Source organism: Watersipora subatra, chromosome 4 (genome assembly GCF_963576615.1).
Source record: "Watersipora subatra chromosome 4, tzWatSuba1.1, whole genome shotgun sequence".
Classification (NCBI taxonomy): Eukaryota; Metazoa; Bryozoa; class Gymnolaemata; order Cheilostomatida; family Watersiporidae; genus Watersipora; species Watersipora subatra.
In genome coordinates this window covers 19,419,213-19,491,301 of record NC_088711.1, presented here as the reverse complement: position 1 = coordinate 19,491,301, position 72,089 = coordinate 19,419,213, and the positions used below count along the sequence as shown (strand labels likewise).

Genomic DNA, 72,089 nt, shown 5'->3' with positions numbered 1-72,089 from the left:
TTGTAACTGACAAATCATTTAATTCCAATGAATTGAGGCTTTTTAGCAAGTTTGGTTGCAATCAACCTATTGTAACTGACAAATCATTTAATTACAATGAATTGACGCTTTTTAGCAAGTTTGATTGTAATCAACCTATTGTAACTAACAAATCATCTAATTACAATGAATTGAGGCATTTTAGCAAGTATGGTTGCAATCAACCTATTGTAACTAACAAATCATCTAATTACAATGAATTGAGGCATGTTAGCCAGTTTGATTGCAATCAACCTATTGTAACTGACAAATCATTTAATTACAATGAATTGAGGCTTTTTAGCAAGTTTGGTTGCAATCAACCTATTGTAACTGACAAATCATCTAATTACAATGAATTGAGGCTTTTTAGCAAGTTTGGTTGCAATCAACCTATTGTAACTGACAAATCATCTAATTACAATGAATTGAGGCTTTTTAGCAAGTTTGATTGCAATCAACCTATTGTAACTGACAAATCATTTAATTACAATGAATTGAGGCTTTTTAGCAAGTTTGGTTGCAATCAACCTATTGTAACTAACAAATCATCTAATTACAATGAATTGAGGCATGTTAGCCAGTTTGATTGTAATCAACCTATTGTAACTGACAAATCATTTAATTACAATGAATTGAGGCTTTTTAGCAAGTTTGGTTGCAATCAACCTATTGTAACTAACAAATCATCTAATTACAATGAATTGAGGCATGTTAGCCAGTTTGATTGCAATCAACCTATTGTAACTGACAAATCATTTAATTACAATGAATTGAGGCTTTTTAGCAAGTTTGGTTGCAATCAACCTATTGTAACTGACAAATCATTTAATTACAATGAATTGAGGCTTTTTAGCAAGTTTGGTTGCAATCAACCTATTGTAACTGACAAATCATCTAATTACAATGAATTGAGGCTTTTTAGCAAGTTTGATTGCAATCAACCTATTGTAACTGACAAATCATTTAATTACAATGAATTGAGGCTTTTTAGCAAGTTTGGTTGCAATCAACCTATTGTAACTAACAAATCATCTAATTACAATGAATTGAGGCATGTTAGCCAGTTTGATTGCAATCAACCTATTGTAACTGACAAATCATTTAATTACAATGAATTGAGGCTTTTTAGCAAGTTTGGTTGCAATCAACCTATTGTAACTGACAAATCATTTAATTACAATGAATTGAGGCTTTCTAGCAAGTTTGGTTGCAATCAACCTATTGTAACTGACAAATCATCTAATTACAATGAATTGAGGCTTTTTAGCAAGTTTGATTGCAATCAACCTATTGTAACTGACAAATCATTTAATTACAATGAATTGAGGCTTTTTAGCAAGTTTGGTTGCAATCAACCTATTGTAACTAACAAATCATCTAATTACAATGAATTGAGGCATGTTAGCCAGTTTGATTGCAATCAACCTATTGTAACTGACAAATCATTTAATTACAATGAATTGAGGCTTTTTAGCAAGTTTGGTTGCAATCAACCTATTGTAACTAACAAATCATCTAATTACAATGAATTGAGGCATGTTAGCCAGTTTGATTGCAATCAACCTATTGTAACTGACAAATCATTTAATGACAATGAATTGAGGCTTTTTAGCAAGTTTGGTTGCAATCAACCTATTGTAACTGACAAATCATTTAATTACAATGAATTGAGGCTTTTTAGCAAGTTTGATTGTAATCAACCTATTGTAACTGACAAATCATCTAATTACAATGAATTGAGGCTTTTTAGCAAGTTTGATTGTAATCAACCTATTGTAACTGACAAATCATCTAATTACAATGAATTGAGGCTTTTTAGCCAGTTTGATTGCAATCAACCTATTGTAACTGACAAATCATCTAATTACAATGAATTGAGGCATTTTAGCAAGTTTGGTTGCAATCAACCTATTGTAACTGACAAATCATCTAATTACAATGAATTGAGGCTCTTTAGCCAGTTTGGTTGCAATCAACCTATTGTAACTGACAAATCATTTAATTACAATGAATTGAGGCATTTTAGCAAGTTTGATTGCAATCAACCTATTGTAACTGACAAATCATTTAATTACAATGAATTGAGGCTTTTTAGCTAGTTTGATTGTAATCAACCTATTGTAACTGACAAATCATCTAATTACAATGAATTGAGGCATTTTAGCCAGTTTGATTGCAATAAACCTATTGTAACTGACAAATCATCTAATTACAATGAATTGAAGCTTTTTAGCCAGTTTGATTGTAATCAACCTATTGTAACTGACAAATCATTTAATTACAATGAATTGAGGCATGTTAGCCAGTTTGATTGCAATCAACCTATTGTAACTGACAAATCATCTAATTACAATGAATTGAGGCATGTTAGCCAGTTTGATTGCAATCAACCTATTGTAACTGACAAATCATCTAATTACAATGAATTGAGGCTTTTTAGCCAGTTTGGTTGCAATCAACCTATTGTAACTGACAAATCATTTAATTACAATGAATTGAGGCATGTTAGCCAGTTTGATTGCAATCAACCTATTGTAACTGACAAATCATCTAATTACAATGAATTGAGGCTTTTTAGCCAGTTTGATTGCAATCAACCTATTGTAACTGACAAATCATTTAATTACAATGAATTGAGGCTTTTTAGCCAGTTTGATTGCAATCAACCTATTGTAACTGACAAATCATTTAATTACAATGAATTGAGGCTTTTTAGCAAGTTTGATTGCAATCAACCTATTGTAACTAACAAATCATCTAATTACAATGAATTGAGGCATGTTAGCCAGTTTGATTGCAATCAACCTATTGTAACTGACAAATCATTTAATTCCAATGAATTGAGGCTTTTTAGCAAGTTTGGTTGCAATCAACCTATTGTAACTGACAAATCATTTAATTACAATGAATTGACGTTTTTTAGCAAGTTTGATTGTAATCAACCTATTGTAACTAACAAATCATCTAATTACAATGAATTGAGGCATTTTAGCAAGTATGGTTGCAATCAACCTATTGTAACTAACAAATCATCTAATTACAATGAATTGAGGCATGTTAGCCAGTTTGATTGCAATCAACCTATTGTAACTGACAAATCATTTAATTACAATGAATTGAGGCTTTTTAGCAAGTTTGGTTGCAATCAACCTATTGTAACTGACAAATCATCTAATTACAATGAATTGAGGCTTTTTAGCAAGTTTGGTTGCAATCAACCTATTGTAACTGACAAATCATCTAATTACAATGAATTGAGGCTTTTTAGCAAGTTTGATTGCAATCAACCTATTGTAACTGACAAATCATTTAATTACAATGAATTGAGGCTTTTTAGCAAGTTTGGTTGCAATCAACCTATTGTAACTAACAAATCATCTAATTACAATGAATTGAGGCATGTTAGCCAGTTTGATTGTAATCAACCTATTGTAACTGACAAATCATTTAATTACAATGAATTGAGGCTTTTTAGCAAGTTTGGTTGCAATCAACCTATTGTAACTAACAAATCATCTAATTACAATGAATTGAGGCATGTTAGCCAGTTTGATTGCAATCAACCTATTGTAACTGACAAATCATTTAATTACAATGAATTGAGGCTTTTTAGCAAGTTTGGTTGCAATCAACCTATTGTAACTGACAAATCATTTAATTACAATGAATTGAGGCTTTTTAGCAAGTTTGGTTGCAATCAACCTATTGTAACTGACAAATCATCTAATTACAATGAATTGAGGCTTTTTAGCAAGTTTGATTGCAATCAACCTATTGTAACTGACAAATCATTTAATTACAATGAATTGAGGCTTTTTAGCAAGTTTGGTTGCAATCAACCTATTGTAACTAACAAATCATCTAATTACAATGAATTGAGGCATGTTAGCCAGTTTGATTGCAATCAACCTATTGTAACTGACAAATCATTTAATTACAATGAATTGAGGCTTTTTAGCAAGTTTGGTTGCAATCAACCTATTGTAACTGACAAATCATTTAATTACAATGAATTGAGGCTTTTTAGCAAGTTTGGTTGCAATCAACCTATTGTAACTGACAAATCATCTAATTACAATGAATTGAGGCTTTTTAGCAAGTTTGATTGCAATCAACCTATTGTAACTGACAAATCATTTAATTACAATGAATTGAGGCTTTTTAGCAAGTTTGGTTGCAATCAACCTATTGTAACTAACAAATCATCTAATTACAATGAATTGAGGCATGTTAGCCAGTTTGATTGCAATCAACCTATTGTAACTGACAAATCATTTAATTACAATGAATTGAGGCTTTTTAGCAAGTTTGATTGTAATCAACCTATTGTAACTGACAAATCATCTAATTACAATGAATTGAGGCATTTTAGCAAGTTTGATTGTAATCAACCTATTGTAACTGACAAATCATCTAATTACAATGAATTGAGGCATTTTAGCAAGTTTGATTGCAATCAACCTATTGTAACTGACAAATCATCTAATTACAATGAATTGAGGCTTTTTAGCAAGTTTGATTGTAATCAACCTATTGTAACTAACAAATCATCTAATTACAATGAATTGAGGCATGTTAGCCAGTTTGATTGCAATCAACCTATTGTAACTGACAAATCATTTAATTACAATGAATTGAGGCTTTTTAGCAAGTTTGATTGTAATCAACCTATTGTAACTGACAAATCATTTAATTACAATGAATTGAGGCTTTTTAGCAAGTTTGGTTGCAATCAACCTATTGTAACTGACAAATCATTTAATTACAATGAATTGAGGCTTTTTAGCAAGTTTGGTTGCAATCAACCTATTGTAACTAACAAATCATCTAATTACAATGAATTGAGGCATGTTAGCCAGTTTGATTGCAATCAACCTATTGTAACTGACAAATCATTTAATTACAATGAATTGAGGCTTTTTAGCAAGTTTGGTTGCAATCAACCTATTGTAACTGACAAATCATCTAATTACAATGAATTGAGGCTTTTTAGCAAGTTTGATTGTAATCAACCTGTTGTAACTGACAAATCATCTAATTACAATGAATTGAGGCATTTTAGCAAGTTTGGTTGCAATCAACCTATTGTAACTAACAAATCATCTAATTACAATGAATTGAGGCTTTTTAGCAAGTTTGGTTGCAATCAACCTATTGTAACTGACAAATCATCTAATTACAATGAATTGAGGCTTTTTAGCAAGTTTGATTGCAATCAACCTATTGTAACTGACAAATCATTTAATTACAATGAATTGAGGCTTTTTAGCAAGTTTGGTTGCAATCAACCTATTGTAACTAACAAATCATCTAATTACAATGAATTGAGGCATGTTAGCCAGTTTGATTGTAATCAACCTATTGTAACTGACAAATCATTTAATTACAATGAATTGAGGCTTTTTAGCAAGTTTGGTTGCAATCAACCTATTGTAACTAACAAATCATCTAATTACAATGAATTGAGGCATGTTAGCCAGTTTGATTGCAATCAACCTATTGTAACTGACAAATCATTTAATTACAATGAATTGAGGCTTTTTAGCAAGTTTGGTTGCAATCAACCTATTGTAACTGACAAATCATTTAATTACAATGAATTGAGGCTTTTTAGCAAGTTTGGTTGCAATCAACCTATTGTAACTGACAAATCATCTAATTACAATGAATTGAGGCTTTTTAGCAAGTTTGATTGCAATCAACCTATTGTAACTGACAAATCATTTAATTACAATGAATTGAGGCTTTTTAGCAAGTTTGGTTGCAATCAACCTATTGTAACTAACAAATCATCTAATTACAATGAATTGAGGCATGTTAGCCAGTTTGATTGCAATCAACCTATTGTAACTGACAAATCATTTAATTACAATGAATTGAGGCTTTTTAGCAAGTTTGGTTGCAATCAACCTATTGTAACTGACAAATCATTTAATTACAATGAATTGAGGCTTTTTAGCAAGTTTGGTTGCAATCAACCTATTGTAACTGACAAATCATCTAATTACAATGAATTGAGGCTTTTTAGCAAGTTTGATTGCAATCAACCTATTGTAACTGACAAATCATTTAATTACAATGAATTGAGGCTTTTTAGCAAGTTTGGTTGCAATCAACCTATTGTAACTAACAAATCATCTAATTACAATGAATTGAGGCATGTTAGCCAGTTTGATTGCAATCAACCTATTGTAACTGACAAATCATTTAATTACAATGAATTGAGGCTTTTTAGCAAGTTTGATTGTAATCAACCTATTGTAACTGACAAATCATCTAATTACAATGAATTGAGGCATTTTAGCAAGTTTGATTGTAATCAACCTATTGTAACTGACAAATCATCTAATTACAATGAATTGAGGCATTTTAGCAAGTTTGATTGCAATCAACCTATTGTAACTGACAAATCATCTAATTACAATGAATTGAGGCTTTTTAGCAAGTTTGATTGTAATCAACCTATTGTAACTAACAAATCATCTAATTACAATGAATTGAGGCATGTTAGCCAGTTTGATTGCAATCAACCTATTGTAACTGACAAATCATTTAATTACAATGAATTGAGGCTTTTTAGCAAGTTTGATTGTAATCAACCTATTGTAACTGACAAATCATTTAATTACAATGAATTGAGGCTTTTTAGCAAGTTTGGTTGCAATCAACCTATTGTAACTGACAAATCATTTAATTACAATGAATTGAGGCTTTTTAGCAAGTTTGGTTGCAATCAACCTATTGTAACTAACAAATCATCTAATTACAATGAATTGAGGCATGTTAGCCAGTTTGATTGCAATCAACCTATTGTAACTGACAAATCATCTAATTACAATGAATTGAGGCATTTTAGCAAGTTTGGTTGCAATCAACCTATTGTAGCTGACAAATCATCTAATTACAATGAGTTGAGGCATTTTAGCAAGCTTGATTGCAATCAACCTATTGTAACTGACAAATCATTTAATTACAATGAATTGAGGCATTTTAGCAAGTTTGATTGCAATCAACCTATTGTAACTGACAAATCATCTAATTACAATGAATTGAGGCTTTTTAGCAAGTTTGATTGTAATCAACCTATTGTAACTGACAAATCATCTAATTACAATGAATTGAGGCTTTTTAGCAAGCTTGATTGTATTCAACCTATTGTAACTAACAAATCATCTAATTACAATGAATTGAGGCATGTTAGCCAGTTTGATTGCAATCAACCTATTGTAACTGACAAATCATTTAATTACAATGAATTGAGGCTTTTTAGCAAGTTTGGTTGCAATCAACCTATTGTAACTGACAAATCATCTAATTACAATGAATTGAGGCATTTTAGCAAGTTTGATTGTAATCAACCTATTGTAACTGACAAATCATCTAATTACAATGAATTGAGGCTTTTTAGCAAGCTTGATTGCAATCAACCTATTGTAACTGACAAATCATCTAATTACAATAAATTGAGGCTTTTTAGCAAGTTTGATTGCAATCAACCTATTGTAACTGACAAATCATCTAATTACAATGAATTGAGGCCTTTTAGCAAGCTTGATTGCAATCAACCTATTGTAACTGACAAATCATCTAATTACAATAAATTGAGGCTTTTTAGCAAGTTTGATTGCAATCAACCTATTGTAACTGACAAATCATCTAATTACAATGAATTGAGGCTTTTTAGCCAGTTTCATTGCAATCAACCTATTGTAACTGACAAATCATCTAATTACAATGAATTGAAGCTTTTTAGCAAGTTTGGTTGCAATCAACCTATTGTAACTGACAAATCATCTAATTATAATGAATTGAGGCTTTTTAGCCAGTTTGATTGCAATCAACCTATTGTAACTGACAAATCATTTAATTACAATGAATTGAGGCTTTTTAGCAAGCTTGATTGCAATCAACCTATTGTAACTGACAAATCATCTAATTACAATAAATTGAGGCTTTTTAGCAAGTTTGATTGCAATCAACCTATTGTAACTGACAAATCATCTAATTACAATGAATTGAGGCTTTTTAGCCAGTTTGATTGTAATCAACCTATTGTAACTGACAAATCATTTAATTACAATGAATTGAGGCATGTTAGCCAGTTTGATTGCAATCAACCTATTGTAACTAACAAATCATTTAATTACAATGAATTGAGGCTTTTTAGCAAGTTTGATTGCAATCAACCTATTGTAACTGACAAATCATCTAATTACAATGAATTGAGGCTTTTTAGCCAGTTTCATTGCAATCAACCTATTGTAACTGACAAATCATCTAATTATAATGAATTGAGGCTTTTTAGCCAGTTTGATTGTAATCAACCTATTGTAACTGACAAATCATTTAATTACAATGAATTGAGGCTTTTTAGCAAGCTTGATTGCAATCAACCTATTGTAACTGACAAATCATCTAATTACAATAAATTGAGGCTTTTTAGCAAGTTTGATTGCAATCAACCTATTGTAACTGACAAATCATCTAATTACAATGAATTGAGGCTTTTTAGCCAGTTTGATTGTAATCAACCTATTGTAACTGACAAATCATTTAATTACAATGAATTGAGGCATGTTAGCCAGTTTGATTGCAATCAACCTATTGTAACTAACAAATCATTTAATTACAATGAATTGAGGCATTTTAGCAAGTTTGATTGCAATCAACCTATTGTAACTGACAAATCACCAGGGTGACATGCATACCTTGCATAAATTTTATAACAGACAATAAACATAAAAGAATAGTTTCATAATTGAATTTCAAATATTTTATAGATGTGTCATTTGTCAATCAATAGATTGCAGGGCGGCAATAGAGTTTTCAAAAATTAGGCAATAGAAAAATAACCTCAGCATTATAATAGACAAGACATGAGTGGCTAACACCAAGAATATTCAATTGAAATAACACACTTATACAAAATTCAAAGATATTAATAGAATCCATGGGATTGTACAAAAACAACGAATAAGATACAAGCAAACAATATCGCAGTCAGATACATCAGTAAAGACAATAGTGGTGAATAAATGTTTTCTAATTGATGAAATATGACGGGGAGATATCTCAAGTGACAAGAGAGCCAATGAACAAGTATTCATACAAATAATTGAGCACCTTTTGTTTCTTCCACAGCCGATAGCTTATTACCACTAAATTAATTTATCTGTATGTATCTGCAATTGGCAGGCTTTGAGTGTCGTAAACATGAGCCCGAGTTCCCCGAATTCTAAATGCTCGTCCATAAAATCATCCATAAAGTGTATCTCGGAGCCAAGATATCGTAGCCGTGATCGAATGACGACAAACAAAAAATCAGGAAATAAGTCATCCACTGTCCAATTAAAGTCATCCGACAAGCTACCTTTGACAATCTAAAAATAGACATGTCCGCTTGAGAGAACAGTTTAAAAAACAATAATCACAGATACTATTTGTTGTTAAACATACTACACACTACTTGACAGCTATCTCGCAACGCAAGAACAAAATGGGCAGAGAACTTTTGCGCAAAAAAGGGAACTCAAGTATATGAAAAACTAGAGGAATGCCCAGCCTGGGTAAGGAAAAAGTCATTGCACAAAAATTTATTTATATGTAACATATAACAACATTTACCATTCAAACTTCGTATCATGAGAAAAGTGTTTTGTGCAGCTCAAATAAATTAAGAGAAAAAGTAAAACAACTGTAATGTTGTTTAAATATAAATGTGAAATAACTAGCAAGCACCGCCTAAATCAAATCGGTTTTGCTATGATTACAATGAAAAATGATTTGGTAATGATACAATCAATACAGACTAAGAAAACAGAATGAAAATCATGAATACGTTGAATCAATTAATAATAACAATTAGTGCATAGAAGTGTGGATATAAAACAGGTTGCTGTTGCAGCAGAAGCTATCCATAAAACTGGATACTGGTACCTCTTGATACTGGTACTTCTTGATACTGGTACCTCTTGATACTGGTACCTCTTGATACTGGTACCTCTCGATACTGATAAAAATGTAAAAATGAGATATCTGACTTTGTCTGACCAAACAGGAAAACAATGTAGAAGCAATTACGACTCCAGATAATAATAATTTTCCATATGAAAAGTATTTTACAGATTTAGTGATTGAACCTGAGGAAAAACCGGAAATAGGAGTAAAACGGCACATTTGAAATTGGAATAACACATTTGAAATTGGAATGACACATTTGAAAATAATAAATTAAAAAAATAGGTAATGGCAAAAAGATTAGCTTTTAAAAATTTCAAAAGAATAATAAACGCAAAAGGCAATAAATACATTGGCCCCTCACCCTTCGATTTTAATTCATTCCAGTGTTGGCATCGTAAGGCGAAAATGTCGTATAGAGGGGTATACAAACCCTTAGTGATAACCTAATGAAAGCACCACCTGGTAAAAACCATCAAAATTTAATATACATACTATACATGTTAAAAATTAGTAACAAAATAACATGTTAACATCATCAACTATAGTTACCTACAGTAACTTTAATATACCTATTTAGTAATTGTGATCCGCAATAAAATGTCACATTACAAAGTACTGTGTGCAGTACATACCATAAAGAGTTCTTACCTTGGAAACAAACATTTAACATAAATGTCGAATTTGACTTGAATGATTTTAGCCTACTAAACACTTTCTTGAAGCTAAAGTTTTGAGAGCGAGCACCGCACCTCTTTCAGGCGTTGTGAGAGGAACTTTGACAAATAGCATATCGGCATCTTTGTTATTTCAATGTAATCAGCTCACCAGCTGCCAAATTTTAATTTCGAGAAATTTTGTTGTTGAAATCGGATGACAAAAAAGTTGTATAGCGAAGACGAAAAAACATCGTATTCCATATCGCAAGGCAGAAAAATCGTATGAAAAGGGCATCATAACACAAGGGCGCACTATATTAATTGATAATAAAAAGTGCACATTTACTGTGTGCAACCATAAAGGATATACAGTATATGGTGAAAGCGATGGTTATGACAAGAACAGCTTAGTCTTGTGGTTATGCACCCTTATAAATATACATGTTTGCAATTTGAACGTCATGAGTTCTAATCCAGTACGAAAGTGATTTTTTGTTGCTAAAAATTTTATCACTATAACCTGACAGACCAATGACAGACAAATGCTGACATTTATATAGATAGTCTCATTGGATTCTTGAAGGTATGAGTTAGAATTACCTTGCTAAATAATTGTGTAAATGTATTCTCCGAAACTGATCTGCGAACTCAAATGCAAATTTTTAAATTCATCCATAACATGTTGCTGATTGATTCCCTGATGGCAACTCTTGTCTAAAACCTTGCAGAAAGCAAAACAAATCTCATCTTTTCAAGATTTGCTTGTGTCACACTAATTACATAATCTTGAAAGATGAACTAAACTTAAAAAAACAACATTTGGAGTGTAAAACTAACATATTTGCTAAATACCATAGATGTTATAGATATAGAAATTTTAACGGAGAATGTCAAAAAATGGAAACGAGAAATTTTCATTAAAATAAAACAATAATGAGAATTAATTATTGACGATGAAAAGGCGAGATAAACAGTGTATCCCCACATTAATACCATTTATAAAGCGGTATGAATAATATGGCTTGTCCAATGGTATGAGAGTGGTCATTTTAAAACCACACATGCAGTGGTATTAATTAGCACGGCTCCGTGGTGTGATATTAGCTAATATCACAGCATGAGTGGTAGGAAATAACTATTTGCCTTTTGGGCAAATACTATATAATTATAATATATAATCCCACAACCAAACACGAGCGAAGCGAATGTTTGGAAGCTTTATGATAAATGCATATGCGCACACAACTCTCAAAAAATTATCCGTCAACGACCCTTGTTACCAAAAGAGTTTGGTAACAAGGATCAATGTTACCAAACCATTGTGCAATAATCTCATCAAAAAATTTAACCATTTTTGTGTAGAGTCATTTAAGTATAATAATGATACAAAACACATATAAACATATTTGAATATGTTACCAAGTCTTTGAAAAGTTTCCGCAATATCCTAAAACTAACCCATCTGATCAGATTATACATAAATAGACAGATTAATTTGGCCTAAAATCGTGATGAAAACTTGACAAGCTTCTTTCAATCAAAATTAAGACCGGCCAACGAAACGCCGATAAGGTCGTCCAACAGAGGGTAGAACCATTAACTCGTGCGCATTTCACGAGAAAAACGTGCACATTTTACTTATCTATGGCATTGTCCAATTGCCGAAGGTTTCTGTAATTAACGTAGAAGTACTGAAAAGTTATCGTTTCTATTTTGCCGATTCTCCGGACTCTGACATTTTGGACACTTATAATGAGTGCTTTAGAATTCCAACTGATGTCCAAAGCAGTAAAAGTAAAGGAAATGACGATGATATTTTTCTAACGATTCTTATAAGATTATTACAATATTTAATTATAAGAATAACTATTCGATTTTATAAGATTTAATTAATTGCCATTTGAATTTACAAGATCGAAGTACAGTCAAACATGGATAACTCGAACTTCAAGGGACCGAGCGAAAGTGTTCGAATTATCAGAGCATTCAAGTTATCAGAGCACTGTCACAAGTCCATATATTTACTTATTTATTAGTAGATACATGTACATATACAAACTATAATATAAATCAAAAGCACAAATGGCTTGTTTCAAATTAAATGCTTCTAATGTAAAGTTTAAAACGTTTTCATGAAAAAGTATAGAGATTTTTCTATCACTTGAGATTGGTTTGTTGTTTGAGGTGATGTTATTGCCAGGACGTTTTTCAGATTGACATTGGCAAAACTTGATCGTTGTTGAAATGCTCAAAAGAAAAGACATTTTTTTCTTTTGGGGTCTTACCCACGATCAATTTTGCCGTTTTTTCTTTAAGTTTATGCAGATTACCTTACTTTACCTGAGATTCGTTAAGAGCAACACTCCGAGGCAGTTCAATTAGAAGTTTTACGAGGTTTTACGGTACATTCTATATCACTCACGCTTTTTTAATATATACTTATTGAATGTACACACGTATTCTGTGTTTAGGTCAAACGATGAATAGTTTTTTGTAGCTCAGACAACGTATACGTTTAATTACAACATTTTTTAAGACGTTTTAAACATTCAACATTCCGACGTTGATTCAACACGGAATCAACGTCGGAAAACTATTCATCACGGGTTAGCCGAGTCACGCACTCAAGGATTTTCGCCACGCACATACAAAACAACATGCGATTTTTGTTTTGTATGTGCGTGGCGAAAATTCTTGCGCGCGTGACCCGGCTAGCCCGTGCTATTCATCGTATCGCAGTATAAATCAAATTTCACCAAACTTTTAGAAAAGTCGTTGACAAAAATATTTTGCCGATGGTGGTAATAACGACGCTTATGAATTACGAAAAGATGAAGTTTACCTCTATGGCTTTGAATAAAGTGATTTTCTAAAGCGAAAACAACCGTTTCGGTAGCTGTTGGGCAAAAAACAGTTCGAATTAACAGTGTTGAGTTCGAGTTATCTATAGCAATTTATCATTACGTGGGAACGGACCAAAGGAAATGTTCGAATTAACCATGTGTTCGAGCTATCCGTGGACGAGTTATCCATGTTTGACTGTATATATATATAGTGACCGATGTATGGCACTGCTTTGGGATGTTTTGGAATAATAAAGTTGTGTGCACATATGCATTTATCATAAAGCTCTCAAACAATCGCTTCGCTCCTGTTTGGTCAAGGGATTATTAAATATTTAATTATAAGAATAATTATTCAGTTTTATAGAATTATTATAAGATTTAATTATAAGAATATTCATTCGAATTTACAAGATCGTCGTATATAGTGACCGATGGTGCAAAATATGTTACTGTTATTATTTTTCTAAAGATTTTGTTGATGATATTGCGGCTGTGCCCAATATCGCGGTACTGCCAAGCCGTTATTAATATCTGCAAAATTAAGTAATAGGCCTACATTTTCTTATAGATATACATCTATTTCTATGACAACCAGCTAAAATTTGTTTAGATTTTTAAATTCAGTTTAATTTTTTAGATAAACATACTGAAATCTAGATAAATATCACATATCACAACTTCTTGATATTGGTTGCTATGACCAATGATATACAGCCCCCCCAGCCTGTGTATATTACACAGCAGCTTGCCAATTTTACTTCTAATATTGCATTTCTCCTATTGCAGGGGAGAGATATAAACATATAATCTTTTCCTTTCATTATTGCTGTTTGTTGTACATAATAACACCCAGTCCATTACAGCTACCATTGCAGTTCTCCTATTGAACTGTAGTGCCATTTGACTGCTAATACTGCATTTCTCAACCGGCAGTACCCTTTCTTTTTCCATTATCACTTTGGTCGCGGGCTGCATGACAGAGGAATTTCTAGTATATACTAGAAATTCCCCTGTCATACAGCCCCCCCCCAACCAAAGTGATATTGGAAAAAAAGGGTACTGATGGTTGAGAAATGCAATATTAGCAGTCAAATGGCAGTGCAATAGGATAACTGCAATAGTAGCTGTAATGTACTGGGTGTGGGTGTTATTATATACAACAAACAGCAATAGTGAAAGGAAAAGATCATATGTATATATTTTCCACCTGCAATAAGAGAAATGCAATATTGGCCAATATTATAAGTAAAATGCACTGATATTATTAGAATAACCAATATTATTAATAGAGTAATACAGTAATAATAGAAAACGAATGCACAATTTTGTTTACATTTCAAAACGTCATAGCTAACAATATCAAGAAGTTGTGATATTTATATAGATTTTTAGAACATCTATTTAAAAAAGTGTTTGGTCGTGACAAACAGCAATAGTGAAAGAAAAAGATTATATGTTTATATCTCTCCCCCTGCAATAAGAGAAATGCAATATTGGCCAATATTATAAGTAAAATGCACTGATATTATTAGAATAACCAATATTATTAATAGAGTAATACAGTAATGATAGAAAACCAATGCACAATTTTGTTTACATTTCAAAACGTCATAGCTAACAATATCAAGAAGTCGTGATATTTATATAGATTTTTAGAAAATCTATTTAACAAAACTATTTAGAAAAAACAATAACAGTAACATATTGACCTCATCGATGTTGTTAGTGTGACTATTACACTTCTATAATCATCCAAACTTATAATTAAATATTGTAATAATCTTATAAAAATCGTTAGAAAAAAATATCATCGTCATTTCCTTTACTTTCACTGCTTTGGACATCAGTTAGAATACCAATGTACTCATTATAAGTGTCCAAAATGTCAGAGTCCGGAAAATCGGCAAAATAGAAACAATTACTTTTCAGTACTTCTACGTTAATTACAGAAACCTTCGGCAATTCGACAATGCTATAGACCGGTGAAATGTGCACGTTGTTCTTTCGTGAAATGCGCACTTAATGGTTCTATTCTCTGTCGCTCGGCGTTTCGTTTGCCGGTCTTAATTTTGATAAAAGTAAGGCTTGGCCAGTTTTAATAACGATTTTCGGCCAAATTAATCTGTCTATTTGTGTATAATCCGATCAGATGGGTAAGTTTTAAGATACTGTCGACAAATTACCAAGACTTGGTAACATATTTAAATAGGCTTATATGTGTTTTGGATCGTTATTATACTTTAACGACTCTACAAAATGATGGTTAAATTTGTTGATGAGATTTTGAAACAAGGGTTTGCGACTTTGTTGATGAATAGTTTTCATAAGTTGTGTGCACATGCATATATCATAAAAACTCTCAAACGTTTGGTCGTGGGATTACTATAATATATCATTATAATATTACTGGTTTTTCTGCTCTGTAAACTTTTTAACACTTGCACTCAATTTGTGTAAAATATGATGTGTTACCATGAAATGATAAGCCTATTAAATTGCTAAAGCCGTAGAATATCCACAGTGACTGCCAAGCCAGTACGAGTTTGGTTTGGGTTTTAATTGCTACCACACAAGTGGTACTAAGCTAATACCACTGCTTGAGCGATTTTAAACAATGCTATAATTATGTTGCTGCATTCTAGATATTTTATAATAAATCACCAAAATAAATATCTCTGTATGAGTGATGCTAATAAAACCGCATCATGAGTGGTACTAATAATACCTGCTAATAAGTGGTATTAGTGGTGCCATCTCAACCACTCATTTAATGATACTAAGATGCGGAATGACCTCGAGATAAACCTGCGAGTGACATAAGGGAATTGAGCATTGCCTGTATTAGCAAGACATGCATTGGTAGATAAGTGATGCTAGTCAGCGCAGCATATCAACAGCTGAAGAATACGCATTCAACTTACATTTTTAAGTTTATAAAATGCCAGTTGAAGCACCTGAAGTTTCTTGGCAGGTGTGAAGCAAGTGCTCAGCCGCTGCAGTGATTCGATAGCCGAGGAGTAGCAGCCATTGTTGGAAGTGCCTGACTATAAAAGACATTGGCCAAGATTGTCAGAATGAACATGACAGCAGGACTAGAAACACAAACAAGCTTACGGATTTGGTGGCTTTTATGAATTGAATACACTAACCATGAAGTTTGTGTTCAGATTATCATTTCACTAAATTCAATACGTACCAAAAGCTTGCCTATGTTTCAGGTAAATGAAATAAAGTCGTCTTAAATAACTTATCTTGTTTAAATTGCTACATACTACCACCAAGTCCAGCGTAACTAATATGCATTTTCAAACCGGTGACACTTAAACATAGATATGTAACTTTCAAATGGACCTTTAACGGACGCCTTTGAAGAGGAGTTACAGAGCTCTCAGATAGACCAATTAATTAGTGGCATAAGCACACAGGGTTCCTGTAAATCAATGAGCTTCTGTAATCAGAACTCCTGCAAAGCAACTCAATCAATTGCATGTCTCGAGTGCCTGAACAGTGAACAGCATAAATCTGGCCCTCTTTGCAAAAAGTTTGGACACCCCTGGATTAAATATATTATTTCTAGAAACCATGTTGTGTTTTTTATTTTTTTAATTATTGCATAGACACACACAGAAGCCCTATAAAGCAACTCAATCAATTGCATGTCTCGAGTGCCTGAACAGTGAACAGCATGTTGTATTGGAGTACTAGGGTTCAAGCTCCAAAAAGGCTACTGGTAATACAGGAAATGCTTTTAAAAAATAAAATGCTGTCTCTGTCATATTAACTCACGCGGATTACTCAAGCAGTCATCTAACAACTTGACAACTAACACTTGACTCTGCACTTAACAAGCTTGAGTTCAGTAAAATTATCCATGTTGTTGTGTACTCTTCTCACTATTGCCTTGACTTCTTGAAGCAGTTGCCTTGGTTATTCATACTCCTACTGTGAGTCTTGGTGTACATGCTATAAGACAAGGTCAAGGTGAAAAGGTGCGAGACCAATATTTCTTTTTCTATCATTTTTTATAAGTTCATAAACAACTTTTTGACTTTTTGAACTGTTAATTCTGAACATTATTATTGTTTTATTTGAGGGCTTTTGCAAAAAGCTCTCAATTGGAACAATAAGTTTTACTGAGCCAACTGACTGACCCAGTAAGACTTACTGGGTCAATTGACTGTCCTCAAATTTTAAGTTACAAATTTGTTATGAAATCAATTAAACAGTTGAGAAACAGACTGCTAATAAGAAAATTTTAGTTTGTCATATTATATACCCAAGAAGGCAATTTCGCATGAAGCTTTGGGTAGACAACTCCAATTCTAAAAATTAAAGGGTGATCCTGTATATATTCCAAATATATATTGTTATGTAGTATTATGTTATGTACAAAGTAAATCAGCAACATTGCGTTAAATATTAGTTTTTATGCCATTCTAAAGATTATACAAAGTTTTGTTTTTTAACTATTTGTCATTTGTAAAATAGCTTGAGCATGGAGAGGCAGTTTCACAGAGACAGGCAAGAGTTGTGCTCTCACTACAAAAACCTAAAATAAGTGAATGTCTGCCAGCTTTTTGTTAACCAAAAATGCTTCAAAGCTTTAAAGTTGTGGCACACAGGATCAGTATTTCAAGTTTTTAAAAGTTTGAGTACACCAAATTCAACACACGGTATAACAATAAACAGAAAACAATAAAATTGGATCACTAATTATTACAAAGGTTATGATTAGTCTAAATAGAAATGTATCATAATTGTATTTTATAAGCAAATCACTTTAAATAAATAAAATTGTAAGCATATTGGACATGCAGTTCAGAATCATAGCAACTAGTGGTGATATTTTGTAGCCTGGTAGTCTGGTGGAACATTGAAGAACTAAACAGCTGAATAAGCTTGTGCTGGCCTCACCAGTTTCTCTACAACATCTTCTACACTAAAATATTCTGGTTTCTGATCGTAATGTAGCTTGCATGTATTAAAAATCATCTTTATCGCAAATGCTAAAAGAAATTTTCGCTCTGTCTCTTCCAATGTTGGTTCCATCGTCACCGTGAGATGTCTGGTCGTATTGTCAAAAGACATTACAGCAATCATTTGCTTCTCATTAGGACGAAACATTTTATAGCTTGGACCAAACTTTGGTTTACACTCCAAATCTCCATACATAATTTTTTTACAGTTAGCATCAAATATGTCATTATTTACAATGCTTCCAATCTGTGCATTTCCCGCCATGACCTGAGAAGTCAGCGAATGAGCATTGACATTGTCAAGGTCAAACCAGTCAAGAAAACTATTTGTGTCCCGAGCGTGTGCCACTAATGTTGATACCATCCGACACTCTAGAATCAAAAAAGGATTTTCTCCCAGTTTTGGTCTCGCAAAGTAGTAGTCAGATTTGCTCTCAAAGTTGAATCCAACTTTTTCAATGATATAATGTGTTGCTGTCATTCCAAGATTTTTAATGGCTTTTCTTGGTGCTCGAATATCATAACAAGGTATGGTTATCCTTTCTTGCAATTCTTTGAGGTATCTTTCAGACTGTTTTGTCAGCTGCTGATCAGCGGTGGCCATGATCGGGAAAAGGCTTCCAAAACTGTTGTCTGAACAACAAAGTTTTCGCATATCAAGATCAAAAAACTTTCTAAAAATCTTTTTGGCAAAGCAGATAAGTAGAGCTCTCGAACTAATACCGAATCTTTGATCCATTTGAAGTAAGAGACATTGACGTGAGCAATCTGCAGAAATCTTACAAATAGGGCTACTCTGAGATTCTAGAGACTGCAGGTAGTAGCACAGGCCATTCTCGCAGGTATTTATTTTATAGACGTTTAAGAATGGGTCTTTATATCCATCTAACACTCTGATGTCTTGTTGGAGAAATCCCAAAGTTACTTTTTTATTGTCTTTGAATAAAGCGTTAACTTCGGAGGTCGTTGTAGAGCTCAACATGTTGTGAGCATTAAACTGCTCATGGAAGTTTTTGGCTTCTGAGATCCTCACAAGTGTTACACGACCATCGTGTCTACTTTGTATAACACTTAGAGTAGTCAACTTTTCTGCATCTCTAACAGTGTAGTAAAATGTCAGATTGCCACGTTGTCTATCATCATAATATGCAATCTCTGAGATGTAAAAATTGTTAGTGCTTTTCAGCCAAGCAAGCCATGAAAACTGATCAAACGTGGGTTTGCGTGGTGGTTTCCCTTCTGCTAAGACAAATGGCTCAAAATTGTCTGCATTTTCACAAGACGATGATGGGTTGTCTATAAAATTTGCAGCCATTTCAAATGGCTAGTTATTGAACTTGTTTGTAGATAAATAGTTAGTAGGTGAAATATGCCAGCTATCTGTAGAATGACCATTGCTTGGTTTTAAGCTTAAATTATTAAAATATTTTATCTTCGGTGAACAATTTCAAAAAGTTTTGATACCAAAGCATATTTGATAACCCATTATACCCTTTAGTGTTATTGGATAAATAAAAAAGGGTGTTCATGAGCCCAGAGTTAAAAAATAAACTTCACAGTTTTAAAATGAGCTTTAATTAATTTCTGTATTACAAAATGCATAGATAGTATTTCATAAAGTTAACTTCAGTTTTAAAATCTGCGCATCATTTGAACAAGCATGTTGTGCTAGATATATCAGTACCAATGACTCCTTTAGCAGTCGATAAAAGATAATAGCTGGTAAACCATTTTTACCTGCTATGTTGAGCAGCAAAATTTATTGCCAAATTAAAGCAACTCTTGTAAATTCAATGTTGACCAGCACCAGCTTTGTAGACAGCATCTTGAATAGTTTGTTTCAATGTCGTATTAAACTGCTTCACCTCACCATTAGTATGAGGGTAATGAGTACTTTTTACATGTTTGATTCTACACAAAGCTAGATACTCATCAAACTCTCTCGACATGAAGTTCATGGCATTATCACCCGCACGTTCACCCGGATAGCATTTTTTAGCAAATACTCTCTCAAGAAAATTGATTATATTCTCCGATCTGACGCTACCGTGAAAGCTACCTCTGGCCACTGACTGCGATAGTCTAGCAGTGTTACAGCAAACTTATCATTACGACTACCATCAATCACAACTACTACAATCACAAATCGGCCTACACAGTCAATGCTGACTTTCTGCCAAACTCTCTGTGGTAACTTTACAAGATTTAGAGGATCTTCTTTAGTAATAGGGCCTACATGATCTATCATCGCGTTTACATGTTCCACGATCACGAACTGCACTCTCAATCACATTATCAATACCCTTGAACAAGTAAAGTGCCCAAATGTATTTCTTAGAGGAGGTGATACCTTGATGAACTTCATGCCCTACGGCCTACACCAACAACTCGACTTTGCATAAACTCAGTGACTAAAATATGCACATCTTTCACCACCATTTCGTCATGTAAAGAGAGCTTATATTTTAATTTTTGTAATACATGTAAAAAGAGTCCAGCGCAGTTGATTGAATTCTCCATGTGGATCTGATAACTTGGATCAGTTGCTGAATCACAGTATCTGATTGACAAACTGTCGTAAACTCGTTGAAAGTAGCATTTATCATAGCCTCTACTAATGAGTCCTCACCTGTTACAAGAGTCCTGTTTTTACAGGCAGCCTAAACATAGGGTCTGCTATTACATTATCAACACACTTGATAAGTTTTAAGTCAGAGTTGTATACTTTGAGCTGAGAGCGTCATTTGGGTACTCGGTGTCCAACACGTTTAAACAGTGTGGCTAAATATAGACAAATAAGTGGGTTGTGATCAATCCTAAGTACGAACGACTACCCCAGAAGTAAATATGCCCAACCCCGTATTCCCTGGGGCGGCTGGGAAGCCGAGCCACCTCAACTTTTTAATGATTTTCGGCGGCTGAGTACTAAGAATTGCAGTCTATGATCATTCACTTGGAATCTCCAACTACTAATTACTAGCGCTAGTTGCGCTAGTTGCTCTAGCGCTAGAGTCGCATCATCGAACTTCATCGCTAGTTGCGCTTTAGCGATGAAGTGGAGAGTATGGCGCCTTACAGTGCCTCGCGTCGCGTGTTCGCAACTCGAGTTGTACAACTCGAGTTGCCGAGTTGTACAACTCGGCCTGGGTTTTTGATGAACTCGAGTTGTGTTACGCAAAACTAACACGGGTTTGTAAAAAAGCACAGTGAGTAATTGGGGTGTCTCATTTACAGAACATTTACAGAAATTTAATAATAATAATTTAAATATATATATATATAATTATATTTAAATTATATATATTGGCGAGATTTGCGCATATTTATTTCTATAAATATAAAGAGACAAAAACAATTGTAGAATGTAAAAAGCAAACTAAAAACAATCTATGTGGGAGCAGGACCATTTCTTTTTCAAATGAAAAACGAGTGATCTCTTTAGAACCTGACAATAAACTGAATGAACACAGAAAATGAACATAGAATTTATTTCAACGGCGTTTAGTGATGCACAAAAAAAGTACTTCGCGTTCCATGTTCTCAAGCCGAGTTGTTGAACTCGAGTTGCTGTTGAAAGAACTCGGCTTGGGTTTTGATGAACTCGAGTTGTACAACTCGAGTTCATCACTTTTTTCATTTGAAAAAGACATGTACAAAGTTGTACAACTCGGCAACTCGAGTTGTACAACTCAAGTTGCAAACACGCGACGCGAGGCACTGTAAGGCACCATACTCTCCACTTCATCGCTAAAGCGCAACTAGCGATGAAGTTCGATGATGCGACTCTAGCGCTAGAGCAACTAGCGCTAGTAATTAGTAGTTGGAGATTCCAAGTGAATGATTATAGACTGTAATTCTTAGTACTCAGCCGCCGAAAATCATTAAAAAGTTGAGGCGGCTCGGCCTCCCAGCCGCCCCAGGGAATACGGGCTTGGGCATACTTACTTCTGGGGTAGTCGTTCGTACTTAGGATTGATCACAACCCACTTATGAACTCGAGTTGTACAACTCGAGTTACGCAACTCGAGTTGTGTAAATATAACTCGAGTTGTACAACTCGAGTTATGCAACTTGGCACACTATAATTCGCCACTAGCTTTAGTTTTACAATACATACATTCATAGTTTAATTTCTATTAGCTAACGGGTGCCTATTGATGTACCATTGTTAATATAACCAGATCTACGGTTATGCTACCGTAATACCAATATATTGCACCTTAATTTTACAAAGTCGTGTTGCGTGTTCACAACTCGAGTTGTGAACACGCAACGCGAGGCACTGTAAGGCACCACAGGAGTGACTCACTAAGCCAGTATTGGTTTTAGCCTGCCACTAATGCAGTGAGTGAGAGATCCTTTTCTGCATTGAAGCAAATCAAAACATCGACGAGTAGCTCTATAGAGGGGCAGGCTCATCTAAATAATCTTCTAATATTACTCATATATAAAGATGTTGAAATAGATACAGAATCAGTTGTGAAAGATTTCTGCCATGGACACCTTGACAGAACAAGAACTATTGCAATAAAGAAGTAATAGCTCTTGTTCTGTCAATATCCCTTACAGAAATCTGTAGTGTCATGAGTTCTATATCATTCGTTGAATAAAGAAAAAGTTTTGCCTACCATGAACCATAAGCAATATATTTTTATAGATTTTGATGCTTACAATTGATTGCATTTATGCATACTTTGAGGGTTGTTGATGATTGAAAGGTCCAGTTGCTTAAAAACCCCGTTAAAATCTCCGTGCTTGAAAACCTCCAGGTGTTCACAACTAGTCACCTAACATTTGCAACCCCAACTTGCAACCAGAGAATACAGGCCTGAGTATTCCACCGCTCGACAGCCCAAACACTTGACAAAGCTTCCAACTCAAGAGTACTATAAGTTGACTCAGTATCTGATTTTGAAGCAAATGCCACTAGTCGCTCTGACCCATATTTTTACACTAGGTTCACTGCTAGCATCAGCAAGTATGATTATCTCAAGGTTGCTACTATATGCTACTAGCAGTTCACTGCATAACATGGCTTATTTGGCAATAGTAAACTCAATTATGGTTTTCTAATTCTACAGAAGCAACTTACTACTTGAAGCACACACTATTATCATATTACTTAGACTAATTGTCCTCGGCGACAAACCTGGAACCAACTTATTTTACGCTTTTCCTAGTCTTACACTCTACTGATGTAACCACAGCTACATGTATTTTGTTATGCAAAAGTGTAATCCTTTCACTACTGACACAATATCCAAATGACTCAACCCTAGATGGCCTGTTAGTAGTTTAGAGATAGTACTAGTAGATCTTAGGGTAGTTTAGGATGAGACTTACCTTAACTACCTTCTCAATAACAACGTTCAGATCAGTATGATGAAATTTTGTGCCATTACTAAACATGCTAATGTTATTCAGATACCAGACGTAACACTTGCGACATTCATTCAGTACTCCACTCATGAGCTTACTAAAACTGTCTCAAAGATAGCTTTAAACGATGTCACATCAGAAAGGAAACATGGGAATGGACAGCCACGAGAAGAATCAGATGGAGATCTCTGACTCATAAGAGTGTGAGGACCTTTGAAAATGGAAGAATATAGTGCTGAGATGAGCTCAAAGTAAAAGAAAAAAAAGCTCAGCTCATCAGACACTCAGATGAATGATGACCTATAATGTCAACCCCGCAATCGCCTGTGAAGGTCTATGATAGGGCTATGGAGACATCTTACAATAAACTGAGAGGTTGCAGAGAGAGAAACACCGTTTTGACTCAGCTTGACAGGCTGGATCACTGACCAAATGGCCGCCCTGGCAACAAACATAACATTTGGCTACTTTCCTGAATGTTGAATAAGACTGGACAGGTTTCTGTATAGAATTTACTTTGTTTGCTCCATTTGTACCAGAGTTATTTCCTTTGCTGTAACAAGCTTGCCTGGCATTTTACCGATTCAGATGCTCAGCAGATCTCCACAGCCTTTTATAACAACATACATTTAGCTTGTTTACTCAATTCTTCAGCTCTCAGTAACAACTTCTCTCTAACCTTATTGTCATTCACCTTCTCGACTATCTGATACTGTATCATTTCCTTCTCACATTCTTCCCTGCGTCAATCATAGTTACATCTTCATATCAGTCTTCTCAAATCAGTCATAAAAACGTCAATGCTTTAATCCCTCAGTGTGTATCTGCTCTGGCAGTTCCAGATGACAAGACATCCTCACATCGAGTGCGCAAGCCACCACTGGCGCTGTAAAATCCGACAATGCCAGAGCGTCCTGCCACCTGGTGAAGTGGTCTGTGAGCACTTGCATCCACTTGTTGCTTCTCGGGGTGGTCGGAAGCAGGTGAACTAAGTTGACGGCTACTTCTTGCCAAGGTCGACTGGCATACAGTCTTTGTTTTCTGCCAGCCATTCTGGTTCCACTGTGCTTAGTGGCCTGGCACACCTCGCAATGCCTCACTAGCCTCCCAACAGTGGCCGTTAGACTCGGCCAGTACCACTTGAGTTGGAAACAGCTCGTCACTCTTCCTAGCCCAGAGTAGGCAAGGATGTATATCTGCTATACAGTCATTTGCCTCAAACCTGGTGGACAGATGGTGCACCACTTCAGGTGATTCTGGAGGCTAATCGGGCTTCTAACATTCCACCTAGCCAGATTCTGAGTGAATTCAGCCAGATGGAGTGCTAGCAGGGTACTAACCATATTTTATGTTAATACCCAGAGTGAATCTTGCATGCAGTGCAGGATTTTCAGTTACTTTTCTCTCTCTTTTAGCTGTTCTGCAGGTGCCTTCCCTTCGGAGGCATATGCTCGATACAGCATGGCCCTAGGTCTATAGAACATGGCCTGCCGGTTGGCTAGCTTGCCCCGTTGGTTGATGTACGTAGCCGTCACCTTAGTTGCTTGGGAGGTTTCTATCGTTGACTGAAATTGAGCTGACATGACATCCTAGTTTTTCTGTTCCGTGAAGCCACTGCCGATGCCCAGGTTCGATCCCGCCACTTTCAAGGCAGGAGTCCCGTTCGGGCAACTTGTTAGTATGTGTCTGTTCTGTCTTCTCTGATCTAACTCAATCAGCTCTCTCCATTAGAGTATCCCGTCCCTCAGTTCAATGTTCCCGCATTGGCAACACTCTTCACAGGTTTGTCTGCTTAGGAGTATCGCATCACCATGCCGCTGTCCAGCCCGATGCTCCGGTGTATATCGAAATTCAGTCAAGATCTTTAGCCACCAGGAAACCTGGCTGAAGGGTTTCCACCTTTGACACAGCCCACGGAGGTAAGCGTGGTCTGTCGGTAACAGGAATTCCTGACCATAGAAGTAGGGACGAAAGTGCTTGACAGTTTTGATTACCTTTAGCAGTTTCCTTCGTGTGTTGCAACAGTTGCACTTTGATGGTGTTATGGTTTTGCTATTGTCAGCTATCACCGCTTTTGACCCTGCTGTATTTGGAACATTGTGACTCCTACATTGTAACTGCTCAAGTCAGTATTCAAGAAGTATTGTTACTGTGAGTCAGGGTACCACAGGACAAGAGCTGTAATAATGCTCTGCTTGAGGTGGTCAAAAAGGGCCTGTTCTTTATTTGCCCATTCTAGGGCTCTCCCTTGGCTGTCGGTTGGTCTAGAGAATGAGCCACAGTGGCAAGATTAGGAATATACTGCCGATAATACCCGGCCGAGGGGTTGGCCACTCTTGGTCTTTACATAGCTTGTCTAGGGTTCCAGCTCCACCTTCTTTCAAATCGGTCCCAGATGGGTGGTTGATCTGAATCAACCCAAGCTTGGTTGACCTTAGGCATCTTCATTAGCTTGCCTTTTGCTACACATGTATATATAATAACACACAAAATGAAAACAACAAAAACCCACAAGTCAAGCGAGTTTCATAGCTTGCAAATCTTTTACTGAATTATGTAAGTGAATGTATTACGCTTACAAAGAAAGAAAACAGCTCTTTGAATAATGCGCAAACATCTTCCGCGTGGGCTATTCCATTTCACACACATTTCCACATTTGAAATGTTGCTATGAATTTGAATTTTGGCAGTTTTAACATGCTTCATTTAACTCAAAAGACGTGCAACAGTGCATTGATGAGTAAGTTGAGAGAAACCTAGAAATGTTTTGAAAGCTTAAATGAGCAGCTCGGTGGCAACAGAAGCTAAGATAAGATGTTTCCATTAAGAGTGCACAGTGTGTGTCAGTCGCAAGTATAGTCACCATGTATATGCAGTCAGTTGTAAGTATTGTCATCATGTATATGTAGTCAGTTGTAAGTATAATCATCATGTATATGTAGTCAGTTGTAAGTATAGTCATCATGTATATGTAGTCAGTTGTAAGTATAGTCATCATGTATATGTGGTCAGTTGTAAGTATAGTCATCATGTACATGTAGTCAGTTGTAAGTATTGTCATCGTGTATATGTAGTCAGTTGTAAGTATAGTCATCATGTATATGTAGTCAGTTGTAAGTATAATCATCATGTTTATGTAGTCAGTTAAGTATAGTCATCATGTATATGTAGTCAGTTAAATATAGTCATCATGTATATGTAGTCAGTTGTAAGTATAGTCATCATATATATGTAGTCAGTTGTAAGTATAGTCATCATGTATATGTAGTCAGTTAAGTATAGTCATCATGTAAATGTAGTCAGTTGTAAGTATAATCAACATGTATATGCAGTCAGTTGTAAGTATAGTCATCATGTCTATGTAGTCAGTTGTAAGTATAGTCATCATATATATATATATATATATAGTCAGTTGTAAGTATAGTCATCGTGTATATGTAGTCAGTTGTAAGTATAGTCATCATGTATATGTAGTCAGTTAAATATAGTCATCATGTATATGTAGTCAGTTGTAAGTATAGTCATCGTGTATATGTAGTCAGTTGGGAGTATAGTCATCATGTATATGTAGTCAGTTGTAAGTATAGTCATCGTGTATATGTAGTCAGTTGTAAGTATAGTCATCATGTATATGTAGTCAGTTGTAAGTATAGTCATTGTGTATATGTAGTCAGTTGTAAATATAGTCATCATGTATATGTAGTCAGTTGTAAGTATAGTCATCATATATATGTAGTCAGTTGTAAGTATAGTCATAATATATATGTAGTCAGTTGTAAGTATAGTCATCAAGTATATGTAGTCAGTTGTAAGTATAGTCATCATGTATATGTAGTCAGTTGTAAGTATAGTCATTGTGTATATGTAGTCAGTTGTAAATATAGTCATAATGTATATGTAGTCAGTTGTAAGTATAGTCATCATATATATGTAGTCAGTTGTAAGTATAGTCATCATGTATACGTAGCCAGTTGTAAGTATAGTCATCATGTATATGTATTCAGTTGTAAGTATAGTCATCATGTATGTGTAGTCAGTTGTAAGTATAGTCATCGTGTATAATAAGGGAAATTTTATTTTACTGAAATAATCTCTGTATGCATTTCTCACTGTACATTTGAAAAAAGATGCCCTTATTACATACAATTATACGTGAGGTTAAATTTAGAGCCACAGTGTAACTATTTGGTACATTATGTACATGTACATTCAAGAAGTAAAATAAGTACACAGAGCCTCTTACACAGTCTACAGCACACAGGTATATAGCATTTTATTAATCTCTGTCTCTACCAGTTCTATGATAGTCCAAAGTCTATTTTCGTTTTTTGCGCAAACAGGTGAGAAAAAGCAGCTGGATGTGATAATATATTAAGCTACTTTATATATTGAGTTACATTAGATGAGAAAATATAAGGAAACATGCACCTGCTTCTGTTATTACTAGCTTTGTCTCTAGGTAAGTTTAGCTGTGATACGACCGAGGCTTGTTTAACCAGGATAGAAGATGTAGGAAGATAGCCTTTTAACAAAAAAAGATACGGTGTTGTATTTTAAACAAAGAAATCATTGTCATATAAGTACGAAAAGAAAGTGAAAGCTTTTTAACCATAAGATAATTGTGCAATAGGCTATATAAATCTGCTGAAAAAGAAGGAGAGGAAATGAGAGAATGAAAGTGCTGAAATAGCAGCATCTCTTTTTCGAGTCAAGACTACATGAATGGCCTGTCTCAAGTCACAGCATTCCTGTGTCCTGCATAAGCATAATACACATTAGTCTTTCATTGCTGTTGATTTTAAAAGCGGTGTCTTAAAAGATATCAAAGTGTTTGGGAGTTGTCTATTCATGGTAAAAAAAATAAAATAGGTGGCTAGACAGAAAAAATTCTAGTTAATATATATTAAGATTGTAAAAATGTATTAAGTGTAAAGAAGTGACAACAGCATATCATACTAAAAGTCATCGTACTAAAATCAAATAATTTGTTAAAATCATATATAAGAACTAAGGTACACAAACAAGAGTTCAGAAGAGTAGACAACTTTCACTACTGTACATTCACACTAATTCCACTGACTGCATGACAGGTGGAATGTTCCAACCTTGTCTATACCATGGTAGGGTCACACTTAAACCACTTCTAGAATTTCTGTCAAGATTATTAAGAAACACAGAATAGTAAGTAGGAAGCACTGACAAAGTAGTCATAATATTTGTTTTGTCGACTTATAAACTTTTGAGTTGACACGTCAGTTACTGGATATTAAAATGAAAAGTTTTACCTATATCTAATGTTATTTCTTTGTTATGAACTGACCATTAAAATGTTCTCCGTGATATCATCCCTAATCGCCATTGATAGCTGTATTGTTTTTATATTATAGTTGGAGCCAATGCCTTGACCTGCCCTAATGAATGGGTGACAAGTATAGTTGGTACCTGCTATAAGTTTTTTTAGCACCAAAGCTTCATGGAACCAAGCCCAAAGTCTATGCGCGGATGAGGGAGGTATACTAGCCGACCTTCAAGATATGCATGAAATTTATTGGCTAATGGGCTATAGAGCGTTTCACAAGCCACTCCGAGAATCTACGTACTGGATTGGAGGTTTCAAAGAGAATGGAGTGTGGAAATGGAAGGGAAAATATAATGACTCAACAATGACAATACAACATTGGGCACCCGGTGAGCCAAACAATTATAAAGGACCTGAGAACTGTCTTGAACTGAGAGGATCTGATCTGCACTATACCTGGAATGACTCTCCATGTAAGACGGTGCTTCCATTCATTTGTGAGAGAAATCAAAATGAAGAATACTGATTAATAAAGCAATAAGTTTATAGAAGTTCAAATTTGTAGTTTGTACAAAGATGTCAGCGTTGAGCGAGTCTGTTGTGTGCAAGTTATACCAGCAATATTACAACTTACATTTACAGAAGGCCTAATTATCTAGTGTCTCCCTCCCTCCCTTCCTCTCCCTCTCTCTCTCCCTCCCTCCCTCTCTCCCTCTCCCTCTCTCTCTCCCTCTCTCTCTCCCTCCCTCCCTCTCTCCCTCTCTCGTTCTCTCTCCCTCTCTCCTTCTCTCTCCCTCTTTTCTTCTCTCTCCCTCTCTCCTTCTCTCTCCCTCTTTCCTTCTCTCTCCCTCTCTCTCTCTCCCTCCCTCCCTCCCTCTCTTTCTCTCTCTCTCTCTCTCTCCCTCTCTCTCTCTCTCTCTCTTTATTTTGCAGTCAGTCGTTTTGGCAATGTCTGTGTTATGGTTTAGGTTTTACCATTGATTTTTATGCAGCTTTGATTTACAAAGCAATAAGTTTATAAAAGTTCAACTTAATAATGTTTACAAACATGTCAGTATTGAGCGAGTTTATGTGTGCGCATTTATACTCTAAACCCCTTGTTCAAACTTGCCAAAGAATAGAAGCTCAATGCTATGATGTATGCAGCAAAACTATAATGTCTCATGGCTGCTCTGGTGATCCAAATGATGGCATTCATGATTTAATGTGAATACTATTCTGCAGCTTGAAAAGCTACAACAGTTATTATATATGTATATAAAGTATATATACTTTATATATATACTTTATATCTATATATAAAGGCATTATATATATAAAGTACACATATATATACATATATATCATATGTATAAATACATATGATATATCATATATTATATGTATATGTACACATATATATACCTTTCTTCTATATATAAATCCAAGTGTTTGTTGGTCTGTTGCATGTCAGGTTATAGCAATGAATACACACCAAAAAACCACATCACATTGGAATTTAACTCAGAAACACTTTTTTGCAGACAGGTACGCTTACCACTATGCCACGCTACCACCTTGCTATACTATAGAATAATTGTGGACATACTTATCACACCTGCCAATTTTTTATTATTGGTTTCAATTAGCACGCTTGAAGATCATGATTGGGTGAGAGATTGATGTGTAACAATTATAAGCACAAATATTCTAAGACTGCATGGTTCAGTAGTAGTGCAGTTGGCTTAACTTCCACGCATCCAAATGTACAAGTTCAACTCCTTTGGGGTGCAATGTTTTTTTTTAACGTTCAGGTGAAAAGGTGGATACAGCTCATATTATAATAAACAAACAGAATACTCGGCGTTGCATGAGTGTTAAAAACAGCTTATAAACAGTGACAGGTAATGTAACTGTCTGCCACTTGCCATTAGCTTAGCACATTGCCAATGACTAATTTGAGTACGCTACTATCCGTATTGCTAAACATACTAATAAGACCCGTGAGAGCAAGTTTTAGTGACGTTGCATAATGCAGAGTGCTATGTGTATTTTAAATTACATAACAGCTCATATCGCCTTCTGAAATCATTGCATCTTGTGTAGCTTAATTGGTAATTAAGCTTAATTATTGCCTGGTGAACCTCAGGTCTCGAGATCAAATCCAGCATGAAGCGAATGCTTAATTCCTAGATCTTAGTAGCTATAGCTGAACAGACCAAATGATGGAATTTGAGATTTATACATTTAGACCAGCTTAAATTCCTCAAATTCATGGAGTAAAGCCAAGCAGAAATGATGCCAGCAAATAAATGCTGCTTTTTGAAAACTGACATTTAGAAAGCCATCCAAGAAAGCATTGCATGCTTTTGGTAAACTGAGCTATGACAACCTACACAAAGAGAAAAATAGCTATACATCTAGAACTGACCTAGTCACTCACAGAACTACTTACTGCACAGAAATCTCTTTGTGTTTTATAATAAAATGAAGATTTTATGCTCCAAATAAAGATGCATAAAAATGTTTAAACTAACCCAAAAAACACTTTATACCAGTAATGACATAATAGAACCCATCAACCCTAAGATTTGATGTTATGTACTCCACCAGGTGCCAGTGATGAGAGATGATAACTCCTTATTGAAGATAGAGTTACAGGAGATGCCTTAAAGGTTGACTTGCAACAAAATTCACATTACAGTTATTTGGTATCAAAAGATTCACCATGTCTTACTCTGTTGTGTTGTAATATGTGGAAATGTGATTACAAGCTCTTAAAAGCTCAAAAACGAAAAGCGGCCGTAGATTGGAATCTCTTTATTTCTATGACGTAACCTCGAAATTTGGTCATTGTCTTGTCACGTATGTCCTCATATGAATTGAAAGGCCAATACAAAGCTCAATATAAAACTTATCGTAGTACTAGTTTATGACAAACACTTCGGGTTTTACCGAAGACCCCGTATCAAATATAGATGCTCGCTACTTTACAGTTTTATTTCGGCATTATTCAATCGTCAAGTCGTTCTCTGATCATGTGACCCGGTACTTCGCAAATAACTTTTGCAGCACTTTTCGATTATCACAAGTGACCAACAGGCTCGTCATGATTATCAGACAATGATATGTACTGCTTCGAGCTAAGGTTAAAAAGTTTAACGATTTTTTACGGTGAGTTATAAGATATCAGTGCTAAAAGTGACAGCATGACAATGACGATAAAACAGACGCGTAAGAACAATAGACATAGTTTTATTGAATGCGTGAAATATATTTGTGAAAATATTTCGACGAATAAGGTTGCAACAAAGTGTAAACAGAAACCATCTCTCTCAACTACATCACACTTGAGCCGTTTTGGAAAGGGAATCCAAACTACGGCTGTCTCGTGTGGCTGCGATTTTCTGTTCGTTTTTGAGCTTTTAAGAGCTTGTAATCACCTTTCCACGTATTTTGCACCTACAACACAACAGAGTAAGACATGGTGAATTTTTTCATATCAAATAACGGTAATGTGAATTTTTTTGCAAGTCAACCTTTAACTGACACTCGTGTATAAGTACCAAGCATATCTATTTACTATTACAAGTATGTTAGAACCTATCAATGAAAATTTTAATCAAAATTCTATATTTAGGTCAGGCTGGTACATTAGTCAATCTTACTCATTCGTAGTTTAGATGCTTAAGTATGGCGGAACATGGTAATCAAAATGAGTGTGAGATAGTGACACAAAATGGATGAACCTGACAGAGCTAAAAAATTGAAAACTGGATCCAGGAAATAACTCCAATGAACTCCCATTTGACTTTTATTCTGCCATAAACTACACTTTTATGTAACCGCAATAGGGAAATAATTAGCAGATATGAACTTGACTGCTGCCTAAAGCCTTTAAAATAAATCAAATGTTTAAATGAAGAAATCTTCTGAAAACTATTGGTGAATTTGAATCGACGCACGTAAAAATGTTAAAGCAAAAACACCATCTTGATTGAACAACCTGGAACATGACATCAGTGTTCACCCACTGCAGAACCTCCATAAAATGCTCACAGGCTAATAAATGGAATTAAGAAAACAAACTCGTCTGCTGAAAAAATATATCAGAATATAATCTACATGTATACATTTATTTCTCAAAGTATGTCATATGTAGTACGTCGTCTGTCATCTGTCTGCATTCCGGCTATAGTTATTAAAATCTTGATATTGCAATTCCGCATTCTGATGGATTTGAACTCACGACAAACACATCGACAAGTTTTTTATCCAGACGCTCTACCACTGAGCTAGAAAGGCATAGTGATCAGTTAAGTTTTCATATACCGCATACACCATGGGCATGCTAATTATTTTAGTTTTGTGTCCACGAGTTACGATGCTCCTGGTCAGGAATATTTTGGGGCTTAAGTATATGCAACACAATGCTTCTTCATCTTTTTTTGTTAAAACTAATAATTTATCTCGAACTTAAAATTTGGCGATTTTTGTACTAATTATATATGTTACCAAAATAAATACGTTGCATCGACATTTCGTAGTTTACATACTTGCTATTTATTTTACATCTACATTTAGTTCGCTACTAATTTATTCCAGCTCTTCAGAAGACTTTTTCTCAGCTACATTATGTTTTTTGAATTCTGATTTGGTACTTTGCGCTCCACAATCATTAAATACGAAAAAAGATTTTGTTCGTTTGAAAAATCTTTTTAAGTTATTTCTTTTAGTTTAAATTAAAACATTTTTGTTTGTATGAATATTTTTCAATTTTTATTTAACATTTATTTTAATAGCGATATAGTATATTAACAAGCGCAATTTCCTTTCCTCAACATACGAGTATTGAGTTCGTTAAAAACGCGTTTCACAACAGTTCCTATCATTGCTCGCTTTGTTTATTAGCTTACACATCTTTTCTTCTAAATCTAACCAATTAGTAAATCGTAATCAATTTCACATTTTACAACAAACATTTGTAAGATTACTGTAAGATTATCTGTTAGACTATTTGTAAGATTTACCGTGTAAGATTACAAGTATCAGTTATTCCTCGCTCTCTTATATTTACACTCATTTACATACTTTGAGAAATATATATACCGATGTACATTTTCTTATTACATTTATAAACTTCTTATAACTTTTGTAATTTATAATATAAGTTTTTAAAGTTTGTGTCATTATCATTATTATTTCAATTTGCCTTTTTAAACATAATTTGAGTATCGTGTTTGAAGTTTAAACATTATTCATTTTCCAACACTATTATTATTACTTAGTTAGTTTCCAATCTTTATTATTAATATTAATTTTTCATTCAACCATTTTTGGCAGACATTGTTCTAATAGAATTTCAACTACAAAATACTACCATATTCTGTCATATTTTTTTATTAGTCAGTTAAATACATGTATTCTCAGAAGTTACACATTGTCTAATGCCTCCAAAGAAAAGAACCTGCAATGATTCATCGGAGGAAAGAGAAGAAAGACTTAAAATAGTCAGGCTGAGGAAAACCACTGCTAAAGCCTTGGAAACTGAACAGCAAAGAAATGAACGCTTAGCAAAGGCTAGAGAAAGGAGAGCACAACTTCGAGCACAACAGGCTGACAAACAATGAGCACAAACCTTTGCATGCCATCACTAAGATGAACTGAAATCATATAATTGTATACCAAATAACTTTTGATGGAAATGAGAATGATCTCTAATGAGTGCACATTTACATTTAAACACCTTTAGATTTTTATTTTTTTATTTAATTTATTTCAATGAAACACTTCTTTTAAGGTATGAAATTTTAAACTTAGTTGCTTGAAAGCCTTTACAGTTGTTTTATTTATTTTTAATTTAGTTGTCCTGCACAAAACCTTTTCCTTATGATGTGAATTTTGAAAGTTGCAGTTGTTTGACAAAGTTCGAAAACTTTAACAGTTGTTTTTATTTTTTCTCGTAATTTATTTCAATTACACAAAACACTTTTCTCATGATATGTTGTTTGAAAGTTAGAATGGAAAATGTTGTTACATGTTAAATACAAACCAATTTTCTGACCAAAGACTTTTTTATTACCCGGGCAACGCCGGGTAGCACAGCTAGTATGATAATAAAAATGTTTGTTGCTTCAACAAAAGTACGGTGGTTGTCATTCAATTATTTTAAAGTGATATTACGATAATCACATCAACTCAACAATCAAATTGTGGAGTTTTCTTTTCTCAAAAAGTCTGGAAGCAAATCTCAAACTAGCAATCTTGACTAACAGAGAAAAAACATTGAAAGTTGTATAATAATGGAAATAACCATAAAAAATTTAGCTTTTTGACTAGCCTCTGATATAAAGCTTTGACAACAACATTTGCTTTTAAAAATGTACACTTGCAAAAAGTCCTAGCACAAATATTGTAATCAGCTAAATTGAGCAAATCAAATATAATTAGGAATGCTTGTTAAAACACATGGTTGATAGTAGACCATCTAGGAGTGTTGCTTAGGTTTTCATAGATCTAGTGTAGCCTAATAATCAGGGTGGGAAAGACAAGAGAGTTCCTCTGAACAGAGCTTACTAACTTATAGTCAGTGCACTATTGATGCTCACTGGATTCGAAGGCTATGGTGTAGAAATGCTTCAAGTAAAACACGGTAAATATTTATTTCCTAATAAATAAAAATGCTAACATTCAGCTTCCATTTCTAGAGAACTGCAGTAGAAACAAGTTCAAATGTAGTAAAGGCCGAATCACATCTGCCTTTCTCATTGGTTACTGAATATTCAAAATAAATATTATTTTATTTATATAAATATTGCTTGGATACTCATCAAATTGCATTAATCTTATCAAAATTTTAATCCTTGGTATTGCTTAATGCATTTTTTTTGTTATCTAATTACTAAAGAACGTTTTTATTTTAAATAGGATTACAAATAAATTTAAAGAAATAATACACCAATCTAATGTTTCTTTCTAAGTTTAAATTCGTTTAAATTAAAACTTTTAATTCGCTTTTATAATTTTATTAAATAAAAGATTAATACTTTATGGATAGCATGAAACCATGGAGTACAATTATATAAATCAGATCTTAATCTCTGCTTGCCTTTAGTGGAAATCCAATAAAAACAACAGATGTTAGCCGATATCGGCAAAAGTAAACCAATACTGTTGATTCGACAGATATTAGGGATTTCAAATATGAGCCACAGCACTGCATTGAACATTAATTAATAAACAAGAAGCCCAAAACATAATAGAACTATTTTTAAATATGACTGACTAAAATTCTGGACAGTAGTTATAAAGATTTGTGAATCCAAAGTGAGTATTAGATACATAAATGTATAAAAAATAGTTGGGCACTAATATTTTTGCCTCACAAAGCGATTATAGCTGCAGCATTTAAATCAAAATTAAATTTTCTTTGGCCCAGTTTTACACTTGCGACCATTCATGATTCTTTTATTGGAATCCACTGATTCTTTATTTCACACTTCTGCCAAAACAAAGTAAACTCAAACAAAACACACGCACACACACACACACACGCAGACATGTACACACACACGCACATCTGTACACACTTACACACTAATCCAGATTTTAGCAATACAACTGTTTCAATATATTTTTCAGCAAAACAGAAATGATGCCAGTATATAACTACTGTTTCTGAGACAACAGATATAGGCCAGTCGATATAACATAGAATGAATATTGGTGAACACTAAATATACCCTCAGTAATATTACATCGCTGTCGGTACTTCCAAGAACTGATGCCGGCCTACTACAGCCAATCATGAAGCTGCGCAAGGACTAGCTTCTGTTCTAACTGTAGATAATGATGAGACAATTACAGGAACTTTTAGATAAGTTGGCTTCAATAAAATTAATATCTACTATAGCAGCTGGTAGAAAGAAACATTAGCAGTCACTACAACAATGAAGGCTGTTGTAGCTGGTCTGAATGCTTTGCAAAAATATACTAGAAATTCTCCTGTCATACAGCCCACGACCAAAGTGATAATGGAAAAAAGAAAGGGTACTGCTAAAGACGAACTGTAAAGAGATTGGCTGGCAAAGCAGGTTGGTCAATGCGTCGACAAAGGACAACGATGTCAATTTGTTGTAGTTGGCGAGGTAACTTTATAACAAAGTCATTTACGTTCTGAGGGAAATTGATGACATGACCTCTGAACCCAAACTGGCCACCACGCGGAAAATGAAATATTGACATTGTAGGATTAACCTTAGCAATGAGTAACTGTTCTATAAGTATAAGAGAAGATAACAATTCAACAGATGGACCTGGGTCCATATTGTTGGCTGCACTGAATTTATTAACAGTGTCAGGTCTAACTTGTTGGCATGTATGACATAGTTGTATATGAGCATTGTATGTAATGAAATGTTTCTCATTACATCCAGTACATGCGACCTGTGATATGTTGTCAAGTCTGCCTAGAAAGTTGTTACGCAATTCTTAAAAATCAGCAAAATCTAAAGATTGTAACTGAGTGTATGCATTTTTAATCTTTAGATCATTTTCAATCATTTGTACTACATATTTTAAAAAAAAGCTTTATGCCGAGATGACAACTATTTTGCTTGTAAAAATTATATAATAAAATAATATTGTTGAAGATAATGCAAAACATGATTTGCAGAAAATTGAATGCATCATAGCCCCGTTGACACCTGTGTGTAAATCTTTTCTGATAGATGGATTTATGATGTGCAATCAGAGCTGAATGAACAGGCACTTTTGCATAGTTCGACCATTTGTTTAGTACTTGAATCAACTAATCAAATGTGACCAGTGAATTTTTTTCTACACATTGATACCAATAATGACTCGATAACATTGACAGTCGACTATATAATGTTTATGACTTTTAGGGATGTAGTAGGTTTCGCCACATATTATTTTCAAAGACGTAGCTTGCTTATTTTACTTACGGTAGCAAGAAACTAGTTTTCGGTGTGGGTAATGGTATACAGCCCCACTCCCAGGATAAGCGACGGGCATAATGTGGGCCAGTGTTGTATAGTTTCACAGAGTCCCGTGACCAAGAGCCGGAAACGAAAATGCTTGATTCCAAACAAACCCGATCGACATACTGATCTCTAATGGAATATTTTTACCTCGCTCTCAACATCTCACTCTTTTGCATTTACTTTACTTTATTACAAAAAATCATTGGTAGTTTCTTGTAGAGAATTTTGTCTTTTTTCAAATGGTGTATAATACAACAATCAATTTCAGAGCGACTGCCAATGGGAGTAATTTTTGTTGGTTAGTGTTGCGGCCTCTCCATTATAACTTATATCAAACAATAGTGGGCGCGACTTGTTTGTTTGGAGTCGTGCGCGCTCCGATATGCGCATCCGTTAGCAGCAAAACTCTGTGAAGTTATACAGCTCTGTACTGGCAGAGTCATATAGCTTTAAAAAGTCTCGTGACCAAAACCGGAAACAAAAACGTCGGATTCCAAACAAACCGGATCGACATACTGATCTCTAATGGAATATTCATACCTCGCTCTCAATACCGCTCTTTTTTGCATTTACTTTACGTTTTTACAAAAACGTTATTAGCAGCTTTTTGTAGGAAATTTTGTTTTCTATCAAATGGTGTATGATACAACAATCAATTTTAAAGCGACTGCTAATGGCAGTAGTTTTTGTTTATTAATGTTGCGACCTCTCCATTATAACTTATATAAAAATAGTAGGCGTGGCCTGTTTGTTTGGAATCGAGCGAGCTCCCGTATACGCTTCTGTTAGTCGCGGGACTCTGTGAAACTATACGGCTCTGATATGGGCGAGGCTTTTAGGAGGCTGTATATCATTAGTGCGGGTAGCGACGAAACTGTGCCGATACCAAGACCTTATTCTACATAGTTTGCTTGACAGAATTACCATAGACCGGTAGAATTGGTAGTCGGTACTAAGATGTTTATACAGCATTTAGAGGAAGCTAAGTGTATCTGTAGCTGGATTAAAAATTTTATTTTAGCCAACAAAAGCAAATACCAAATAAAATATATGCCAATAGAGCCGCGTAGGACTAGACTTTTATCGCAAATAGCCGATAAGAATACGAGAGATGGAGACAAGTTGTATCACGCATTACATCATTTTGGGCACGTCTGGGCATGTTTTTTTGGCCTGAGCGTTTTTACCGAGATTGAATTTTTTCGATTTTAATCTTCAAATATCTTGGCAATAAGTTCGCCTAACACAACAAACAACATATCAACTGATAGACAAAGAAAAATACTTTCTTTTAAAGTCAACTCAAACTTGGCGCAACCACATCTATAAACTAGCATGATAATTATTTGAAGCAGAGAAGCAATATTGGTTGGATGCTCTTCCTAACATCACCAATGGTCCTTCTGTGATTTGAAACACTGACCTGCTGATTGTAGGATGGTGTACTAGCCACTGAATCATGACTGCTTTCTGATATGCAATGTTAAACAACATATCACACATACATATTAATTTTATAATAGTACGAGTGTGAACTAGGTCAATGCTATTTGAACACATTCTATATGAAATTCTATATAACCACATATAGTACAACATGATATGTAACTGTATACTGTACAACTAGCTATGCAATCAAGAAACTTGAAACAGATTCACATTAGAATAATGAAATCTAAAACAGTTATACATCAGACATCATAAATAGCAGCTAGCACTAAATAATGAATACCAAACTAAAGCTGATAATGCAGATATTCACATGAAAGTAGCTGTAGCTGTATTCACATGTTATTTGCGATGAACATGTAGTCAGTTGTAAGTATAGTCATCAGGTTAAAGGGAAATATTATTTGATTAAAGAAACTAATTCATGCGCCGCTCACTGTACACTTGTCAAAATACTCTTATAACATGCAAACACATGTGAGGTTAGATTTAGATCCACAGAGTAATTTTCTGATAGAATATGTACATTTAAGAAGAAAAATAGGTACACAGAGCTTCAGTTATTTTCAGTTAGTGCTCTAAGGCAACATTTTATTAATCTCTGTTTTAATTAGTTTTGCAATAGTCTGAAAGCTGCCTTGTTTTGTCGGACCATCTTTGGTGAGAAAAAGCAGCTGTATGAGATAATGTGTTGCAACACTTCACATATTCATATATATATATATATATATATATATATATATATATATATATATATATATATATATATATATATATATATATATATATATATATATATATATATATATATATATATATATATATATATATATAGGTATTTAGGATTGCAGGAAGTGTAAGAGGGGAAAAGAAAGATGCAGCTACCACTGTTAGCACTAGCTTTATCTCTAGGTAAGTTCAGCTGTGATATGCATGAGGCTTGTTTAACCACGATATAAGATGTAGAAAGACAGCGTTATTGCAAAACAAAAGGATACGAAACAGTATTTTATACAAGGAACTTGTAGTTATTTAGGTAAAAAAGAAAAGGAAAGCTTTTTAACCATAAGATAAGTGTGAAATTGGCTATAACTCTGTTGAAAAAGAAAGAGAGGAAAGGAGAGAATGAAAGGGGTGAAATAGCAGCAACTCTTCTTAGAGTCAAGACTACATTAATGGGCTGTCTCAAATCGCAGCCTTTTTTGTATCCTGCGTAAAAGGAATTCACATTGATCTTTCATCACTGTTATTTTTTAAAACGGCATCTTCAAGGATATAAAAGTGTTTGGAAGTTGTCTATTCATTGTAGCCTTCTAATCTAGGAATAAATATAAAGAGAAAATAAGTGACCAAAGGAAAAAATCTTAATTCATCCACATTAAATTAAGTGAAATTGTATTAAGTGTAAAAAAGTGACAACAGCATTTTACATTAAAATCAAATAATTTGTCAAGATCATATATAAGAACCAAGGTACATCCAAATGAGTTCAGAAGAGTAGACCACTCTCAATACCATACATTCATACTAATTCTACTAACTGCATGACAGGAGGGACGTTCAAACTCTGTCTGTAACAAGGCAAGGTCACACTTGAAACACTTATAAGATTTTTGTCAAAATAATTAAGGAACACAGAAAAGTAGATGGGAAGAACTGAAAAAGCAGTCGTAATGTTTGTTTTGTCAAATTATAAAGATCTTCATGACAACAGCGACAATTTTGCTAAATATTCGAAAATAAAAATGCCCTACTGTCGATTTTTGCATTGACACATCGATAGCTGGATATTACCATGAGTAGTTTTACCTATGTCTAATGTTATCCCTACGCCATGGACTGACCATTAAAACGTTCACTGCGATGTCATCCCTAATCGCCATTGATAACTGTATTGTCTTTGTGTTACAGTGGGAGCCAATGCCTTGACTTGCCCTAATGAATGGGTGACGAGTGTTGTTGGCACATGCTACAAGTTTTTTAGCAACAAAGCTTCATGGAACCAAGCCCAAAGTCTATGCGAAGATGAGGGAGGTATACTGGCCAACCTTCAAGATATGCATGAAATCTATTGGCTGATGGGTTACAGAGCGTTTCACAAGCCACTCCAAACTGCAGACTACTGGATTGGAGGTTTCAAAAAAGATGGAGTGTGGAAATGGAAGGGAAAGTATAATGACTCAACAATGACGATACAACATTGGGCACCGGGTGAACCAAACAATCGTGACGGACATGAGAATTGTCTTGAACTGTGCCCATCAGATCTCCACTATACCTGGAATGACTCTCCATGTGAGATACTGCTTTCATTCATTTGTGAGAAAAATCAAAGTTAGAAACAATGATTAAAACAGCAATAAGTTTATAAAAGTTCAACTTTGTAATTTTCACAAACATGCTAGTGTTGAGTGAGTCTTTCGGGTGCAAGTTGTACCAGCAGTATTGCCACTTACATTTACAGAAGGCCTAATTATCTAGTGTCTCCCTCCCTCTTTTTCGTCCTCTCTTTCTTTCTCTCCCTCTCGCTCTCTCTCTCGCTCTCTCTTTCTTTTGTTCCCTCTCTCCCTTTCTCTTGCAGTCGGTCGTTTTTACGATGGCTGTTTTATGGTTGGCCTTGTATTTGATCCCTAGATATAGATTGAAAGCGAACAGATGAAACCGCTCTCTTTGAAGTGAAAATCTCTTGTTTTGCTTTATTGTAGACGTATAAAATTATTGTTATTAGCTTTTCTTAACGAGAATAGACTTTACCGTCTAGCAAAAAACCCAACCATTGTAAATCAACGTTAAAGATGTTGATTCACAACAATTTGTTCAACAATTCGTAATTTGTTTTGCCACATATACCTTTGCTCAATCTTTTTTCTAATGCAAAGGTGTATGTGGCAAAGCTATTTCTCATGACTGCTCTGATGATCCAATTGATGCCATTTATAGTTTAATATGAACACTATTCCACAGCTTGAAAAGTCAGACCAGTTATTTATATCTACCGCATATCTATAAATCTAGGTGTTTGTCTGTCTGTCTGTCTGCCGTCACATGTATGTCCAGTTATAGCGATTGGCTAATATATGCATGCCTGAACAACTAGAAGTAAATTACTAAAAGCACGCCCAAACTACTTGAAAAAAATGATGCACCATGAGAGATCATGATGTAACGATTACATCCCCAATTATTCAAAGCCGTGGTGAGGTAGCTGTGTGGCTTAGTGGTAGTTCGCTTGACTTGATATCTGTGCATTTGAATGTACGAGGTAAAATCTTTTTTCTAATGCTGGCTTTAGAGTGACGAAGGCGGCTTTTATTATAGTAAAGGTTTCAACTAGCTTTAGTTACCCATATTCATTGGGTAAAGAAACTTAGCCAATGGCAACTACACTACCTGCTACTGTTTATAAGCTGTTTTAGATCTTGAGCAAATGTGTAGCATAAAAAGTAAGAAATGTTATTTCAATAATCTGTTTTAGCTATGCTTCGAGTTTTCAAATACTTGAATTATGCATTGGTCAGACACACACAGAAATAAACAAACATCTTTATTTAAAAGTTACAGTGATACATGTAAATGCTGCATATACTAAATGAAAATATAGTTTTTGTGCAAAAGCCTTTCTATTAGTTGTGCAACGCCGGGCATTCAGTGGTATAAGTATATAAATATATACATATATGTATACATATATTTATGTATATATACATGTATACATAGATATATGTATGTATACATATATCTATGTACACATACATGTATACATACATGTATACATAGATATATGTATACATGTATATATATACATGTATACATATATATATATACATGTATATATATATATATATATATATATATATATATATATATATATATATATATATATATAGTAAGAGCGATAGAATAATAAGAGCCTTCGTAGACTTGTGGTTAGATGGTTGGTTTACAAACATGTGGTTGCAACCTTCGTGAGTTCAAATCCAGCACGATACGATCTTTTCATTCTAATAATTCAATATCTATACAGCTGGACACACCAATTTACAGAATAACAGACTCGGTAAACATTGACAAATATATACATGTATATACTAGCTGTGCTTCCAGGCGTTGCCCGGGTATTAAAAATAAGCTTATAATCAATAAGAAGTGATGAGAGTTGCCTACCACATGCAATTAGTTTGGCAGATTGCCAATAGAAAATGGTATTAAAATCAGCTTAGAAGTGATGAGAGTTGTCTACCACTTTCTCACTTGCTCACCTACCACTTGCTTAGTAGTGTTGGGCCGGTAAGGATTTATCCGCTCTTACCGACATCGAGAGACTATCGGTATCCGTAAAACCAATAATTTTCGGTGACAGCTAGTTCTCCGCGGCCGGTTTGATATGATTGGTGCTTATTCGTAAAAGCCTATCGGTAATTGGTTAGTCGGATAGATTTTTGTATTTGACAGGCTATAGCATTACCAACGACGTGTGCGTGGGAGAATCTCCCTCACAATGAGCTGCTTATAAAAGAGCTCATTTGACGTCTCCCGCACAATCGCTATGTAACGGAATGAGAAAGAAATGAGAAAAATCGCGCATCAATTAGTGTTATGGTTAATAGCAAAAACGCATCTTTGACGAACATGCTAATCAAATAGAGTGTCTCAGCGCACATTGGTAATCACAACTTTTTTCTCAGACATTCTGAAAACAACACATGTATGCTAATTATATTATAACTCTTTTTTCAACGAACATTACCACGCTTACCTATAGGTATCTAGTATTATGTTACGTCTTACATTAATAAAATGTAAAACGTAATATACGTTTTATATTTTATCAATTATAAAACGTATATTACGTTTTATATTTGATAAAGCTCTGTTTGATATTTGATATATACATTTTATATTTGATTTATTCCCCGCCCTGCATTATACAAAAATGGGCAGTAAGTAAGCTGAAGTTAAACACACACTGAAAACCATAATTATACCGAACTACAATACCGACAATACCAAACTTTCTTAGTGGGCAAAGGATACCGAAGATGGTAAATACCGAAGATACCGACACCGGGAAAACCAATAAAAAAGTGCACGGATATCCTATTCGGCACTAAATTATATACCGACCCAACACTATTGCTTAGCCTGGCAAATTGCCAATGGAAAATTCCAGTAAGCTAGGCTTTTAATGACGGTAAGCCATGAATTTGCGTCTGCATTGTTGTCCAGCTACAGCTATTCTAATAATAGCTATAGCCGGAATGCAAACAAATATACACGACATACAGATATGCTTTGAGAAATATATATATATATATATATATATATATATATATATATATATATATATAAACATACATATATGCATGCATACCAAAACATACATCTATATATTTCTCAAAGTATGTCATACACCTGCATTCCAGCTATAACAACTAAAATCTTGGAATAAAGAATCTGCACTGAAGAAGATTTGATCTTGGACCCTCCCCTTCACAAGTCCAGCGCCGTACTAACAAGGTCACAGGGATTGATTTTTCACTACCTGATATATGTCGCTATATGGGAGCAAATACCCAATGGCTTTGCGTACTACGCAGGGTCATAGCATAACGTCACGGAAAGCTGGTAGCTCTCATTGTTAAGCTACTCAAATTTTCCATTGGCAGTGTGCCAGGCTAATAGCAAGTGGCAGGCAACTCTCATTATTTCTCATTGTTTATAAGCGGATTTTTATTACTTGGGCAATGCAAGTGATAAAAGGCAATTTTTCCTTCGTACTACATAAAAGATTTCATCCAACAGAAAGTGTCAAGCCGGGGCAAGTTCTCAAATTCAATTTGAAGGATATTCTTCAAACACAGTTGATGACGCACACAGCTACACAAACACTCATACCCACATGAGCGCAACTGCACACACGTACACTCGGATCTAGATTTTAACAATGCAACAGCAAAGCAGAAATGATGCCAGCAAATAACTGTTGCTGCTTCTATAAAAAGAGATATGTAGAAAGCCAGTTCATACAGCATTGCAATGAGTTCTGTATGAGAGTGCTCCACCGCAGACTCAGTTACACTGACCTACACAAAGTAAAGTCTAGGTATAATATGTCTAGAACTGACCTAATCACTCCGCAGGAAATAAATAGTTACTTCGCAAGAATTATCTTTGTTTTATGATAAAATAAAGCTGTTATGTTTTCAAATAAAGATGAATACAAATATTAGACCCAGCAAAAGAAAATTATTTGCCAGCAATGACATAGTACAGGTGTTCCCAATCTTTTTCATTCAGTTAACCCCTTTAGCCTTTTCATAAATTTGATTCCCCACCAGCACTTTTAACTCAAATGACTAAAAATAACCGAAACAAATTATAATCCCATTTTATTGTGCATATCTAAACATATAACAACATATTATTAATTTTTATATAACACGAATACAACACACAACAATACATGACCTTTGGCATGGCGGTGAATTGCTTTATGACTAGGTTAACTTACTATCCAATCAAAATCTGGATGGATGTGTTCACATATATCCGGGTTCTGACTAGTAGCTAATTATTAGCAACTATTGTTGTAGATAAAACTAAAATGTTAAATGATGAAATCCCAACTCACATGGCACTGTAGGACATAAATTAACAATTTAACAAATTTGACACCTTTCTGTTCCCGGCTTGTATATTCAAAATTCCCCCCTAGGGGGGCGAGGGGAATTCCTCTCTGGTTGGGAACACCTGACATAGTAAAACCCCTCAAACCTCAGATAGAATGTCATGTACCTCATCAAAAGTTTGTGATAAGACATGATAACTCCTTAGTGATGAGAGATGATCACTCCTTGTTAAAGATAGAGTTACAGGAGATGCCATAACTGAGCCTTGTGTATAAGTACTATCTACTTACCATAACAAAAATGTTAGCACCAATCAATGGAACTTTCAATCAAAATTCAATATTTAGGTGGAGGTGGTTCATTAACCAAAACTTACCATTCGTGAAGTAGATGTTTAAACCTGATGAAATATGAAATAGAAAGGATGAAGAGGCACAATGGGCGTAATAGATGAACCCAGCAGAGTTAAAAAAGGAAAAACTGGATCCGGGTTATCAATCCAATGACCTGCCATTTGACTTGAAACTACATCCCTATTGTGTTTTATGCAAACATAATAGGGAAATAATACCAACATATGAACTTGATTGTTGTCCGTAAAGCTCTTAAAATAAACCAAATGTCTAAATGAACAAACCTTCAAGAAACTGTCTGTAAATTTAAATCAAAACACATAAAACTGTTATAACAGCCTCGTCATCTTGATTGAACACTTAGTAATATGGCATCAGTGTTCTCCCACAGCAGAACCTCCATAAAATGCTCTCAGGCTAATGTATGAAATTAAAAAAACAAAGCCACCTGCCAACAAAATTTATCTGAATAATATAATACAATTATAAGAGTGACTGTTGTTTCAACAGATTTGCAGAGATTGTCATTCAATAAAGATATAGTATTATTTCAATATAGTAGTGTTGCCCTCATTCAAATTATGGAGTTTTATTTTTCAAAAAAGCGAGGAAACAAATCTCAAACTAGCAATCTTGATAAACGGCGACAAAGCATTGAAAGTTGCAACTAATGAACATAACCATAAAAAAATTAACTTTGCGACTAGCCTTTGATATAAAACTTTGACAACAAAATTTGCTTTTAAAAATTTACATTTGCAAAAGACCTTAGCACAAATATTGTAATCAACTAAATTGAGCAAATAAAATATAATTAGGAATGTTTGTTGCAGTACACGGATGATAGTAGACCATCTAGGAGTGTTGCTTAGGTTTTCATAGATCCAGTGTAGCCTAATAATCAAGGTGGGGAAGCCAGAAGAGTTCCTCTAAACAGAGCTTACCAACTAATAGTCATTGCACTCTTGATGCTCACTGGATCAAAGGCTATGGTGTAGGAATGCTACAAGTAAAACATGGTAAATATTTATTTCCTAATAAATAGAACTGCTAACATTCAGCTTTCATTTCTAGAGAACTGCAGTAGAAACAAGTTCAAATGTAATAAAGGTCAAATTGCATCTGCCTTTCTCATTGGTTACTGAATATTCAAGATAAATATTATTTTATTTATATAAATATTGCTTGGATATTCATCAAATTGCATCAACTTTGTCAAAATATTAATCCTTTTTATTGCTTGATGCATTTTCCTTGTTATTTAGCTACTAAAGTATGTTTTTATCCTAAATATGATTAAAAGTAAATTGAAAGAAGCATCAAAGCAATCTCATGTTTCTTTAAATCTAAATATTTTCTTTTATAATCGTACTAGCGGAATGCCCGTCATTGCACAAGTATGAACAATCAGTTGAAAAACAGTGACAAGTAATGTAGCTGCCTGCCACTTGCCATTAGCCTGGCACATTGCCAATGGCTAACTTGAGTAAGCTAGTACTTTGAGTACTTACTAATAAAAGCCATGAGAGCAAGCATAAAATGACGTTGCCCGGCACAGAGCGGTATGCGTGTTTTCACCAACATAGTGACATATATCGCCTCAGAGTTTAATGCATCTCAGGTAGACTAATTGGTAAAAAGTTCACCTGGTGAACAGGAGGTTCCTAGATCAAATCCTACATGAAACGGATATTTCATTTCTAAATTTTAATAGCTATAGCTGAACAAACAAAACACATGAGATTTATTTATAACTTAATTAAATAAGAGATTGATGTTTTATGGATATATTATAGTGAAAGAGTACTGGCACCTGTTTGTATCTACATGTATATTGAAGACAGAACTGCTTGACTTCTATCCAACTGTGCACTTGAACAAGTTTATCATTGCTTATATAAATATACTAAGTAATGCAGTAGCTGCGGCTAAGGGATGTGCTAGCCACTGAATAATAGCTACATCCTTGTATTCCATGTTAAACACAGCAGCCATGCTTAATGTTATAATAGTATGAGTGTGAACTAGGTATAACACAATTTAAAATTATATACTGATATTTCAATTATAATTGAATTATGTACCTTATCATATGATTACTTAATGACTTTTATGCCAATTGGGACTGATGCACCACTCTATCTGACCTCTGGCAGCAAAGAGGCACAGCAAATAATAATACTTGCCTTTTTATCAGCAAAAAAATTAAAAATATTCATATTTGCACACTTGAAAAAACAGTTGTAAAAACATCTTTAAAAAATTGCTGATTAAAAATCAATCTCCATGAAACAGAAAATTATAAATTTGAAAAGGAATATTTCCTTCAACTAGTACATATCATCATTTATCACCAAAAAGTAGATGATGTAGATGAACCACCTCACACAGTTGTAGAATAAAAAATGAGTCAGCCATTTTGAAAGCTTACATTTTAAATGTATAAATATCTCCTGTATGAACATTATTAGGAAGTGAACTAGGTTGAGTTTTTTATGAATACCGTCGCAAGTTGCAAAATATGTTTTTAACATATTTTTTGTACTGAATCATGAATTTAAAGGCTAATGTGGGGCACTCACTGTGTTAGTCTTGGTTACATTAGCCGAGTTGCCGTTGACAGTAGCGCTAGAGATGGGCGTCTGCATATTGTTCAGGTAGACCCTGTCTAGATTCATGGCACCAGTGTAGCCAATCAGCTCGATAATATTTGTAAGACGAGAGTTCTACAACGACCGAACACATAGTTTCAGATGAAGACCAGCTTAATCATAGATACACATAGCATTTATGGATACATATAGCATGAATATCCATGTACACTAATATAGTTTATAAATACACACAACAATTATAGATACGCATTGCATTCATAGACATGTGTGACATTTATAGACAGATTTATAGATACAGATAGCATTTATAGATACACCTAGCATTGATAGACACATATACATGTAGCATGAATGGATACTAATATAGGTTATGAACACTCACAGTAATTATAGATATGCATTGCATTCATAGACACATGTGATATTTATAAACACATTTATAAACACACATAGCATTTATAGACACGCATAACAATTATAAACAGACATGTGACTTATAGATAAACACAAAATATATAGACACACGCAACATATACGCATGTACATGTAGAAATACATAGCATTCATAGACACAAAAAGCATTCATAGACACACATAGCACTTATAGACACATATAGCACTTATAAGCACACACAGTCTTCATGGATTCAAAATGAATATCTTTACCTTCATATATTTGATGGTAAAATAATTACTATCAATCTTGGCTTAACAAAAACCAAGGAGCTGCAAGCTAATATTTGTATAAAAGAGCACAACTCCAAATCGATGCATGGTTCATTATTCTAACAATATCTAAATCTTTTCTTGACCTTGAGCGTGTATCTGAGACCTTTAAACCTATGCCTTGCAGGCGCAAAAAGGAACAAAGTGTAGCAAATGACAGCCAATCAGATGGAAGTAATCTGAGACTGAAAGATTATTGGATTAAAGACAACGAGGTCATGTTATTGATGTAGGTCACAAGTTACTACAAGATAAGGGTTTAAACTATTCAGTACAATGAACTCTAATATTGAGGTAATAACGCTGCCCTAAAATGCACTTTTACCATTTCGCGTAATTCTTCATAAAACATTCCCTCATCGATACACAGACTTATGCGTTATGTTGGAATTGAGTAGGAATAAGAGACAACTACAGGAGCAATTTGATCTTTGACTGACCTCGACTTCAAAGTATATCATGTTGAAGTCTCCATTCTCTGTCGCATCTATCAAACAAAACATGAGCTAGACTTGAAGGCTATAATAAGGAGAGCTGATCATAAAATGAAATAATTCAAGTGAAATCTCAGGGTCTACATGCTGAAGCATCTCGTATTCACTAGTGCAAAGCAATTACTAAGTCAAATGCACCATGAGCTTTTGGGACATGGTGACTGTTACATTTACATTGTGATCTGCATGTCGTACAACGTGCTATGTAATTGCATGTATGTATAACATACAATCACATGACATGTTGTACAACATGTCTCTATGAAAATATTCTGTATAACATGCTATGCAATTGGTAAACTTACAGTGTATTAATACTAGAAAAAAGACCTCTATACAGTTATGCATCAGGTATCATGGATAGCAGCTAGCACTGCCAAATTAAACACCAAACTAAAGCCCATAATGCAGATATTCACATGAAAATAGCTGTAGCGTTATTCACAGGTTCTTTGAGATGAGCATGTATAATTTTTAGTATGCTATGGTATATTTATGATATCGCAGATGGTTTTTTATATTATGTACAGCTACGTAATGTACGTAATATACAATAAGTAGCGGTTACGTTAAAGGTTACTTCAACGTAACAGCTAGATGTTACAACGTAGTAACATGTAGCTAGATGTTACTACAACGTAGTAACATCTAGCTAGATGTTACTACATTGTAACATGTAGCTGTTACAATAATAATGATAACAGCTGCATGTGATAAAGCTTATCACATGCAGCTGTTATTTGTTAATAGCTGCATGTGATATTTGCAGCTAACAGTATTTCACATGCAACATGTGAGATACCATTAGCTGCTAATATCACATGCAGCAAATGGTAATTAGCTGCATGTGGCATATTCGGTGAAGCAAGTGATATGCTGTGTGCAGCATGTGGTACTTTGTGTGTAGCATATGATACGCAGTGTGCAGCATATGATAAGCTTTGAATAGCATGTTATATGCTGTGTGTAGTATGTATTATGCTGTGTGCGGCATGTGATATGCTGTGTGTAGTATGTGATATACTGCGTGCAGCAGTTGATATTTTGTATGTAGCATATGATACAATGCGTGTAGCATGTGATATGATGTGTACAGCATGTGATATGCTGTATGTAGCATGTGACATGCTTTGTATAGCATGTAATAGGTTGTGTGTAGCATATGATAAGCTGTGAGTAGCATATAATATGCTGTGTGCAACACGTGGTATGTAAAACATAAGACACAACATGACTAAAAGAAATGTGGCAAACTTACTGAGTGTTTCACCATCATCCCAGTAGAGCTCACCAAAGGCCTTTTCATTCTCATCAACCACGACAAACAGTGAAAACGGATTCTTACGACTATAAGAGAAATATCCAATCTTGGTAATAGCTGGTAAGAGAAAATTCAAAAATTTAAACTGTTGATTTCACAAAATCGGGAAATACCTAAACTCTTCTCATGTCTGATAATCTCTCAATTTATGACTGAAACAATGCTCAGTTGACCGGTACACAAACATTGAGTTATCAATCTTCAGTGAGTTTGCAACTCGCCCAAAAAAGCTGGAGAGATGTTTTGGTATGTAATATTTGAATCTTTTCTAATGATTCCAGTTCAACATTCTTTTTCTACATTAAAAAGGTCAGTCACGGCAAAGTTTAAAAGATTCCATCAGAAAGTATAGATATTTTTCCATCGTTTATAATTTTTTAATTGTTTTTGGTGATATGACTGCCAGGATGTTTTAAGATTAAAATTGACAAAACTTGATTGCAGTTAACACGCTCAGATGAAAATCTTTCCCTCAAATCGGCGCCAATAGTCTCCCTTTCTGTTTGTCCCTCTCGGTATGACACCAGCTATCATGGGCAAGCTGTAGTGTTACGCGTTTCTATTGACATATATTTTATTCTGTATTTGCTCATGATTGTTGGAATTAAACTTCAAATATAGTCTCAGAGATATCGCTATAGATGTTTCAAATGATTTAAAGACAAGTTGGTTAGAACTTGAAGCACTATTTTTCTCTAAATGCTATGTAAACATACGAGTACCCCATGCCAATAAGACCATGTATTTATCACTTATAGACAATATACACGACTATTACATCATTTTTAAGCAAGTATGGGCACATCATTTTCTTCTGAGCATTTCAACTGCGACTAAGTTCAGTCGAGTTTAATCGTACAACATTCTGGCAGATAGACCACCGAAAACAATAAAGAAAACTTGAGATGATGAAAAAATATCTATACTTTTTGATAAACTTTTTCAACTTTGATGCGAGTGGCCCTTTAATAGGTTAAATCAAGTCTACGAGTGTAGTAAATCATATGATGCTACATTCCAAAACAGTATTTTTAAGGGTTCCATCAGATACAAATATCTACTTGGTTTTTAATTTGTTGACTAGAGTTAAAAGATAGCCTCAAGGGCTTTTCATTCAAAGATGTGTATATATGTTTGCCATCAGCACTGAAAGTGTTAAAGATCTATTAATAGTATCATTGTAAGCTGAACTAGTACTATCTGAAAACGATTGGTTGTACATTGTAATATCAATCATAGATAGTAAAATTGGAATTTGTGATTTGCTCATTAAAGATTTTGGCAAACAGTTTATTTTCAATGAGAGAACTATGAAGAAAATGATCAAAAAGTGTATATTAGAGTTAATTTAATACAAAATTAAGAATACTTTAACCAATATGAGAAAAGAGCAGACAACACCTGCTTTTTTGTCCATCAAGTGTATGTGAACTCCTGCCAAAATCTATTACTAGATCTAAATTTCATTTCGTTTGGCGGCTCGGTAAAGCATTCTATAGATTTTGCTTTGCACGAGAATAATTTTCTTATTTCACTGCTAACAATCACGGGTTAACGTTTCCCCTAACATGAACACAGCCAAAGATCAGACGTAGAGTTCAATTATCTAACATCGATACAGCTTAAAGCATTCCGGCTAATGATCCTTAATTAAAGACCCAACAGATACATGTAATAATATTGCTTAGATGTCAAATTGTATGCTATCCTAGAGAGTAAATAAGATATTATATATTTATATATTATAGATATTTGAGCTTTAGGAAAAAGAATGCATCACATAGAAATCAAACTCAGATATTCAGCTTGGTTGACCCATGTTCTAACCACTGCACCACTCAGCCACCTTGCTATATCATGGAATAATTGTGCGCATAATTAGACATTGATCATTAATGATTAGACACAATCATCTCTCACCAGGCAGACTAGAAAATATAATACTTTATATGTTCCTACCTCAGTGTAGTTGTGACCTCAGGAGCTTGCATTGGAATAATCCCACCACTACCAATGTAGACTGGGATCTTAGATAGAGGTGCTTCAACAGTAATCTCTTCACCACTAGATGTGATAACATCCCCCGTAGCCAAGTCTACCCATGTCCTGCTGGGAAAGTAGGCTTTAACTGATGTCATTCCCTACACAAATAGCAGTTATTTCAAAGATAGATCCTTTAATTGAAACATTCAAATAAATCGGCACATAAATGTATTGATTATAAGTAAAACCCTTACAGAGATTAAATAGATAAAAACTTCTCAGTTAAATGTAGAACTGCATAAAATCTACAGTTTGTTTATATAGAATACAAGCAGTACAAACGTTCCCAAATAGTTGTGATTATGTCTATAAATTTGGAAAAGCCTCGCTCGGTAATTTTTATAAAAACAAAACAAAATGCAAAAAGAACCTAACAGCTTACATCACCGCTCGTAGAACTCTATCGATGAATAAGAGAATGAGGCAATCGCATGAACTCTGTCTCATATTCAGCCTCAGAGAAAAATCACAGAAAATTTTTTTTCCAACTCTTTGTATCCTAAAAGGTTGTACAGCGTTTGGAAAGTTTTTACAGAAGTTAAAGAATGTGTAATCGCAATTGTCTTGCATGACTAATCAGCCAATGTTTATCCAACTTAGTTGTTTGTATAAAGATATTGGTAGTCATGTGAATCTAGTGATGGATGGGGTAAGCACCTAATGTTGACAACGTTAGGTGCTGACCACAGACAGTCTCTTAAGAATTTGCATTTGTTTGAGTGCTTTTTGAAGGCAATACAAGTCTGTTAAAGAGTGGTCTCTATTCATATAAGAATAAATATTCATATATGTGAATAGATATTGGTGGATGAATGAATATCTCCGTAATACTGCAAACAGAAATGACAACTCTTCACGATGTTATCCATAACTAACATGTAGACAGGGCCATACCTGATCGAGCACAGGAGCAACCATAATGTCTTTGCCCCACATCAACTGTCGATCATTGTCATAGAGGTCTGCTTGAGGGTACCTACAAACATGTGAAAGGTGCCTTAATATGACCTATTTACACGTGTCATCACCTCAAAGGCAGAGCTAAATGAATATTGTTATGAAGTTTTTTAAATGTTTTATTATGGATGATGCAATAGCACTAGTGCATCCAACTCCTAAATCATGCCGAGAACAAAATAAAATGAAAGGGGAAGACAATCCTAAAGTGTGTGGGAACCCGTATAATAAGGACAAGGTAAGACAATCCTAAAGCACAGTGGAGAGATTGAAAGTGGTAAGATAATACGATCCGAAACTAAGTGAAAACCATATCAAATGACAAGGTAAGAAAATCTTAAAGCATGTTGAAGTTGCTATAAGATGGCTAAATAAAAAATCTTTTTTCGTAGAGAAACCAAGATAGAATAACAGAGCAAATCTTACAAAGTGGAAATAATTGTAACTAGACTCACATCAACCATATTGGGTTCGCTACAGTCGTGCCATTCATGTGTGCCCTGGCTAGCAGGGTATAAAGATGAGGTATAAGCCTATATCTTAACTGAAGAGCGGAAGCCATAGCCTTCTTTTCATCATCTTTAAACATCGGGGCGGCGGGGTCCTGGTCCTATAAACCCAAACCGAACAGTGAATTATTGACTATCTCATTTCTATTCACAGTTGCACCTTCTTAGATTATTTAATGGTGAATATTCATACTTAAGTTTTCTATAAACGCAGGTTTATCAGTAATCATCGTTTACCCAACATGGTTGACAAGACTCACAGGAGATCCCAAGGTGTTGTGATTTCTCATGAATGGGTAGAAAACTCCTAACTGAGTCCATCGAACACACAACTCTCCATTAGTCGTACCCATAAAGCCACAGATGTCAGCTCCCACAAATGGAATTCCAAACAACTGAAAGTTGAGTATTGCTAAAATATAGAAATGCAAAGGTGTCACAAACAGACACCTGCAATTCCCTGCCACAAGACATACATGATGTACAACTATCTTTGTTTATTTTAAAGTAGTAGGCATACGAGGCCAGTTCCATGAAGCCGCTAGATGTTGTTGGATAACAAGTGAAAGGTTTATGTTACAATGTGAGACACATTACTTTTGACAGTATCTATTGTTAGCCACCTGAAATGGAGTACTTCAAGTCTGTCCATGAAGAGTCGTTATCCCCTGTCCAATGACCAGCATACTTTCCACTGCCGGGGAATGTAGAACGTGAAATGACAAGAGTCCTCTTTCCAGGCCTGATCTCATGTAATGCCCTGCAATACACCACTCTCAATTATGTTAATAACACTGGCTAAAGATTCATATTTTGCATTACAGTTGATATGGTGGCGAACTGCTGTGATGAATTAATTCATATGAGTCCAAATAACCCATATAGGATGGTGATCAAAGCTCGTAGCACTGGAAGAGTGATACCATAAATGTTAATGAAAGGGTGTTAATATAAGTATCAAAATAGGAATGTTAACATAAGAGTATTAACATAAATGTTAGTGTAGGAGTGTTAACATCAGTATTAAAATAGGAGTGTTAAAACAAGTGTTAACCTAAGTGTTAACAAAATAGTGTTAAAACAAGTGTTTACAGAAGAGTGTTAACACAAGAGTGATAACTCAAGCATTAACATAAAAGTGTTAACATAGGATTGGTAACATAGGAGTGTTAACATAAGAGTGTTAACATAAGAGTGTTAACATTGGAGTGTTAACATAGGAGTGTTAACATAGGAGTGATAACATAAGTGTTAACATAAGAGTGTTAACATAAGAGTATTGACATAAGAGTGTTAACATAGGTTTTCCTGCTGTATGAACAGCATACACGGTGTTTCACAAGTCAAAGTCTTTAAATGTAAAAGTTTTAATAGAGTTACATTAGGTTGATTAAGTAAACAGACGTTATTGAAGATTGAAAGAGACAGTATGTTTAATTTTAGTTTAAATTTTAGCTTATTATAAACAGCTGAAGGAAATAATCTATGCTTAACAGCTTATGGATTGCTAAATCCCTTCATCATAGTTATCAGTCATTGTAGCTTTATCAATAACCTGCACTTGTTCAGACAATGGACGTGTTGAAATTTAAGTTCTAGTCCATATTAACAGTTACAGGTTTTTAAATCATTTCAACTTACATAATATGAACAGATTGCACACAACCTCAAATAATTACTTTAAAAATTTCATAGCTAGATGCTATGATATTTCTCAGTGTTTGTCTGTATGTGCAGTTGTAGTGATTAAAATTTATAAATAAAAAATCTATTTCACATTGGTCTTGAACTCTGAACCTTCAGTTCTGAATAAACGCGAGAGCTAACCACTATACTATGTTGTCCTTGCCATACTATGGAATAACTGTACACAAACTTGAGCAGCACTTACGAAAATTTTATCGGTTACACTCATAACCCTTAGACCATGATGCATAATGTCAAGCTGGTTTCACGGCTATTATTATAGTAAAGATTTAGATTAGCTTAAGTTACTAGCCTAAGTTACTAGCTTAAAGGTTGACTTGCAACAAAATTCACATTACAGTTATCTGGTATCAAAAGATTCACCATGTCTTTCTCTGCTGTGTTGTAGATGCAAAATATGGAGAAATGTGATTACCAGCTCTTAAAAGCTCAAAAAGGAACAGCTTATCGTAACCGACACAAAAACACGGTAGGTTGGAATCCCTCAACTTCATTCGTCGAAATATTTTCCCAAATATACTTTACGCAATCAATAAAACTATGTCTATTGTCCTTACGCGTCTATTTCATCATCATTGCAATGCTGTCACATTGAACAATGATATCTCAAAACGTAGCCTAAAAATTAATTTAATTTTTTAACCTTAACTAGAAGGAGTGCATATCATCCTCTGATAAACATGACGAGCCTGTTGGTCACCTGTGATAGGCAAACAAATCTGCAGAAATTATTCGCGCCATTTGGCAGGAAGTATGGGTCACATAATCAGATTACGACCAGATGATTAGACCAAGCTGAAACGAAACTGTAATGTAGCGAACATCTATATTTGATACAGGCTTTTCGGTAGAACCCGAAGTGTTTGTCATAAACTAGTGCTATGAAACATTTTATATTGAGCCTTTCATTGGCCTTTCATTTCAAGTGATAACAGCATGTGTGAAAACAGTAACCGCGTTGAGTTGAATACGTCGTCGAAATCAAGGGATTCCAAACTAAGGCGTTTTGGTGATGGCTGCGATAAACTGTTCATTTTTAAGCTTTTAAGAACTTGTAATCACATTTCCACAATTTTTGCACCTACAACACAGCAGAGTAAAACATGGTGAACCTTTTGATACCAAATAACTGTAAAGTAAATTTTGTTGCAAGTAAACCTTTAACAATCTTCCACCTAATATCTCATTTCATAGCAGAGAAAAGTATTTTAAACGCTACATCTGTGCTTACATTTGAGAAGCTCTGAGTTCACTGTAACCATAGAGGCTATGGAGATTGTAGTGGACTCCATTATGATGGCGGGCTGACGGGCAGATGGTCTTGTCAGACAGGCTGCCTCCCACAACGCCTGGCGTGTACGGTGGGTTGTCGTATTTGCTGTCGGTACATCCTTCAGTTGAGCCAGGCACGAAGCTAGAGGGCTCATTCATGTCCTGCGAAGGTGAGAATATGTTATACAATTATTTTAGTTACTCAGACCTCCAACTAGCTTTATATCTCCATAGCTAAGAGTTTTATTGGTGTATACATTAATATACACCACAATGACTGGTTTGATTTGAATGCCTCTGATATATTGAAAATAGAAACAGGTAGCAGTGCGTCGAAAATTTGCACATATAAGCAGGACTATATGTGCAAATTTTTTTTCCTGTTTAAAATAAAAATAATACAGATCTTTATTTACATAGAATATTTAAAATAGCAAATAATCATATATAGTTTCTTTTTGCTTTGCACTTTCTTGTATTCGAATGGCTAAACACTGAGTTCAGTCTGATGAATACAACAAGAATATAATAATACAAAAAATACAAGAGAGTGCGTGAAATTTCCAGCTGATGAGAAAGAAAATAAATATTCTTTTTAAGTATTCTGCATCACATGCAACTACATGTATATAAATTCAGTGCAGAGCTGTTCAAACCAAAACAATAATCATTTTATAAAATATAGCATTTATATACTCAATCGATTATGCTATATTAATATGCAGAACACTGATATTTCAGTATTACAAAATTGAACGGGTTGCTATCAAGTATTTACAGACATTTTTTTATATTTTAAGAATTAAACATAAAAAAGGTGTTACTAGATGTCTAGCACTAGACCGGAATCCTTGTAGCTTTTAAGGGAGTTTATATTATATCTGTGAATATTGAATTGGGGATGTGAAAAGACTAGTAACTTAAATGTTGACTTGTAACAAAATTCACATTACCGTTATTTGATATCAAAAGGTTCACCATGTCTTACTCTGCTGTGTTGTAGGTGTCCAATATGTGGAAAGGTGATTACAAGCTATTTAAAGCTCAAAAACGAACAAAAAATAGCAGCCACATGAGACCGCCGCAGTTTGGATTCTCTTTCCAAAATGGCTCAAATGTGATGTAGTTGTGATAGATGGTTTCTGTTTACACTTTCTTGCAACCTTATTCGTCGAAATATTTTCACAAATATACTTCACGCATTCAATAAAACTATGTCTATTGTTCTTCGTGTCTGTTTTATCATCATTGTAATGCTGCCACTTTTAGCACTGATATCTTATAACTTACCGTAAAAAATCGTTAAACTTTTCAACCTTAGCTCGAAGGAGTGCATATCATTGTCTGAAAATCATGACGAGCCTGTTGGTCACCTGTGATAATTGAAAAGTGCTACAAAATTATTTGCGAAGTATTGTGACACATGATCATATTACGACTTGACGATTGAATAATGGCGAAACAAAACTGTAAAGTAGCGAGCATCTATATTTGATACGGGATCTTCGGTAAAATCCGAAGTGTTTGTCATAAACTAGTGCTACGATAAGTTTTATATTGAGCTTTTTATTGGCCTTTCAATTCAGGTGAGAACATACGTGACAAGACAATAACCAAATTTCGTGGTTATGTCATCGAAATAAAGAGATTCCAATTTACGGCGGCTTTTCGTTTTTGAGCTTTTAAGAGCTTGTAATCACATTTCCACATTTTTGGCACTTACAACACAACAGAGTAAGATATGGTGAATCTTTTCATATCAAATAACTGTAATGTGAATTTTGTTGCAAGTCAACCTTTAAGGTTGTTCACTTCAGCAAAATTATTGAATTTTGTCGCATTTTTGGCTAAAAGTAATTTTTAAATAAAAATATAACACCACTTATTATTTAAAAAAAAGACAACTTTAAAGCTTAAAAAATGATGTTGCAGCAATTCAAATGAGTTAAAGATGAAGTTATACAAAATTTTAATAGATTTTATCAGAAAGTATCAGTATTTTTCTATCACTTGCGATTGTTTTTGATGTTTAAAGTGATCTGGCTGCCAGAATGTTTCAAGATTAAAATCGATAAAACTTGATCATGGATTAAAACGCTCAAATGAAATGAAAGTACAATTGTGATCTTGAACGCAATAGCCGATATCAACTATAGCAATGATACCAACTTGTGACTCTCCACGTATTTTGCTTCTGAGCATTTTAATCGCGATCAAATATTATCAATTTTAATCTTGAAACATTCTGGCAATCAAATCATCTAAAACATTAAAAACAATCACAGATGATAGAAAAATACCGATACTTTCTGATAAAATCTACTAAAATTTTTGTGTAAGTTCATTTTTGAATAAAAGCTAGCCATGTTATTACCAATTACCCTAGCCTGTGAACAAGTCCTGCTGCAACAGATCTGTTTTTTTTTAGTAATCTAAAAGAGATTAGGCATTAAGCTAGCCTCTCCTCTCAAAAATAGGTCTAAGGATTACCGTCCAAAGCCCGTCATATGGAATGGTGTCATGGTACTGCAGAGCGAGGTTTGTCCACCATTTCTGAGTAACGTTAGAGAAAAAGTCAGGAAAGGCGGTGTAACCGGGCCAAACTTTGCCTATGATTGGCTCATCTTTATCAGCCTTCATGATGAAGACACCTTCCTTCAAGCCCTCATCATACGGCTTATAACCAGTCACATTGGCTATACCAGGGTCCTATAACAAGACATTGGCTATACCAGGGTCCTATAACAAAACATTGGCTATACTAAGGTCCTATAACAAGACATTGGCTATACCAGAGCCCTTTAACAAGACATTGGCTATACCAGGGTCCTATAACAAGACATTGGCTATAACAAGGTCCTATAACAAGACATTGGCTATACCGGAGCCCTATAACAAGACATTGGCTATACCAAGGTCCTATAACAAGACATTGGCTATACCAGGGCCCTATAACAAGACATTGGCTATACCAAGGTCCTATAACAAGACATTGGCTATACCAGGGCCCTATAACAAGACATTGGCTATACCAGGGTCCTATAACAACACATTGGCTATACCAAGGTCCTATAACAAGACATTGGCTATACCAGAGCACTATGACAAGACATCGGCTATACCAGGACCCTATAACAAAACATTGGCTATACCAGAGCCCTATAACAAGACATTGGCTACACCAAAGTCCTATAACAAGACATTGGCTATAACAGGGCCCTATAACAAGACATTGGCTATACCAGAGCCCTATAACAAGACATTGGCTATACCAGAGTCCTATAACAAGACATTGGCTATACCAGAGCCCTATAACAAGACATTGGCTATACCAAGGTCCTATAACAAGACATTGGCTATACCAGGGCCCTATAACAAGACATTGGCTATACCAGAGCTCTATAACAAGACATTGGCTATACCAGGGTCCTATAACAAGACATTGGCTATACCAGAGCCCTATAACAAGACATGGGCTATACCAGAGCCCTATAACAAGACATTGGCTATACCCAGGTCCTATAACAAAACATTGGCTATACCAAGGCCCTATAACAAGACATTGGCTATACCAGAGCCCTATAACAAGACATTGGCTATACCAGAGCCCTATAACAAGACATTGGCTATACCAGGGTCCTATAACAAGATGGGCTTACAGCTTACTGATGATTTTATGTACTAAAATATTGAGTTATTGGCTTCTGGTAAACACAATATAATAAAGACTAAAACTAGGCAATCTTGACCTAGAAACTGTGCAGAAACTCAGCTTACATTTTGCTGTTGACTAGTACCGGCAGCATAAAACAAAAATGTTTATCGTGGTCAGCAGAACCAACACTAAGCCAAAAACCATCTACGATGCGCAATAAAACATATTAGTTTTGTAAGTGATTTCTTAGCACAATGCAATATTTTGACTTTAAGAGAAAAATTCCTCATGTAACTTTGCCAAAGAAGTACTTATAGCTTAATGGCTACAGCAATAGGCATGAAATACTGACATATAAATAGAAACAACAATTCCATTAGTAGAAAGTTTACCACAATCATTATGTAGTGCTGTCCATGATCATGCAAGTCTTTCACTATATCAGGAAGAGTTGTAAATCTGTCTTTGTCATATGTCCAGTCGTAGTGCTTGTTCATGTAGTCAATGTCATTCCACTGTGTATCCTACAACCAAACGGAAAGGGGACAACTCCAACACCAATGCAATTACCATATAAAAGATGACCAGAAAAGATGACAAAGCTAGGCGCTTAAATATCTGATCCAAACTTGATTTTCAAGTGAATGACAGGTTTTAAAAATTACTTAACAAATGTAAATAAAGAAAACAATGAACTATGTAATTATTTATATTAATAAATCTCACACTGTCATAGTCTGTCTGTTAGTCTGCATAGACACTACGTTTGCATATTTTTTGGCTGATTTCATCCAACCTTCACACACATATGTTCCATGCCTTTCATCATGCTGCTTAAATATTTGGTCTCAAACTCCATCTGGCTCCTAAATATTTGAACAACCTGGCTCCGTGCCTTCCGCCAGGTTGTTAAAATATTTAATTTCAAAACTCCATTTGGTTCCTGAGAACCAGCCACTTAGACAACCACCTGCTGACTATTTGATTGAGAATGAAAGGAACCCTGGGCATTACCGAGCCTACTGCTAATTTTATTTAAATAAAGGTTTTGTAAAAAAATTGAATAGTTCTTATTGGCTCTCTATAATCCCGTGAAAATATTTCCCTGCTAATTTTAGCTTTCCCTATTTAGAACAAAGGCTATTAGCTTACATATGGGAAGGAGTTATCTCTCATTCGTTTAATCACAGCTGTCATGTTATCAGCGTTTCCGTAGCCCCAGCGACACAAGTGGAATCCTAGCGCCCAGTAAGGAGGTAGGTATGGTTTCCCAACAACTTGTAGATACTGATATACAACTAGTTGTAAAGTTGGTCCAGTGAAGACGTAAAAGTCAAGAATGCCACCGACGGTCCTGTACTTAAGACGAGCTGGTTCAGTATCTGTCGCTGGTACGCCTGTTATCTCTGGGAACAAAAGGACAATGTTCAAGTAAAAATATCAATATCTCAGTATCCAAATTATGTTAAACTTCATGGCGAGATACCTACAGTGTGTGATATATCTCGTCATGTGACAGATTGTACATATATTATGCAGATTTTCTTTAGTTTTTATAAGTCAGAACATGGACATGAATTCACTAGGCTGAGAACTCATGTCTCACGAGTTTTTAATGGCACCTAATGCTCAAAATCTTAGCACTTTTGCAGTAGTTTGCTATGTCACAACCATTGTGAATACAGCTATCATAGCATGCACGGTTCATCACCCCATACAAAGAACACCACCCCATAGAGATCAGCATCGAGTACAGGGATCCTCACCCCATACAGGGGTCATCATCCCATACAGAGGTCATCACCCCATACAGGAAACATCACTCCATACAGAGAATGTCATCCCATACAGGGAACATTATCTCATATAGGGATCATCCCACAGTACAGGGATCATCATCCCATACAGGGATGATCACCCCATCACTTCATACAAGAATCATCACTCCATACAGGGATCATCACCCATACATGGATCATCACCCCATACAGAGAACATCACTACATACAGAGAATATCACCCCATACAGGGAACATCATCCTATATAGGGATCATCACACAGTACAAGGATCCTCACCCCATGGAAGGATCAACACCCCATACAAAAACAACAGCAGAATAAAAGTATAATAACAAAAATTGTAAGCTCAATGCATCTTATACACATTTCACCTCATCACAAGGAAAACTAACCCATAGCATTGCTGTTGAGAAGGAACACTCCATATGCTTTCGAGCTGTTAGCCTCCAAGCCAATGAAGAACGGATATTGCCCATAGAGGTTACAGTCTACCTGCATGAAAAATTCTATGCAATCAACTTCAGCAATGAGACATGGAGCAAAGTGATGGAAATACAAACTGCACAATAGTACAAATAGGTCTGCGGAACAATGTATGAACGAAAAGAGTGACATGGCGGATATACACGTATATACCAAAACAGTACATCAGTACTCGAAAGATACAAAGGAGTACTATTGGGAATCTTAAGATTAGAAATTTTAAGACTCAGAATGTTGAATGTACTGCAAGCGGTGTTGATTTTACTTCAACATTACTAGCTACCTAGTTAGTACCACTAACAACTAAGAACCTAGTGAGTACCAACAATAACTAAAAATCTAGTCAGTACCATCAATGACTAAGAGCCTAGTCAGTACCATCAATGACTAAGAGCCTAGTCAGTACCATTCATGACTAAGAGCCTAGTTAGTACCATCAATGACTAAAAGCTTAGTCAGTACCATTAATGACTAAGAGCCTAGTCAGTACCATCAATGACTAAGAGCCTAGTCAGTACCATCAATGACTAAGAACCTAGTCAGTGCCATCAGTGACTAAGAGACTAGTCAGTACTATCAATGACTAAGAACTGAAAATAAACTTTGATTAAATCTTTTTCACATATCAGTGAAGAATGATGTAAAAAAATTTTACTCTACTCAAACATGGTTAAACTATCAACATGTGAACAGCCACCTTTTGTAATTATCCTCTCTTGCCCAAAGGAGTCAGACTCGTGAATGTACTTGATTAATACAACTCAAGGATAAGAACATGTCCTACTTGCAAAGATCTATTCAGTCCATCAACTATTATTGTCTGCTGTGGTTAGCTATTGTTACTATCTACCGCTGCCAATATCAATTGCAACAATGATAACAATAGCAATGCTAACAGCTGCTAGCATAAGGCTGTTTGATTATGGCAATTGAACGAAAATAAATACTCACACAACCAGGAGGAGGTTGATCCCGAGCCCAACTGGAGTAAGAAAATCCCTTGGAAACATCATGCAAGAGTTTTTCTCTTCTTTCACCCAAACCATAGAGATAATTAGTCGAGAGCCCTGTGGTTATCTCTATATACTGGTCAGCAAAAGTTAGCTTTGTTCCTGTAGTGTCAAACCTGCATAACCATGATGTTGCTGACGGAACCCAAAGCAACATAAAAGACATGTAATTTTACTTCATACCCTTCAGTGAATAGTTCTATTGCACTAGCAAAAGGCCACTGCAATGAATACAAACTCAGAGTTACGAGTCCCTGTGTATGCCAAAAAACTTACAACACAGCACCAGAATCAGAGCGTGTCAGTTTGATGCCAAATGTGTCTTTAGGAAAATTGACTTTATAATCTGTAGCTGCTGGTCGAGTGCTGGGATTGATGGGAGGTGTCTCAATGGGCACTTGGTACCGGTCATTCTTTGCATCTAGTATCTAAAAGTGAACATTTTCATAGCATCAATAAAACTTTTGACTAAGAAATCATGACGTCAAGAAATTTCAGCATCAAGTAATTTACAAAATGCAGTTAATTATACAATTTATACAACAGACCTATAATGCTCCTAAGAAACCCTGAGTTACCTTGGTAAGCCAGTTTAGCAAAAGTAAAGTAATATTTTTGTGATAATTTATAAATTCCTATTTTATTCAACAAAATTAAAATTGAATAATTTGAATTTTATTGAATAAGAATAAATTTTTTTATTTTATTCAACAAAATAAGAAATAAACTGCAAACTACAAAGCTAAAAACCTAAAATACTCTTATGATAACCATAGATTTCTAATAATAGTCAGATTTGGCAAAAAAGAATACATCTCCATGAACTACTTATACAAGCCAGAATTGTGCTTGCTACTTGATGATTGATTCGGTAGTTAAGGTTTTCAAGTTTCTCAGTGAAAAGTCCCATAATGCCTCCCTAATTGCAGCCACAAACCTTGCAATGCTTGGTGGATTATTCTAACAGCCAATGAGCAACTCTTACAAGTACATGTAGATTCAAATAAAGTTTTATGTTAAATAACATATTTGATTTGAGCCAAAGTGACTAATCGACTCCAAAAGACAAAATAAAAAGTACCTGAATACGAGCACGTTCTTGCGTCTCAAAGTACACATTCATCTGAATATCCATGACATCCGCTGGCCATATGGATTTGTCTTTCCTTGAACCCATCACTTGGTATCTATGACATAAAACCTACCAGCATGTGTGACACACATTTCACAAATATGCTTATTCAGGCAACCCTCTATTTCCTCAAATTTGTCTTTTGTGTTTTCCTTTATCCATTGTTCCGCTTATTTTCATTCTCATCGATTATTGCCTACGATCCAATCCAAACCATTCACCCTTTTGCTAATTCCACCACGCTCTCAGTCATATGAACACCCATTCTCCCACAATGCTTTGTATTCTATGCTGTCATCTTCCTATTTGAAAGTGGCACTTTACTGTCCACAACACCTCTCACTGAAAACCTTAAGTTACGCTTCCATTCCTCTGCTCTGTTCTCCTTTCCCCTTCTCCATCTCTTCCTCTTCCCTCCAACCCCTTCCTCTTCTCTCCCAAACCTTTCTCTTTTCTCCCAATCCTTCCTCTTCACTCGCATCATTTCCTCTTTTTTCCCAACACCTTTTCGCTCTTGTCCCTTTTCTCTCTCCCACCCCTTTTTTCCACTCCTCTTCCATTCCTACACCCTCTCCCCACCCTTCCTCATTTTCTCCCAATTCCAGCACTTTTTCTCTCACATCCTCTTATCTCCACCCCTTCTCTCAATCCCTCAATCCTACACTTTCCTTTTAATCATATCTGTCCAACTGCCACTTTATTCATCCATATTCCCACTCCCTCAACCGGCTGTAGATACGAATTATTACCCTGCGTGTGTGACAAATATATTGTCAATTTTGTAGCCAACACTGTCATCCTTCTGGTAATAGCACCATGGAATAGATCCACCATCTGAAACTGGAGTCCAACAGCAACCTGTAAAAGAAGAACACACTTGCTTCTCAAAAATGTACCATTGCGAATCAACATATGTTACAAAATTGATTACATTACAAGTGTAGAAACCAAAAAGCCCACACACAGCTAATTTTTTAAATCATTGTCTACCTCTATGAACCAAATAAACCTGAGAGAATATTTGCTGCAGGGTAACCCTATATATGCTAGCCGAGCTTCCAATTTTTAGAGTTTTGTTAGCTTGTGGTTGTTACAATTTACGTTACAAGATTAAACACAGTATCAGTAGAAGTACAGGTACAGTTATATTACAACATGCTAAATTCATGCCATACGAATTCTATTAAACAATGCTACTGCACGCGATTACATATATTCCTATGGCTTAAAAATTTGCTGATGATCTCAAAAATGCAACTGCTTAAGTGCCACAAGCATATACAACACCAAGTTATTCTATTGTCATATCTAGCGCTTCTTCTCTCACACATGACAATTTCTAAATTGATTCAGCCTCGTAATATCTTTCTATACCTATAATACCACTTGATTTGTTGATATCAGACTTAACTGTGAGGCTCTACTTATGAGCAGATGAGTCATCTTACCTCATATTTAGTCAAATGTAATATACCATGACCACGTTTGATGCCATAATTAAACATTTTGTAAAAACCTAACTGCACAATGTGTTTCCGTGACAATGACATTTCTGCACAATGACTTTCATTTTTAACAAGATGTCCTTGAATAATCTCAACCACGAGTGTTACTACTAAAAGGCAACAATTTTTTAAAGACAATACAAAACAATAAATGAGGATTCAGGAAATAGAAAACCAAAAACCAACCTCTTGCCTCACACTTGGATTTGTCTGATGGTATACCAGCCATACAATCTACTTTCTCACTTGTCTCCACGACGCATGCCATATCAAGGTTCCTTGTTTGGTTCACGCTTGCATATTCTCTCAACTGGTAGGACACTATAATCTGGTCATGGCCTACAGGCGACTCAAGTCGTCTCTCATCAGACAGCAAAGAAAGATATTTGACGCGCTCCAAGGTATAGTAGCTCATGACAATCAGCAGAGTTAACATGGACATAATAAGCAATGTAAGGCAGTATTTCGGTAGATTTACCATCTTCTGAGAGATTGGCTGTCGACGTCCATCGAAATGCGATGAATGTTTCTCCATGACGAATTTCTATCTACCAAAACCAATAACCTTCTTTACCTAACACACACACATGCATATCAGTATTTTGAAAAGGCCAGCATTGCAAAGAGACCTAAGAATTCTGGTACATCGCTACCTGCATTCGACTAATTTAGGGGATCTACTATTTTCAATCTTTATAAATCTCAGTGTGTGCCTGTTTGTCTATCATTTGTATGTCCAGTTATAGCAATACAGTTTTAGGAATAAAAAATGCTGGATGCTCCATGCTGGATTTGAACTTGGAACCTCCAGTTTTGCAGACAGACATGCTACCTATTACACTACGGATCCAACAATGAAATAATTGTGCATATCGCACTTACTACATCTACCAAATCTTTCATAGCTGCACGCTTAGTGCTAGCTGAAGACCTAAGTGTGAAGCCATACCAGAAGGAAAATATGTGCCCATAGTAAAAAAAATGCTCAAACTCACATGGCCAACAAGACTATTGCAATCAGTATAAAGCTGTAGTAGGCACTGCAGCCAGTACAGTATGAATTACACAGGAATATACACGGTATACAGAAATAAACTCAGTACACAGAAATAAACAAACACCTTCATTTAAAAGTTAGAATGGTAAATGTTGTTTGTGTTGATTAGAAATATATTTTCTGCGCAAAAACCTTTTTATTACTCGTGTCTTGTAAGAAATATATTGGAGCTCCTACCTGCCTCAGCAATGGACAGAATTGAAATGATGTTACCAAACCCTGAAAGCCTTGTATCACATGCTAAACCGGGCATTACAGATAAAGGTATTGTACGCACTGCTAATACAGTGATGCATTGTTCATTGTGACAAATTATCAGATAACGCGTAGTCTATCCCACAAAGATAACATTGCTTTATCTCCATCTGAATGCATTTTGATGACTTGTCAGGGGGCTTCAAAATATCTGCCGGCAAAGGCCTAGTTTAGTCTTGTACTTATTGGTGCTTATAAATACAGAACATGTACTGTATTTACAAGTTACAGCATAGACTGGGTTCTAGCAACGATAATTCCCCTACCATCACCTAAATACCTACCTCAAGACCAAGATTACCATAAATATTCATGCGAAACACTTTTTATAATCGGTATAAAATTGTCGAAAGTTGTTTGTTGGTCATATGACACCAAATTAAAAAAATTTTTTAAAGAACTTGAATTTACTTTAAAAATTTTAAATAATTTTTAAAATACATTTGAAAATTGAACTAAAATTTTTTTTTCAAGTTTTAAACTAAAAAGAAAAACAAAAAATAATGGGAAATATCTATGTAGCCAAAACCCAATAGATAAATGTATATGAGGTGTGTCCAGCAAAAGAACAGCTTTTAGAGAGAAGTATTTACAGAACTGTCTAAGATAGAAATAACCTGAGCAGAATGAGTCTAGTCAGAATAAATTCCAACAGGGTTCAAGAGTAACTGTCAAAGAATTATATTAGTGTTCAGATAATGTATAATCATTTTGGAAAGCTAGTTGAGTTGTGTAAAACCAATACTAAACCTAATGCGCCAATTTTAGCATCCAATTTAGTCAACTTTTCTATGTTAGGGTTGGATAGTGGGAATGTATCTGGTTGTTGGTAAAGATGGTTAGTAAAATTCAGTGGTCATGTAAATCTGCCTGTGTCGCTACATGTTGTTAGGGATGATAGAAGAGATGCTTCGATCTCGGTTGATTTTGATATGAAAAGTACTGATCGAGTTGATATGATGAAGTTAAAAGAAAGTTAATCAGGCTTTATGATACTGAAGATATTATATATGTACAAACAATGAAGCCTGCCGAGGCTTGTCAAACTGAAGCTAAAAATAATAAATTTTTTAAAATGTAAAAACCTCAAACGAAGTTTTTTTTAGTGATTGCTGATAACGATTGAAGAAACCTTTATTTCAAAATGGAATATATAAAACAGGTAAATTTGAATAGGCAAAGTTGAAAAGTAGCTTTTAAAGAACTAACGCTAGAACAAAACTTCAAAAGCTTGGCACAAAGAGTTAAGAGTTTTTTCTAATGCAAAAAACAAGAATGAAAAGATTAAAATGTATTAATACATTTGCTAGCTAAAAAGTGCCAACAGCGACTACTCTGATGAGGCCAAGGATGCCTACGATTCATCCACCATACCCAGAACAAGCTACGAGTCCTTGACCACAGAAGCAGACTAAACTATGATGGCAATCAGGCAAACTACCTAATATTAGAAACAAGGTTTCTAAACTACCTATGTACTTAAATAAAAATTTACGCAAAACAATTTACTCAAAGGTTGAGAATGTTGCAGATGATAGTGATTTTTCCAGGCACAGCAGGATTGCCGAAGTAAAACTCATCTAAGTGTTGAATAAAAAGTCCCTACTGCTGATACTAACAAATGCTAATTGCTATTGAAGAAAAGCACTCCAGTTGTTAAAGTGGAATTCTTTCAGGTCAGGGGCAGAAAATTTGAATTTCGGTAACTGGGTACTGTTTTTAGTGATTATTTAATCTGATTGCATTATGAGTCCACTTTAAAGACTCAGTAAAAATCATCAAACAAACTTCTATTATTTTCACCAACACAATAAAAATATAAATGTTACATTACCACTGCACATTTGTATTAGTACAGTAATAGCCAGAAAAAGAGAGTATTCCACAGCACAAATAATCAAATACGTCTTGTCAACCAGAAATCCTCAAACAGACTGACTAATATTTCACAAATTGCATAGTGCAATAATAGTTACAACAAATCGGCCCCAGCTTTCGCAAGACTTGCTTCAAAAAGCTAGTTTTGGTGAAAAAGTATACTACTGCGAGACCAGGGTAACCAACCAATAGTTTTGAACCCAGGACAAGGAAGCTAGAAGACTGAATCCCCATTGAGTCACTATATCCGAAATCCATATCAACATTCATAGAACATTTTGATAGTACTGAAAAATCAAGCATTCTGACCTTTTATGAGGAGTTAAACACCCTTACCAAGTTAAACCACAAGAACATCACTGACTAAATTATTAAGAGTAAAAGAGCCAAAACGGGATTACGAACTGCAGGTACTCAGATTACTGACAGCCTCATCATAACAATGATATTAACAAACCTCTACAATCATACCCGCTAATAGTTGTGGTACGCACACCATGGAATAAAGTAAAAACTCTGACTAAATTCAAACTATTCTTACACAACTGGGTTCATACAAAGCTAAAATGATGAAGCCCCCATTTAGCAGCACAAATAACCAAGCCCATCCACTACGCCAAAGAAGGCCACAAATCTTGAGACTGTCAGAACAAAAATATACTGAGGTCCAATATACTATCAATGCAATATAGTCGACCATATTTAGGCTGTTTGTTTGTTGAAAAAACAGTCAAGTTCTCTTCATCTGAACCTCAAAACACACAGCCCACTTGAACTCATTTTTATTACCACACATGCCAAGAGTGTCTCTACGCCGTATCCCGCCTAAGCAAACAAACTCCTTGTTGACTGCGATGCAACCTCCCACATAGTTAACCAGGAACACAATTTGATAGTTTTTCACTGTAAGTTTGACCGCAAGAAATCATTTCACCAAAATGGCAGCTGGCACTCGAAGTAGTGTCTATCAAAATAAGAATCAATGCTTTTTTCTAATTAAGTGATTTCATGGACAACACGAGGGAGATAAAGACATTGTTTGCACTAATCTCCTCTATCAACTTGTTTTAGTGAGATCAGCTGTTGAATCAAGCACTGAAGTAAAATACAACACTCT

The 72,089-nt window shown here is 34.9% G+C and overlaps 2 protein-coding genes across 2 annotated transcripts; one reads left to right on the top strand and one right to left on the bottom strand.

Annotated features, from left to right (window-relative positions):
• The first annotated feature begins 29,393 nt into the window (after positions 1-29,393).
• LOC137394006 (C-type lectin 1-like) lies at positions 29,394-41,909 on the top strand. The gene is made up of 2 exons (XM_068080721.1): positions 29,394-29,610; positions 41,482-41,909. The coding sequence occupies exons 1-2, from the start codon at positions 29,394-29,396 to the stop codon at positions 41,907-41,909; spliced, it is 645 nt and encodes a 214-aa protein (XP_067936822.1).
• Positions 41,910-46,995: 5,086 nt separating this feature from the next.
• Positions 46,996-68,306, bottom strand: LOC137393661 (lysosomal alpha-glucosidase-like). Its single transcript, XM_068080299.1, has 19 exons — positions 67,969-68,306; positions 67,027-67,135; positions 66,227-66,332; positions 65,422-65,573; positions 65,087-65,261; positions 64,045-64,144; positions 63,004-63,257; positions 62,244-62,375; positions 60,687-60,905; positions 58,156-58,358; positions 55,841-55,977; positions 55,478-55,629; positions 55,164-55,318; positions 54,646-54,727; positions 53,668-53,849; positions 51,646-51,734; positions 50,334-50,380; positions 49,135-49,278; positions 46,996-47,555 (listed from the first exon to the last, which is right to left on the bottom strand). Exons 1-19 carry the CDS (start codon positions 68,261-68,263, stop codon positions 47,493-47,495), a joined length of 2,796 nt encoding a protein of 931 aa, XP_067936400.1. The 5' UTR covers positions 68,264-68,306; the 3' UTR covers positions 46,996-47,492.
• Between the last annotated feature and the right edge of the window lie 3,783 nt (positions 68,307-72,089).

What these genes read in the sequence shown, in the direction of transcription:
- LOC137394006 (XM_068080721.1), top strand. Translation starts at nt 29,394, where the DNA reads ATGGGCTATAGAGCGTTTCACAAGCCACTCCGAGAATCTACGTACTGG. An exon ending in TACCTGGAATGACTCTCCAT is followed by an intron (nt 29,611 to 41,481) that starts GTAAGACGGTGC and finishes TTTGTGTTACAG; the next exon opens with TGGGAGCCAATGCCTTGACT.
- LOC137393661 (XM_068080299.1), bottom strand. Translation starts at nt 68,263, where the DNA reads ATGGTAAATCTACCGAAATACTGCCTTACATTGCTTATTATGTCCATG. An exon ending in ATCCAAGTGTGAGGCAAGAG is followed by an intron (nt 67,136 to 67,968) that starts GTTGGTTTTTGG and finishes CTTCTTTTACAG; the next exon opens with GTTGCTGTTGGACTCCAGTT. An exon ending in TTGCTCCTGTGCTCGATCAG is followed by an intron (nt 53,850 to 54,645) that starts GTATGGCCCTGT and finishes CTATTTGTGTAG; the next exon opens with GGAATGACATCAGTTAAAGC.